We start from the raw sequence: 60,948 nt of genomic DNA, 5'->3' as shown, positions 1-60,948 counted from the left end.
TGTGCTGGAAGGCAGCGTTCTGCATCCGGTGGCGGCAGGACAGGAGAAAGTGCTGATGAAGTGTTGGGGGCGGTTGAGATCCTGGGCACTTGAGACCAGGGAACAGGGAAGGAGCAAGCGCTGGGACTTGGGAAAGACGGTGTCTGCTGCCACCTGGCGGTCATAGAGCCACTAGCAGGGAGACACACAAACAGTCCTGGCTGCTAGAGAGGAGCAGCTCTCGGGCTTTAAGCGCGAAGTGTCAGTTTGGAGGCAGGGATTGTGACGAAAAGCGGGCTTTGGGGACTCGTGAAGTTTATTGGTGGCGGGGGTTAAACCGCTGCCCACGACACCTCCATCTCCTATGAATGTGGCTTGAGTCCCGCTGCTCCACTTTGGATCCAGCTCCCTGTTAACGCACCTGGGAAGGCAGGTGCAAGAGGACCTGAGTCTTGGGTCCCTGCACCTGGGTGGGAGGGAGGCTCAGATAGAATTCCAGGCCCCTGGCTTTCACCTGGCTCAGCCCTGCCTGTTGCATCCATTTGGGGAGTGCTTTCCTGGATGGAAAAGCCCCAGCTCACATGACTCACCGGAAGACCCTTCTCCTGTTCTTCAGCTCCTCGCTTAGTGCCTTTGAGTGGATTAAAAGAAATCGCCGATACCAGATCAAATACCAGGTGCATGGCCGAGTGGCAAAGGCACCAGGTCAACATGCCCATTGGGCCCCACCCCTCGGGTCCAACTTCCTGCTGAGGTGCACTGTGGGAGGGAGCAGGTGATGGTTCAGTAAGCTGTGTTTCTGCCAGTCTCATGCAGACTTGGCTTGAATTCTCAGCTGCTCAACTTGGCTGAGTCCTTTGCAAGCATTTAGGGAATGGGAGCTCCGTCTGATGCTGCCTCGCCAGTGAGAACTGTATCACTAAGAAGTCACTTTACTTCTTGACGTTGGGAACGACGGGGAGAGCACCACGGCTTGTCTGGGGTGAGGAGAGGAATGCAAAATGCCGGTAGCACACAGTGGAAGGAGGAGGAGACGCTGGGGCTCGGGAGGCTGACCACGCACGCCCTCTGAGGGCCTCTGTGAGTGGGAGGCTGCCCTTGGGCCGGGCAGTCAAGTTCAAGGTCCCACACCACGGTACACTCAGCCATGGAAGACATCTGAAGCAAGAGCGAGGCGGGGACGGGGGGGTGTGCATCATGGTTTCCTGGCGTGTGTCAGGGGTTTCACCCAGAGCTTCTCATCTAGAATGAAATCCAGGCTTGTGGCACCTGCTGTGTGGCCACTGCCTGAGGGTGGGGCTGCTCAGGGGTGCTGTGCCTAAGCTCAGAGTTCATGCAGCATTCCCCAGAGCCAGCACGGCGGGTGCCTGTCAATCTATGTCAGGCACCTGTGGTTGGCACAGGTGGACACCTCCTGCACCCCACCCCGTAATCTTATGGCCTGGGGGTAGGGGGTGGGCCGGGAAGAGGACTCAGCTCTCCCCAGCTCCCATCCCAGTAGTCAGGTAAGACACAAACTGAGTGCTAACCTCCTTAAGAGCTAAAAAGAACTTCTAGATCAACTTGTCCAAGCAGTCGTTAAACCCTTGCCCATAGCAGCCCATCACGGACACCAGAGACAGGCAGGCAGCAGGGTGGGCACGGGGATATCCATTGGCTTGGCATCACCGTGTCCAACCTTGGCTGGGCTTCTCCCAGTCCCTCCCAGGACCTACAGCTAAAAGTGCTGCTCTCTGTAAGTTCTTGATTCAATAGGTGAGTACACCCAGGGCTGGCTGGCCAGGGCAGCAGGCCTGAGTGAGGTCACAGTGGCCAAGGCTGTGTTCAGACCATGTCTGCCTGACTCCAGACTTGAAGCCTTTTTGATGCCAGGCAGTTGGGGGCGGGTGGAGGGTAAGCCAGTCTGGGCCTGCTTCTGCCACTCTGTTGGGCTGGTGCCTCCTTCCACGCAGGTTCTGCAGAGAAGGAAAGGAACTCAAGGGCAGCAAGGTCCCCCAGACCCACCAGCGAGGGCCAGCGAGGAAGGTGCCCGCTTGGAGCCCCAGGATGGAATGAGGACAGAGTCGGAGTTTTCATCTGTTTTGTATTGAAAGGCAGAGACAGAGACAGAGAGAGATGGTCTAGATGCTGGTTCACTCCCCAGAGGCCCACAGCAGCCAGGGTGGGGCCAGGCGGGAGGCAGGAGTCTGGAGCTCCACCCAGGGCCCCCAGGGGATGACAGGCTCTCAAGGACTTGAGCCCTCACTGTCACCACCCCCGGGGGGGGGGGGCACATGAGCAGGAAGCTGAAGTGGGAAAGGAGGCCCAGGACGCACAGCCAGGCCTCCTGTAGCAGGCAGCCCAAGCTGTACCTGCTGCCTGGGCCCTTTGGCTGTTTTATTCACCGCTTCCTCTCGGCCTGCGCCCACAGCACGGCACACTGTGAACAAGACGTGTTAGCCGAGGCGATTGATTAAGGGCAGTACCTCGGGATAGGAGTCCTTCCCGGATGGGGAGAACGTCTCTCCAGGTGGACCTCACCCGCCGCTGGGAGCACCCTGGGGTCTCTTGTAGATCTCGGTGACATTGTCACTACCGCGGTGTGGTGGGTAAAGCCACACGTGCGGTACCAGCATCCCTTCTGGGCACTGACTCCTGTCCCAGCTGCTCCACTTCTGATCCAGTTCCACGCTAATGTGCCTGGGAGAGCAGCAGAGGCTGGCCCAGGCGGCTGAGCCCCTGCCACTCTCCTGGGAGACCCTGCTGGAGTTCCAGGCTCCTGGCGCCAGCCTGGCCCCACGCTGACTGCTGCAAGCCTCCCGGGAGTGAACCAGCACTGAATGAGAGAGCTTCCCTGTTCCTTTCTCTCTGTAACTCTGCCTTCTAAGTAAACAAATAATTGTTTTAAAAGGTATCTTTTTGAAAGCTGCTTCTCAGAGAGAAGGGGGTTTGCAGGGTTTTATAGCAAGGATTTTGGGGGTTCCATGATGTGAAAAAGGTAAATCAGGAGGGCCCCCCATATCTCAGGTTGTACATGCACAACCCTGGCTCATGTGGGTCTCTGGCAGCTTTCCCTAGCCGACTGGCAGCTGCCCCCTCAAGTACCTTGTGGCAAGCTTAGCTTTTTCTGGAACCACCTGTGTTCATGGTGTCCAAGCCAATGAATTTGTCCAGAGCCTCTGCCACTGTCCCTGGGTCCCCCGCCTGCCTAAATCCCACACTCCGGGTTACACTGTGGATGCCTAAAATCCGAGGGTACTCATGTCCTTGGAGAAAGTGGTGTGGCGCTTTTGTATAACCACCTATAGGGACAGAGTGCCCAGGGCAGTGTAGTGCATGCCACGCAAACGGCTGTTCCCCTGTGTTCTTTACAGAACAATGCAAATCTAGACATTTGTGGTACCGATGGTAGGTCAGCAATAACATAACACCGCAAAAAAATGCCTTCCAACAGCAGTTGCTGAACCCCCCCCCCCCGAGGCTGCTGGCAACCTAGGCTCACTTTACTGCATTTTAAATTCATTCCGTTAAAATGTTTCTTAGAACTGTTGGTGTGCCAGGCAGGGCACGAAGTCCGCAGGATTGAGAACGCCAACGCGGGAACAGCTAGAGAGCAGAGCCACGCCTAGCACACAGCGGGCAGTCGGCCAGAGGCAGGTCCCCCCACGCCACTTGGCCTCCTCCTTCACGTCTCTCTTCCTGGAACCGGTTCCTGTGCCAGCTTCCCAGGATGAGGAGGGGCCAAGCAGGTGGATGCACTCTGGGGAACGGAGCGCCTAGAAAATCGGTGAGGGTGCTGATGCAAAGCCTGACCGGTAGGTGGCAGCAGCATCCATGAAATGAGCCTGGGAGACGCAGTTTGGACGATGTGGGTAGGAATGTGTGTGGGGGGCAGGGGGATGGATGGGGTACAAAGGATTTGTGAGTGATGCGTGTGGAATGTACCCTCGGTGTGGAGTGGAGCGGGGAGGGGTGAGGTTAGCAGGGTCAGGCCTCTCTAGTCGTATGAGCAGGTGACTGTGGGGTGCCCATGGCTCCTCCGGTGCCTCAGCTGTTAGTTACATCCACAGACTGTTCGTGAGCCTGCACAAAGGTTTGAAGAGTGCACCCCATTTTAGAGGATTCCGAAACGATGCGTGGACCCCACTGGGGAGTCCCCGGGGCAAGGATGAGCAGAATGGGTAGCTGAGGCTGGGGCACCTGTGGCCGCTGGAGGAGATGCAAGCAGGAATCCAAGAGTGTGGCTAAAGCAGAGAGGGCTTCCTGGAGGCAGCAGGTGGTGAAGGTGGTACGGGTGTCTGCTCTGTCTCTCCACTTCCCTGACAATCACCTGCCCCGAGCTGGGCTTCCCTTCTTCTTGCCTGAGGAGGAGTCTGTGTGCCTCCCAGGGAGCACAGGGTGCTGGTGAGCGGATGGGAGCGTAGGCTCCTGCATAGCCCTCTCGGGGCCTGAGAGGTCATCTGGATTGTGTGGGTAACTGGGAGCTCTTGAAGGTCAAGGCCGAGCGTACCTTCTCATCAGCAACAAAACCCCGGGCACAGCTGGGGGGTTGCACCAGGTCCTCGGCAGAGTCCCAGGAAGTTAGTCATAATTGTTGTCTTATTTTGCAAAGGAGCCAAGTGAGGCCCCCAGGTGGCTCCAGGACTGTTGGCGTGCCAGGCAGGGCAGCAAGCTCACGGGAGTGACACCAAGGTACATTTAAAAAAAAAACCCTCGACTCGGAGGCGGCGGCTGGTCCCAGTGGTTAAGCCACCTGTCTGGACACCTGTGTCCTATGCGGAGCTCTGGATTTGCGCCTCAGCCCCAGCTCCTCCTAAGGAACACCTCGGGAGGTCGTGGTTCATAAGGTTGGGTCTCTGCCACCCAAATGGAGTCTCAGGCCCAAGCCCCTGCCTCTGTGGGCATCTGTGTGAGAATCAAGACACAGGAAATGTCTTCCTCTTTCTACCTTTCAAAATAATAATCGTCTCCACTCTCAAACACACCGAACAGCCAGATGTTCTTGCACAAGCTCACACACACTCACACTCACCTTCGGTATGTTCTTTCCAGGCCCTAGTGGGGGCTGACCCAGTACATGAGCCCCTCTGGGCCAGCAGGAAAAAAAAAAAAAACAAACCCCTGACCACTCAGGGCAGCCCGGTGACCCCACCCCATGCCCAGACTGCCCTCAGCAAGCTGTATTGGCCTGGGGCGGGGCTGCGAGGCCACTGCAGAGGAACCCATGGCCGTAGATTCTCCTGGATGTCCCTCACCTTGACCCACACACAGTCTGGTGGGGAGGGGGGAAGGCACCCTCAGGCTAACACCTGACAAAGCTCCAGAAGAGGAGAGCGTCCAGGGCGCTTAATCTGGGTCAGGAAGAGATTCCGGGTTAACCATCAAAGCCAGCGATTGCTTGAGAACGCCCTGTGGGAGGAGACAGTCTCCCGGGCCAGGGGTCCCTGCCTTCCCGCAGCTGGGCTACCCTGAATGCGTGCAGGGGAGGTGTGTGTTTCCACCATCCAAGACAGGGTCACTGAGGGGCAGGGCAGGGGTATGGGCCGTGCAGGGCAAAGCAAGGGAATGGAGCTGAGAATGAGTAGGCGGGGCACGGGGTTAGGAAGGACCGATTTGGGGGGCCAGGAGGGGAGCCCAGGCCCCAGGTTGCTTTGGGGCTGGCCCTGGGACATGGATACAGCTGCCCATGGACCAGTGTCTCCCACCAGACCAGGGGAGTGACAAGGTCAGGGTAGAGGAGGAGGATCCTAAGGACAGTGCCACGTCTCCTTCCAAGACAATGCTGAAGGTGGGGCTGCCGCCCCCCAGTGGGAGCAGGCAGGTCTTCCACCCCACACTGCCCCTCCCTCCCCCCCCCATCGCCTCTCCTTGCACGGGGGAGGGGGGCCAGGGAAGGAACCGCAGGAGATGCAGAGACCTAAAACAGCACACAATTTCTTCTGGAAAATCAAAGGCCGGGTCTTCAGTAGCAAAGCGAGACCCGGGAAAGGCGAAAAGCTCTGTGCCAAGCTCTGCCTTGGACACGTTGACCTGCCACCCCCAAACCCAGGCAGCCCCCAGGACATGTTGGTCTCTGTCTAGGCTGGAGGCACAGCAGGGCGCTGTCTCATTTCTCATAAGGAACAAGGAATCCATCCCCTGCTATTTCTGAGTCCTCTTTTGGGATTTCTCTCCAAGAGAAGATTCTAGACCATGGGTGCCATCAAATGAATGTCACCTGCACCAACATCCACCAAGGGATTCCATTCCCATGGCTCAAGGTCAATCTAAACATCCAGTCCAGCACCACCTGGGACCTTTCTCCTCTTCCAGACTCCCCTGGTGACGGTAGAAGATGCCAGGCAAATACAAGGAACTCTTGAAGATGGCTTCTCTAAGGCACGCAGCCCCTCCTGAAATTCAAGGACATGACCCAAAGACAAAGCTGCAGGGAATGCCTCTTGACTCTTTCCCAGCACTAAAAACATGGCTGGAAAAAGGGATCTGAACACGGGGCACTCGTGGTACACCCGGCACATTGTTCAGCCACGTGGGCGGAGTGACCCCTGTGCACCTGCCTGCTCCTGCTGCCAACGCCTGCAGGACCCAAACGGACGAGGACCTTCCTTCCCACACTCCTTCCAAACTTGCCAGGGAAACACCACCGTCCAAGGTGAGAACACGAGCTCAGAAAGTGGAATGACTCAGCTGAGGTCACAGGACAAACAGGAAGGCCTGGGGAGAGGAGTGTGCTCTGCCCCGCCCCCCCCCCCCCCGCCGGTCTCAGCAGGTGGGCACCTGGCATCAGCTGCGACTGTGAGCAGACCTGGCTATCCCTCTGCCGGGAGGGTGTTTCCTCTTGGGATACAAGAGGAATACAGAGGCAGTGGACTTGGACCTGGCCGACCCAAGGGGAGCTCCTAGCTGAACCAATTACTGCCACCCCCTGGAGTTTGGGTTTGTTGATCCTTGCTGGGAGGGTTAAAAGAGCAACACATAGGACCCTACTGCCCACTTCTAGTGACCTTGGGGGGGGGGTGTCTGGCTTACACAGAGGGTAGGAAAGGCTATGCCCTCTGGTGACACCACTGGGGCTGGGACCTGAGCCATACTGCTTCGCATCCCCAGGCCCTCCCCAGCCCCTCTTTAAGCCCCCATGGGAACACCCATGCTGTTTGCAGCCAGCACTACACAGCCAGCTGCCCTGGGGTCTACCCCAGACACCTGCAAGCCCACTGCAGAGGAACGGGTGGCTTGTGTGGGTGCAGGGGTGCTGGCGCCATGTGGCTCCATGCAGCAGAGGCAGCCAGGAACTGGGCTGTGACCTGGCAGGTGCTTTGCTTGCACCTGCTGCTCTGCCAGGTGCTCTAGGCAGACCAGCGCCCCACCCCCCTGCATCTAGAGGAGCATCTCTGATTCCATACCCAGCAGGCCTCTACGGAGCAGCTGCCTCCCGTCCCTGTGAAACCCTCAGGGCTGACCCTGGCCTCAGGGCCTGCTGGTCTCAGGGCTGCTTGGCTTGTAAATGGTCGGTCAGCAGTCGGGGGTGAGGTGATCTTGGAAGGTGAAGTGCTTTGCCTCAGATTGCTGCTGGCAAGAGGCCAGGAGGCCAGCAGCAAAAGACTCTTCTTGGAGACGTGCCATGCCCTTAGATGCAGGAATATGCCCAAGCGCAGAGGGGCTGTCCCTCACGGGGTCACTCAGCCCAGTAGCATCAAAGCCAAGAGATCTAAACCCTGCTGGGATTGCCCTCCAGGCCATGGGAGCAGACTGAACTTGAAACTGGTTCACTCCCCTCACCCTTTTGCCCTCCCCACCCCCATCCTCTCTCTGACACTTGACATCACCCATCACTCCCTCCCCCTGGGAACGCCCCCCTCCTCCAGTTTCCACAGCAACGCGGTCTCCCCCACCCTCCTCCTGCTTTTCCTGCAGCTTTTTCCTCCTTCTTCCAGGGTAGTTGCCGAGCCCAGGGAGCAGGGGCTCCTCAGGCCGGGTCCCTGATCTCTCTCACTTTTAGCGCTGCCCCTGGGAGCTCCTCCCCTGCCCCTGCAGGTTCGCAGCTGTGACCCTGCACTCCTGCTCAGCTCTGAGTGACAGCTACTTACCACTTCCTGTGCACCTGCAGCGTCCTCATAGCTACCCACTCTACGGATGAGAAAACTGAGGCCAGGAACAGGAAAGCAAGATCGGACTCCAGTCTCTCTTTTTTTTTTTTAGATTTATTTTATTTTTATTGGAAAGTCAGATATACAGAGGAGGAGACAGACACCTAGATTTTCCATCCATTGATTCACTCCCCAAGTGGCCGGGACAGCTGGAACTGCGCCAATCCAAAGCCAGGAACCCCAAAGCCTCTTCCAGGTCTCCCATTGCGAGTGCAAGGTCCCAAGGCTTTGGGCCATCCTCGACTGCTTTCCCAGGCCCCAAGCAGGGAGCTGGATGGGAAGCAGGGTCGATGGGATTAAAACTGGCACCCGTGTGGGATCCCAGCATGTGCAAGGCAAGGACTTTAGCCACTCACTAGGCTACCATGCTGGGCCCCTGACTCCAGTCTTAAGCACTGCTTCCATCATGCCAGGAAGAGCTATGTGCCTGTGGGGCATTTTGAAGCTAGAGGTAGAAACCTCCCTCCCACCTCCTGGAGAGAGAGAGAAAGATATGAAAATTGGGGGGAAGCCGACTGCTTTGCACTTTTGAAAACCATGTAATGATCTAGAATTACGTTGTCAGTTTGGAGCTTTCAGATGCATCATGCAAGGTACATTTTGAAATGTGAAAGTTTGGAGAACTCCAAGAGGAACAAAAGTTCATGGAAAATTGCCCCCTTCAGATTTTTCCATTTCTAATAATTTTGTGCCAGGATCCCAGTGACCAAGGCCTTTCAACTGGAATAACACCCAGAATCAACCAGAAATGCGGACTTTGTGGTTGTGCAGGGTCTCCCGCCATCTGCAGGCTCCGTGACCCAGGGACAAATGGCCTGACCTCTGTGAGTCTCCCGTTTCTGGTATGACATTGGGAAGCCACTCCTGTGCTGCAGATCTACTTGGGATGAAGGCAGCCAGGTGCCCAGGAGCCGGGCTCAGGAGAGCCGCTGGCTCCACCTGCACCCCTGCTCTGCTCAGCTCACCACTTGCGCACGCCCAAGCGGCTGCACACCACTCTCTTCTTGATGGTTAACTCCCCAGCCTCCTCCAAGGCCCCTGGCTTTGTTCCACCTGCTACAGAATCACATTTCTCCACCCATGTCTATGTGATCACTGGAAAAGGCTTTTCCCATGACACGCCTTTGGCTCCCTGTCACTGAACCATCACCTTAGAGGCAGTTAGCTGTAATCTGTCCCCGGGCTGGCCCATGTCTGACCCATCCCTGCATCCTCGTACCTGGCGTTTGCCACCTGGCAGGAACTCAGCTTCAACACAAGTTGGCATTCCCTCAAATGCACGTGCTCTGGTCCCAGCCCCTGCTGTGTGGACACGGTGGCACAGAATGGAGAGCAAGCTGCCAGCTCTGCTCCAGCCCTGCAACAGGTCAGTGAGCGGGCTTGTGACAGCCCTGTCGCCTCCTTCAGAAGTCTCCCCCGCTTCCTCCAAAGTCCCTTTTGTTGCAACTGCCCAGGGCTTCAGCAGCAGGAGTCCCCGGTGGCTGGGTGCCCCTGCTTTGCCAAAGCTCTCTCATGCTCACAAGGACCCTCTGGGTCACACTGGCTAGATGTGGGCACTGGCCACTGCTCCAGGCCTCGGGGAGCTGCGTCCTGCAGGCCTGAGACCCCTGGGGTTGTTGCCCTGAGCAGGGGGCTGTGCCTGCCCCACCAAGGGCATCCTTTCCCCAAATATACCCTAACCCCACCCTCCCAAGCCAGTTCGCCCAGAGTGACAGCCTCCCAGCTTTTGTTCCCCAGAAATGGCTGTCAGAGGGAAGAGAGGTATATTGTTTCTTTCTTTTTTTGTTTGAGACAAAGACGTCAATTCCTTTCCATGTGTCCCAAAAAGGGAAGAAATTAAATTTGTTTTTACAAGGATGTCAGCACACTGCTTCCTTGGGGAGTGAAGCAGTGTCTGGGAGGGGAGGAGGGAGGCAGAGGGGATGGGGCAAGGTGGAAGGGGGTCAGAGTGCTAGTGTAGACCATGAAACCGGGGAAGCAGAGATCAGAGAGGGATTGAATAGACGCTGACCCCACCAGGACCCCCATGCCTGGCTCTGGGTGGCTACTGTCCTCACTGTTTGAAGCAGGCAGCTGGGCTGGGGCAGGGAGGGGAGCTGGCAGGACAGGGCAGGGGGCCATGTTGGCTCTGCAGTTCTCGAAGTCCCCTCCCCCACTTCCATCACAGTCAGCCCTCTCTACTCCTTCCTGGGGTAGTTCCAGTTCCTTGGAGACACAGGGGCTGCAACCAGACCCAGGAAGGGGAGGAAGAGGAGGAAGAGAGCTGCCTCAGTTTCTCATCAGGGTCCCCAAACTAGGCAGCCTGGGACACTGGCAATTCTGACATGTCTTTCCCTTCCTGGGTGCCATTGCCCACCCATGGGGCTCTCCCCAGGTGGTCCTGTGTTTTCCGGCATCTGGACCCGAGAAGCCAGGACTCTGGGGACCCTCAGGTAGCCACCAGCTGGCTGAAGAAGCTGCCCTCACAGTGGAAGCTAGCCATTCCGTCTCATCCCTCCCACCTACCAACACTTGGTGCAGAGGCCCCGGGTCTGGGTTCTTAGGGGACTGCCTTGATTTAGGTCCAGGTTAGAACTGGGATCTAAGGACCCTACCCCAACCACAAGCCTGTCCCACTGCCCTAGCCTGGAGGGACTGACCCTGTTCAGCCATCCTTGCTCCCTGCCTACAGGTGTGAGGTGGCCCTATCTGTTCAAAGGGACAGACACCTATCCAGGAGAGAAAGGGGTGATTCGTTCTCCCGTGTTCTCTTGGGCACATGGGCCTAGACCCAGCAGGCTCAGGCCCTGGCTGGAACTGGGGGCTGGGATTCCCCCCCCCCACCCGGCCCCAGGCAGTAAAGCTGAGGCCGTGTGTGTATGCACAGCCCAAATCCTGCCACCAAGACCTAAGCGCAGCCACCCTGACTGTTCTGACCTGTTCACCCCATCTCCCTACCAATGTTTTATCCAAATTTGTCAGGCCCAAGTTCACAGCTCCATCAAGCCACGTCGAGGCCACACCCCATGTCCCCAAAGCCCCGCTCCAGATTGGAGCTCAAGGCAGTCCAGCTCTGGAGGCTCAGCTCCAGTGGAGAGGTCCTTTTGGGGAGGGGGGTCCCGGCTCCAGAGTCCCGCCTTCACTCACCCCAAAGTCTCCATCAGCTCAGAGCCCCTCGCCCGCAACCCCTCCACCCCCACCCCCTCGCCTCCCGACACCTGCCGGGCCTCGGGGCAGTGGGCTCAGGCGGCGGCCCCCCCACCGGGGCCGTCGGACGGGGTGCAGGCTGAGACGCGCTCGCGGGCGGTAGCCTCGCGCGCGCGGCTGAAGGTGCCGGGCTCGGGGCGGCCGCAGGGTGCACGGCAGAGCTGGCGGAAGCAGCGCTTGAAGTTCTCGTCTAGGAAGGCATAGAGCACGGGGTTGAGGCTGCTGTTGGCGTAGCCGAGTGCAATGCACAGGTGCAGCGCGGCCACCACGAACGGGTCGCGCCGGTCGATGTCTACCAGCGTCCAGACGATGACGAAGATGTGGATGGGCGCCCAGCACACCACGAAGGCGCCCACCACCACCAGCACCATGCGTGTGATGCGCCGCAGCCCGCGGTCCTTCTCCTTGGAGCCCGAGAGCAGGCGCACGCTGCGCAGGCGCAGCAGCATGAGGCCATAGCACACCGTGATGATAAGAATGGGCAGGACGAAGGCAAAGAGAAACACGCAGATCTTGGTCACCGTGTCCCAGTACCAGCTGGGGCTGGGGAACTGCAGCATACACACCACTGCCCCGTCTGGGCCAGGAAACAAGGGAAAACGGAGAGGGGGTGAGGGGGTTGGGAACCCCAGTTCCTGCCGGCCCGCTCCCAGCTCTGGGTGAACCCCTGCTCATCCTTGATGCCCCAGCTGCCCTGACCCTCTTTTCTGTGTCCCCTCACCCTCCGCCCTCTAGGAGCCTCTAGGTCCAGAGGTGGCAGGGATGAAACAGTTTAGCCCCGCTCACCACCTGTCAGTTGTCTGGATAGCTCAAAGCACACACCCCGCCCCCTGCCACTAGCTCCAGGGTGTACACGGGCTAGGATGGACCCAGAGAGCAGGTGCTGAGGAAGGGGCATTGAGTCAGCTTAGGACACCTCCCAGCAGTGCCCCATTGGAATTCCAGCTTCTCCGCTTCCCAGTCCACTTCCTGCCAGTGCCTATCTGGAGAGGCAGCAGGGGCTGTCTCAAGCAATTGAGGCCTTGTTGCCCAGGTAGGAGACCAGGACTGAGTTCTGGGCTCCTGACCCAGCCCTGGCTGTTGTGGGCAAATGAGAAATGAAACAGCAGATAGGAGATCTCTCTCTCTCTCTCTCTCTCTCTCTCTCTCTCTCTCTGCCTGCCTTTCAAATAAAATGAAAAAGAAAAAAAAAATGCAGGTCTCAGGCCCTACTGTGTGGAATGTCCTTGGAGCTCCCGGAGGACAGCAGGTGTTACCATGCATGTTGGGAAGCCCCCTCCACCGGCCAGACTTGCCCAGGATGGGGTGAGGGGAGCTGACTACTGCCACGTGGGCGTTTAGCCTGCAGGAACACCTCGGGGAATGCTGGGGAAATCCAACCCAGGCCTGAAGATGGCGCAGATGGGGGCTCTCCCCAGATGTGAGCAGGTGGAGGATCCACTCATGAGGCTGGGGGTTACTAGAAGCTGCGGGGGACACCACAGATCAGCTAGCTCCACAGGGCGTCCTTCTGGCAGGACCCCAGGGGGATGGCCGAATCCAAGCCCTTCATTATTCCAATGGCAAAAGCAGACCCCAGAAGCAGGGGCACTTGTTTCCAGTCAGGCAGCAAGTGGCCACAGGAGGCACACGCGTGGGTGTGTGCGGGCTATGGAGGCCCATCTGCTCTAGCCCCAGCAAGGCTGCAGTTAATGACCTGTGAACAGAAGACTGGCAGAGAGCAATGGACCATGCTGTCAGCTCAAGGCTAGTGGCTTAAGGGGTGTTGACGGGCACCAGGGCTGCGCCCTCATGAGAGTCAAGGGCAACCAGGAAGCCTCCCCTAAGGGGTGCCCTCGCCTCCCACCCACAATACCCACCGCCTGCCAACCTGCATCCAAGGGGCCGGATCCAGAGTTCCAGGCCAATGTACATCAGCTACCTGGCTGGAAGACCCACAGAAGACCACTGGGCCCTTCTAATTCCCAATTTGTTAGCAATAGCTGGAGGCAGGGGTCCTGGCCCTGTCTCACAGGCTGAACCACTTGATGGCCTTGGCAATGAGCTTGATCTTGCTGAAGGTGTCTTGCACTAGTGACCTCACTTAACCTTCTCCACACCCTGCGACACAGTGTGGCTCAGGAGGTTGGTCAGTTATTCGAGCCATGGGCACCCTTACAGACCACACTTCCCACCTGACCTCATCAGCATGGGGCCACAGGAAGGGCAGGCCCGACTCTTCGGAAGGAGACATGGACCCTCCCCACCCTGCCCTCTGCATACTCCTTGGCTCTCCAGACGCCAGCAGTGGAAGATTCCGAAACCTTTACAGGAAGCCTGGAGCACTGGATGACCCTGCTCCTTCAATACTGGGCTGGGATGCCAGGGAAAAACAAAGTGCCCCAGGGCTGAGCCCTTGAGCGGGGAGCCTGTTGGGACAGCTGTTGTTCCGTAGACAGTGAGCATTCTCTCCATGCTTTTCTCTAGGCGTGACTTTGATCATCTGGGATGATGGTTTCCTTAACTTTTTGAAAGATGTATTTATTTATTTGAAAGCAAGAGTGACAGTGGGTGGATGGGAGGGAGGGAGATGGGAGAATCTTCCATCTGCTGTTTTACTCTTCAAACAGCCAAAACAATTAGGGCTGGGCCAGGCCAAAATCAGGAGCCAGGAGTTCCATCTGGGGCTGCCATAGGCTGGCAGGGGTCCAAAGGCTTGGGCCATCATCTGCCGCTTTCCTGAGTGCATTAACAGTGGGCTGGATCAGAAGTGGAGAGGTCAAACTGGTACCCTGATAGAGAATGCTGATGTCGCAAGCGGTGACTTAACCCACTGAACCACCACACCAGCTTCTGGGGCAACAGAAACCAGGCTGAAAGGGAGGTTGCCATGGAACTGCATATCTCATGCCCTCCATTGGTCAGTGTCATTAAATCTTCCTGGCCATACTTCCATCTCCACACATTTCTGACCACAAAGACCGGCCATTCCCAATCCCATTTCACAAATTCCCCATGGCTTCTCACCATTCATTCACCCGTCACAGTCCTCGGCCATTCACCTCTGGCTAATCCATCTGCATTCCTACTGGCTGACTTCCCACTCTGCCACTGATCAGCACCACGCTTTCAGCACTCCAATCTGGCCCCGCAGACCCCAGCAGGTGCATGGGCTGCCTCCTGTGCCACAGTTCCCCCCAACTTACCCCGAGGACGGGTCACAGCCATGACCATGATGGGCACGCCCACACCGGAGGCCAGCACCCAGATGCAGATGTTGATCAGCTTGGCCTTGGCAGGCGTGCGGAAGTCCAGGGCCTTGACGGGGTGACAGACAGCGATGTAGCGGTCCACGCTCATCATGGTGAGGGTGAAGATGCTGGTGAACATGTTGTAGTAGTCGATGGAGAGCACGGCCTTGCAGAGCAGCTCGCCGAAGGGCCACGTCTCCATCAGGTACTTGGCACTCTGGAAAGGCAGCGTGCTGGTGGCCAGCGCGTCGGCCAAGGCCAGGTTGAAGATGTAGATGTTAGTGGCTGTCTTCATCTTTGTGTACCTTAGAGGGAAGTGCATTGGTAATCGAGCTTATGTTAGAGATTTCCGCCTCACCTAAAATGTAAGGAAGTGAGGTGGAGCTCAAGGTCACGCAGGTCAAGAGCAGAGGGAACTCAAACAAGGGTTCAACCTCACTGCTTCCCGGTATAAAATTGGTATTGCTGGGTTTTTCTGGCTGTGGATGACTTTGGCAGAAGGTATTTTAGGGAAAAGTCTTGCCTTCTGAGAGGCACTAAGCAATCAAAACCGATACCCCTAACCCAGCTTCTTGCAATAGCTGTAAAAATGCAATGAGAGGATACAGCGTGTAGCATAGTAAGCACCCAGGGCCGGCTAACTGCACTTTTCCTCATACTTGAAGAACAAGTATGCTGCTGCCCTCTCCAGACCTCCCCATCTTCCTGAGCTGGATTCACATGTTGTAACCCACAGCAGTGTAGGGGAGCAGGTGACAGCATCACACACCCTTAGGAGAGGTACCCAGATACCTGCAGCCAACCACCTCCACACCTCTCTGCCTCCTACGTTGTCCCCCCAGCTACCCCCAATCTGGCCAGCTCTGCAATCTTACTACAGCGAAGCCTGGAGAAGATGATGTAGCCGGAAGTAGATGGCCCCTGGGACACTCCTCTGCCCAGAGCCAGTCTGCGTGAGCCAGGCACTCCTCCTTGCCTTTCCCAGCGGGGAGAGCCCCCTTCTCCCCAGAGGGGAGGGGCTTGCATTAAACTACTACGCCCTGAGAACTGATTCAGAATAACTGGAAGAGCCTTTAAGAGATGCAATTCCTGGAGACACCCCCGCACTTGACCTGCTAAATCTTGGCCTTTTGTGTTTAATTATTGATTTTCATTTGGCTTGAAAGGCAGAGAGGGACAGAGAAGTAGATGAGAGAGATCTTCTCTCCACTGGCTCACTCCCCCCCAACGCCCACCACAGCCAGCAATGGGCCAGGCTGGCTTGCCCATGGAAGCGGCAGGGAACTGTGCTGGGGCTGTCACCTGCTGTCTCCTGGGTTGCGTACTCACAGGGCAACCAGGGTTCACCACCAGTGGGGCTCTGGGATCCACCAAGCGGGGTCTTCCAGAGGCCTCTTACCCATCACATGGCACCGTCTGGAGCCTGGAATCTTCACCTTTCACAGGCACCTCCCCAAGGGATCCTTACACCGTTAACTTTGGGAATCTCGGTGTAGCCCAAAGCCCATATTGGGGGAGAGAAGAGAAAACAAAAGCCAGAGAGCTGGTTCAATCACTCCAGGTTACACAGCGACAGTGGCAGAGCTAAAGGGAGAACTGACACCTTCTGCCTGCCAGGGGCCTCTCTCAGCTCTGCTCTGGGTCCCTTGGGCACCTAGGACAATGGCAGGACAACGATGTCCCAGAGTGTAGAATGGCAGTGCAGAGGCATCCTTCAAGGCCAGGCCTTCATGACGTCATAGGCTTTTTTTGGTTTAAAATATGAATGTCTTCGTTATCCGCCAAGGCCTGCATTTGTTCCGGGGCGGGGCGGCGCAGAAGTTTCGCTCAGAGACAGCGGCCCCGTGGGCTAGGGAAGTGCCGGAGGTGTTAAGTGCAGCGGGTGGCGGTGCGGGGTGCAGGATCGCAGCTGTGTGGGAGGCGGGCCCAGCCCCGCAGCTGCCTCGGCTAATTTCTCCGCTCTTACGCAGAACAATCAGAAGCTGTTCTTCGGCTGCTATTTTGATGTGTGAAGACTCCTCCTATCCCCCCGCCCGGTTAGAGAGGCTGGGCTGCCGGGAAGCCGGTGACGAGGCTGCTGTGGCTGGATCAGGCGGGACCCAGGAAGCCCCCTCCTCAGCTTCCCACCTTCACAGCCAAGCCCTGTCCCAAGGGTCTCCTCCCTTCCCTAGGAGCGCTCAGCCCCGCCCTGTGCTCCCCAAGCTGGCTCTGGCGCTTCTGGAGTTTCAGCTCCCAGCTGGTGAGCGCCACCCCCTCCCTCACTCCCACTCTCACCCTGCTACCCCTAGCTTGCCCTCCACAACCCCACGCCCCACCACCCCGCACTGGCCTTCTTGCTGTTACTTGGCCAGATCAAGCCCACTCCCACCGCAGGGCCTCTGTACCTGTTGTCCTTTCTGCCTGAAAACTCCTTACTCCCTCTCTCACCTCCTCAGAGAAAGACCATCTCTCCCTGTCATCTCAGCGCAAAGCCTGGAGGCTTCATTTCTCCTCCTGACCTGCCCTCCGCTTCTCCCTATCCCTTGGCCCTGACCTGCAGAAGCTTCCTGAAACTAAAGAAAGATCCCATCATCTGTTCTCTGCTGCATCACCAGGCAATGGTGCAGACAGCACATGCATGTCGCATGCATGTCATCCCCAAGGCACCTTGGTTGTCCCTGGGACCACTGCAGCAGCCTCCTGCCAGTTCCCGGCTCCCCGCAACACCCTGGTAAGTTAGGGCCCGTGGGCCAAAGGCAGCCTTGCTCAAGGAAGCTGCTTCCTGTTGCCATGGGGCTGGATTCTATGCGGTGCCTCCCACACCAGGAAGGCCCAGGTCTGGAAACACCTGTAGCACCCCAAACATTCTGTCCAGTGTCTCCTACCTCCACCCCAAGAGACAACCACTGGGGAAGAAGGGTTGGAGTCTTCCAAGCCACATCTACCGGCATTGCTTCTTACAAAATGTTGCTTCTGCCAATACAACATAGTAGCAGAGTGCAAAACCATGTAGCATTTTTTTTTGTTAATTTATTTGAAAGGCAGGGGAAAAGAGCAAGAGAGAGACCTTCTATCCACTGATGAACTCCCCAAACTGTTACAATGGCTGGAGATGGTAGAAGCCAAAACCAGGGGTCAGGACCTCAAGTGTGGTTCTCCCACATGGGTGGCAGGGGCCCAAGTTCTTGGGCGGTCATCAGCTGCCTCCCAGGGAATGCATTAGGAAGTAAGACCGGAAACAGAGTAGCCAGGTACTATCACACAGGTATCTCCAGCAACAGCTTAACTTGCTGTATCTTAACATCCACCCCCATGCAGCGCCTTAGTGAAACCAGTTGCACCTCTGCCCACTCCTTCTCCTCTATCCTGCTCCTCAAAGGCAACCACTTTTATTTATTTAATATTTTATTGGCTTACCCCCCAAATGGTCACAATGGTTATGGCTAAGCCAGGACAAAGCCAAAAGCCCTGAGCTTCTTCCAGATCTCAAATGTGTGTAAGGTGCCTAGAAACTTGAGCCATCTTCTGCCGGTTAGCTAGGCCACTAGCAGGGAGCTGGATCAGAAGTGGAGCAGATGGGACTTGAACTAGCGCACATATGGAAAATCAGCACTGTAGGCGGTAGCTCTACCTGTGGTGCCACAATGTCATCCCTAGAGGCAACCATCTCTAATGTGTTTAGCTACTATTCATTAATTAGTTCCATAATTCTACCTAATGTTTAAGTGACTTTTCCTCATTTATCAGTTTTTTCAATATTTGCTGAAGTTAGCATTAAAGACATTTCTTTAAAATTTTTACTTATTTGAAAGAGAAAGAAAACCTCTACCTACTGGGCCACTTCTCCAATGCCTGTAACACTTGGGACTGGGCCAGGCTGGAGCCAAGAGCTGGGAATGCAATCCCTGTCTCCCACTGGGTGTAGGTGCTCGAGCCCTTGAGCCATCACTGTCACTGTCGCCATCACCTCCCAAGGTCAGCCTTGGCAGGAAGCTGGAGTCCAGAGCCAGAGCTGGGATTTGAACTGCAACACTCCAACATGGATGCAAAGGTATTGACCACTATGCTAAACAGTTACCTCTGAAGTTTGCAATAAGCCAAAGCAGCAACAGTAACAATCCCCAAGGCCTCAGTGGTTTAATATATTAAGGATTATTTATTCTCACGAAGTCCTTTGTCTCCAGGAAAACCAGGTCCCATGAAGCGATTCCAGGTTGCTCCACTTCCATTCTGCCATCTCAGCCGGAGGCCTTCTTGGTCACTCAGTCCCCAAATTCTACAACATCTAGGGCTGGTCCGGAGTGAAGCCAGAATCCCAGAATCACAGATAGGTCTCCGTCATGGATACAGGGGCCCAAGAACTTGGGTCATCGTCCACTGCTTTCCCAGGTACATTAGCAGGGAACTGAACGGGAAGTGGGGCAGCTGGGACTTGAATCGGCACTTCAGTATGGCAGGCTAATGTTGTAAATGATAGTTTAACCTACCTGCAGCACAACAGCAACCCTGAACTTTATTCCTTAAAATTCTTGTTTTCAATAAAATATATTTTTTTATTGGAAAGTAAGATTTACAGAGAAAATGATCTTCCATCTGCTGGTTCACTCTTCAAGTGACTGCAATGGTCGGAACTAAGCCAATCTGAGGCCAGGAGCCAGGAGCTTCTTCCAGGTCTCCCATGCAGGTACATGGTCCTAAGGCTTTGGGCCGTCCTCCACTGTCCTCCCAGAACACAAGCAAGGAGCTGGATGGGAAGTGGAGCAGCTGGGACACAAACCAATGCCTATATGGGATCCTGATGCATGCAAGGTGAGGACTTTAGCCACTAGGCTACTACATTAGGCCTTATTTCTTAAAATTCTTTACATTTTTTATTTGAAAGGCAGAGTGACAGAAGGAAAAAAAGAAGGAGAGACCACAGATCTTTCATCTATTGGTTCACTTCCTGGTTGCCTGCAATAACTGGGACTGGGCCAGGCTGATGCCAACCACCAGGAGCTCCATCTGGGTCCCCTGTATGAATGGCAGAAACCCAAGGACAACCAGGCACCAAGAAATAGTCTTGCGCTCACATGTGCCCAGAGGCAGAGAGAACCTGCTGCTTGTGACCACCAGCAATGTCCCTCAAGTCTTCCTCCCCTCAGGCTGCCCAGCCCAGCTGCACACCGCTCCTCCTCCTGAATCAGAGCACCTGCTTCCCAACTGCACATCATCCTCCATCTTGATTTACATCCTCACATTGAGCAGGAATGGACATCTCTGGTCACTTCCTGAAAGGGCATAGGAAAGGTGCCATGTGTTCCACCCTCGCTTGCCTGAAAACATCCCTCATTTTCAGCCTCGTTTCTGATTGCTTTGACTGCATATGAACTAGCAGCTTGGAAACTGCTCTTAGTCAGAAGGTTGACAGGTTCAGGTGGGCATTTGGCAGATGCCACCTTAGATGCTCTTGCATCCCAGAGCGCCTGAGTGTGAGTCTCAGCTCTGCTGTGGCTCCCAGCTCCCTGCTAACGCACCCTGGCCAGCAGTACATAATGGCTCAGGAACCTGGTTTCCTACCATCCACAGAGCAGGCTGGGATTGAGATCCAGATTCTGGATTTCAACCCAGTCCAGCCCCAACCACTGTGGGTAACTGAAGAGAGAAGCAGTGAATGGGAGCTCTCTGCTTCTGTGTCTTTCAAACAAAATGAAAATAAGTAAGTATTGAAACATTTGGAAAGCTTAGGTCAATCCTCTTCCAGCTTCCAGGTGCGCGGACCATCTGGTCATGAGACCATGTACATGCTGTTGGCCCCACAGCATCTCCTGGTGGCTTGGCATCTGGGGACCCTGAGCTCCTTTCCTTGGCACTGGGTCTCCCCAGCCTTTCCTGTCTTTCAGTATGAAATGTTCTCCCATCATTGATCTGCTGTCCGCCGCCCCCTCCATGGGCCAGGCCACCAATCAGACAAGGGGCCTCCTGAACTGATCCTTGGAGTTTCTCACTATGTCTTTTTATTGCGCCCTCTGGGAAGTTTGTTTTTCATTACCCTTGATCCTTCAGTCGGCATGTTTTTTAATTTTGACTGGTTTATCTTCCCAACGGCCTCTCTCTCTCTCTCCTCTCGGTTCCCTTTCATGCACAGTATTTATCCATTGCTCACATGTGCACAGTAACTCCCGGTGACTCAGAGGATACTAAACATCTTGGTTTTGCCTTTTGCTGTTTGTTGTTGTTGGCCCCAAACTGTTTTTGTGTGTTTGCTGGCTTGCTTTGCCATCTCTGTTTTATCCTGGGGACTTGGTTCAGGTCTCTGAGGTTGTGTGACTCCAGGTGAATGAAGACCGCGCGCGTGCTGAACAGACAGCTGTGGGTGCAGTGGGCATGCAGCCACTGCTGCCAGCGCACCTCGCTGTGGGACATCTCCGAGGTGACCTGGCTTTCCATAGGAACATCTGGCTGTTTGTAGAGGACATCCATTTCTGGCTGTCTGGTTTGGGCAGCAGAGCCGGAGGCTCCCATCTGCTGCTCGCTCTCTCACCACAAGCCCAGGTCCCTCCAGAGTCACTTCTCCAAGAACAAAGCCCGCTCTTTTGCAGGGGGAAGGGCTGTCACCTGGCTGAGCAAGGGACAAGGGCAGCAGTCTCGGGGCCCGCTGTCCCCTCTGGCGACTGCGCCTGTTCCCAGCCCGTACTGCACCCTCACGCAGCCTGGTATGCCCTTCTCCGTGGCTGCTTCCTGTCCAGCTATGTGTTACCAGCTCTCAGAGAGGAAAACCTAGGACACAAGTGGCAGAGCCCTGCAGCGAGGAAGCAGCTAGACAGGGATTCCCTTGGGTGGCCCAGTGCCAGCACCTGGTACCCACAGTACTCCGCCAGCCCTTGGTACCCATTAGTGTCCCTCCCTCACCTCTCATGGGGGAAACGCCGCAGGATGTGAACTTGAGATAAACTGGGGTCCCTGGCTCATCCAACAGGGATGACCCGAGCTCCTGGTCTGTGCCAGGCCCTGAGGGAGGGAGCCCAGTGCTGGTGACTAAGGCATGCGAACCGGCTCCCTGCGATGAGCCACAAGGGAGCTGTGGAACATAGTTGGGGGGGACATGGGGAATGGGTGGGGGGAATAGTGTGCTTGCTTCATAAGGGGCTCCAGAGGACAGGGAACCCCTGGGGAGCACATGGCAAGGGGGCAGCCACCTGCAAGCCGGCAAGAAACTGGCCCCATTAGCATGTCTGAGTTGGGACTTCCAGCCCCCTGTAGGGTGAGAAAATGCCAGTTCTGCTGTGTAGGTTCCTCACCTGTTTTACCGTAGGTATTGGCACCAACCGAGACAGGTGACCCTGCAGCCTGGAGGGTCAGAATGAGGACTCAGCTGTGTGAAGACAGAAGGAACAGCATGGACAAAGGCACTGGGGCAGGAAAGAGCCACAGAAATGTGGCAGAATTAGCCAAGGAACAGTCAATATCAAGTGCCACGGAAGAACAGCAAGCCAGAAAGGCAGCCCAGGGAGAGGCAGCTGGGGCCACGTCAGGCAGGGCCTATGGGTCCTGGCGAGGAGTTTGGAGCTGATTTCAAGTGTGACAGGAAGCCATGGGTGATTTTAACAAGGGATGATGTGGTCTGAGTTCTTAAATGATCATTCTGGGCCGCCGCTGTGGCTTAGTGGGTAAAGCTACTGTCTGTAGTGCTTGCATCCCATAGGGCCGCCAGTTTGTCCCCCCAGCTGCTTCACTTCCCGTCCAGCTCCCTGCTGACATGCCTTGGAAAATAGCAGAGGATGGCGCAAGTACTTGAACCCCTGCACCCTGCTTCCTGAACCTCTGCTTCCTGTCTTCTGATCCACCCAGCTCAGCCACTGTGGCCATTTGGGGAATGAACCAATGGGTGGAAGAGCTCATTGTCTCTCCTCCTCTCTCTCTGCAACTCTGAATAAATATTTTTTTTAAATTTATTTATTTGTTATTGGAAAAGCAGATTTATAAAGAAAAGAAGAGACAGAGAAAGATCTCTCTGCCGGTTCACTCTACAAGTGGCAGCAACAGCCAGAGCTGCACCGATCCAAAGCCAGGAGCCAGGAGCTTCTTCTGGGTCTCCCACATGGGTACAGGGTCCCAAGGCTTTGAGCCATCCTCAACTGCTTTCCCAGGCCACAAGCAGGGAGCTGGATGGGAAGTGGAGCATATGGGCTACAAACCAGAGCCCATATGGGATCCCTGCACATATAAGACTAGGTGGGACTTTAGCCACTAGGCTATCATACCAGACCCAACTCTGAACAAATCTCTGTGTGTGTGTGTGTGTGTATATATATATATATAAAAATAAAGTATTTCATACTGACTACCATGTGGAGGCTGGATGATGAGCAAAGCAAGGGTGGAGAGGGGTGTGAGCTTTGTAGCACAACGAGGCAAGCCACTGCTTGCAACACCCACATCTCATATCAGAGTGCCTGGGTTCAAGTCCCTATTCCTGTGCTTCCCATTCTGCTTCCTGCTATGCATCCTAAGAGGCAGCAGGTGATGGCTCAAGTGTTTGGGCCCCTGCCACCCCCCCATGGGAGACCCCAACAGCATTCCTGGCTCTTGGCTTCAGCTTAGTTTAGCTTTGCCTATTGTGAGCATCTGGGGAGTGAGCCAGCTAATGGGCACTCTGTTAGTCAGCCTTGAAAATAAAAAGACTTTTTACAAAAAGAATAAGATACACATACAGCTAACAAGTCCATGAAAAGATGTCCCACCTCACTATTAGGGAAATGCAAATGAAAACCACAGTCAGGGGGCCAGTGTTGTGGCACGGCCATTTAGGCTGCCAGCGCAACACGGAACACAGGCATCAGTCCCAGTAGCTCTGCTTCCAGTCTAGCTCCCTCTAACGCACCTGGGAAAGCAGCAGGAGGAGGCCCAAGGCATAGGCCCGTATCTCCCACCTGGAGACGTGAGTGGAGTGGTAAGCTTCACCCTAACTCTGTTGCAGCCATTTGGGAAGTGACCCAGTAGATGGACGTTCTCTGTCTCCACCCCTTCTCTCTGTAGTTCTTCCAAATTAATGAAATAAACAAAAACAAGACATCACTTGGGATTCCTGCATCCCATGTAGAAGTGCCTGGGTTTGATCCCAGCTCTGCTCTGGTCCAGTTTCCTGCAAGCACGCACCCTGTGAGGTAACAGGTGATGGCTCAGGCACTTGAGTCCCTGGGAGACTCAGTCTGAGTGTCTGGCACCTGGCTTCTGCCGGAACTGAGGCTTGAACCAGTACGTAGATCTCTGCTTGTTTCTCTGTCCGCCTTCAGATACAGATGTTTTTCTAAAATGGGTAAACTGTTATTTTAAAAAATTAATTTGCTTATTTGAAAGCCAGAGTTAGAAAAAGAAAGACTGACATGGGGAGAGATCTTCCATCTGCTCATTCACATCCAAAATGACTGCAATGGCAAGGGCTGGGCTGGGCCAAAGCTGGGAGCCCAGACCTGCATCCAGGTCTCCTTTGTGGGTGCAGGGGCCCAAGTTCTTGGGCCATCTTGTGCTACTTTCCCAGATGCATTAGCAGGAAGCTGGATCAGAAGTGGAGCAGCCTGAAACTGAACCTGTGCCCAAATGGGATAGTAGCTAAACCTGCTTAACCTGCTGTGCCACACCAAGGGCCACAGTGTGGTGTCTTCATTGTTGTGCATATTTTACCTACAGGTAATAGATGAGGATCAAATTGCCGGGAGGAAGACTCGGAAAGAACAGCAAAGTCAGAAAGCAAAGAGCAAATGTTGGTTTTGGAGAATCTATAGAATTAAGCAAAAACAAGTCATTTAAGAAGCAATACTGCCTTCAATCCCACCCCCATATCCACCCCCTGTGGCAGTCAGGGCTGCAGCCCGTGGTTTTCTGGGGACCTGAGAAGTGACCCAGAGCTGTCCCTGCGTTCATTTTCTAAGCTCAAGAGGATCCTTTAAACAACTCAGCTCTTGGCTTCCCAGCACACACAGCTGAACGACCTTGAGCAAGTCACTCAGCCTTTCTGGGCTCGTTTCCTGGGTGACTTCAGCATAAGGATGCTTCCGGAGCCCTCATATGTGAGAGCCCTGATTGGTGGGCTGGCCTGTCGATAGGAGGCTGGCAGACCTTGGGAAGCTTTTCTGCTTCATTTTCTGCCTCTTGCTTGGCAGGTTGATCATCCATTGGACCCGAGCCAGGGGGTGGGAATGGAAAAGGCTCCGGTGTCTCCAGCATTGATTCTGAGAGGCCCTGGGGACACCCTGGCCTTGTGCCCTGTGGCAGAGTCCCCTGCAGTGCATCTGGCACCACGTGGCTGCTGGGAAGCCCGGTCCTGGCCATTGTTCCTGGTTCTCTGCGAGGCTTCCTTAGCGAAGCCAAGGCAGCCGGTGGCTGGGCCTGTTGGTTTAGAGCCCTGAGACATGATCCTCTTTGTGGGACCAACCCTGCTGGAGGAGGCTCATCACTGCTTATTCCCCTTTCCTTTGCTGGAGCCTGGCTGTGCCCTGTGATCGAAGGGCCTCCCCTGCTGGGCCTGCATGACAGGGCCCTCACACACCTGGCCCTGAGCCCCTCCAGTGCCGGGCTTTTCCTTGAATGACCAGCTGGTCAGCTCCTACTGAGAAATCTTTTTCCCAGGCAAAGCTGGAGCATTTGGTCATTATGGCCCTGGATGTCTTCAGGCCAAAGGGTCAGACAAAAGTGAGCATCTTCCCTCTTGGGCACTAGCATCCATGGGACCTTATTTTCCTGAAACAGCATTTTCAGATGGTCTTTTATTTCATGAGCCAGACACTGCACTCCAAGCAATGACCTGTGATTTCACATCACTGCCTGCGGCCTGGGCTGTTTGCTCCATCCTTCCAGTGAGGCTGGGTGGAGCCATGTGGGCAACACATGCAGCCAGGAAGTGCACATAGTAGGGCCCAACCCCAGCTGGATCTTTGGTCTGTGCTTGGCTATCTGTCTTCCCCACACTCTTTGCCACTGTACTTGCTTTCAACACAGTGAGGAGTGATGGGACATGGGGAAGGGTCTTGGTCAGAACCCAACTGCTGTACCAGGAGCCTATTGCACAGCATTCAACTGTTTTTTGCACATCCTAGAACCCACTGGGGTCTTAGGGAACACAGTTTTAAAACTTCATACATGGGCCCGGTGGTGTGGCCTAGTGGCTAAAGTCCTCGCCTTGAATGCCCCGGGATCCCATATGGGCGCTGGTTCTAATCCCGCAGCTCCACTTCCCATCCAGCTCCCTGCTTGTGGCCTGGGAAAGCAGTTGAGGACAGCCCAAAGCCTTGGGACCCTGGACCCGTGTGGGATACCTGGAGGAAGTTCCTGGATCCTGGCTTTGGACCGGCATAGCATCGGCCGTTGTTGCACTCACTTGGGGAGTGAATCATCGGACGGAAGATCTTCCTCTCTGTCTCTCCTTCTCTCTGTATATCTGACTTTCCAATAAATAAATAAATCTTAAAAAAAAACAAAAAAAAACTTCATACAAAGACCAGCTTTGTGGTGTACTGGGGAAAACCACCACCTGTGTGGCCAACATCCCATGGGGTACCAATCAAGTCCCAGCTGCTCCACTTCCTATCCAGCTCCCTGCTAATGTGCCTGGGAAAGCAGAGGAGGATGGGCCAAGTGCTTGGGCCCCTGCGTCTACGTGGGAGACTCAGATGAAGCTCCTGGCTCCTGGTTTCAGCCTGGTTCAGCCTAGGCCATTGCAGCCACTTGGGAAATGAGCCATTGGCTCTTTCTCACACTCTCTCGGTGTCTCTCCCTCCTTCTCAGTAACTCTGACATCCAAATACATAAATCTTTCAAAACCAAATCAAACCCAACCTCAGTGCAAAGTGGCAGACAGGACAGCATGCCGTGTGACAAGGAAGAGAGGTCAGTGCAGGGTACAACACTCCCTCTGGCGACCAGTAGGTGGCAACTGTGTAAAGGGACAGCAGTGCAGCCGGCTCTCTGCAGGCATGACTCATGTCTTCCTGACTCCTGGGCTGTGCTTGGCTTTTTTTTTTTTTTTTTTTAATTTTGGGCCTGGCATGGTAGCCTAGCAGTTAAAGACCTCACCTTGAAGGTGCCAGGATCCCATATTCCCAGCAGCTCCACTTCCCATCCAGCTCCCTGCTTGTGGTCTGGGAAAGCAGTCGAGGATGACCCAAAGCCTTGGGACCCTGCCCCCGCGTGGGAGACCCAAAAGAGCTCCTGGCTCCTGGTTTTGGATCTGGCTGTTGCACTCACTTGGGGAGTGAATCATTGGATGGGAGATCTTCCTCTCTGTCTCTCCTCTCTGTATATCTGCCTTTCCAATAAAAAATAATAAAAATAAATCTTTAAAAAAAACAAATGAAGAAGTCTGGGCCCGGCGCGGTAGCGCAAGTGGTTAATGTTCCTCGCCTTGCACGCCCGGGATCCCATATGGGCGCTGGTTCTAATCCCGGCAGCTCCACTTCCCATCCAGCTCCCTGCTTGTGGCCTGGGAAGGCAGTCGAGGACGGCCCAAGGCTTTGGGACCCTGCCCCCATGTGGGAGACCCGGAGGAGGCTCCTGGCTTTGGACCAGCATAGCATCGGCCGTTGTTGCACTCACTTGGGGAGTGAATCATCGGACAGAGGATCTTCCTCTCTGTATATCTGCCTTTCCAATAAAAATAAAATAAATCTTTAAAAAAAAAAAAAAACAAATGAAGAAGTCATCAGAAGGTTAGCTCTGGCCATGGTCACCACCAGGGCTCTGCCCTGTCCACTGTGGAGGACTGATAACTGAGGCTCCCTGGCCCAGCTCCCCCGGCCTCTTATTTGCAAGCACAGGGCTTACGACCCTCCCCACTGGCAAAAGGCACGCTGGCTCAGCTGGGCAGCAGGATCCTGATGGGTGGCCAGGGACAGATTAGCTTCCTGGAGCAGGCAGGGCCTGAGGAAGGACAACAGTTGAGCGCAGCGAAGCCTCAGTGAGGGGTCCTGGAAGAGAAGAAGTGTGGGCTGCACTGCGAACTGGAGGCCCCAAACCTTGAACCAGAGCGAGAGCCCCCGCTCCCCAGGTGAACTGGCCAATGCCCTGGGACCCTGCACCCCACCACCTGTCCCTGCTCTGGTTGAAGGACGGCTGGACTGGTTGAAGGCCATCACAACACAGGTTCCAAAAGCGGAGTGTCCCAAGTGTGGCGTGTCACTGCTGGGTCTCTGCAACAGGCTGTGCCCCTCCCACAAACACCTGCTGGCCTGCTGCCCATGCGAGGGACCCCTGGCGGGGTGTCAGCCCTACACAGGGACACTTCCTCCTCCTTACACTGCTTCAGGAGCGTGGGGGAGCAGCGCTGAGGGAGCAGGTATCTCAGTTCAACCAGGACCCTCAGGACACTGTGGGAACACACAGGATTTTCTCTCTTGGGGTGGGGACAGAGCAGGTGGATCAGAGAAGGCCCCTGGCCGGGGTTGGGGGAGTCTATTTGGCTGAACAGGAAGTGGAGCAGACAGCAGCCTGAGTTTTCGGCATTTCTCAATTTTGTCTTGCCTCGAGGCTATTAGTTGTATTATAAAACCTGAAAAATCTACAGAGGCAGTGTCACTAATAAAGTGCCAATTAGATATAAAGAAATATCCAGTGATGCCTCCTTAAAGCCAGAAAAAAAGTAATTAAAAACAAAACAAAACAAAAAATTTAGAGAAGGCAAACTGAGAAACAAGCCAAGTTACACAGTCAGGAGACACTGATCCGTGATGCTTCCTGCATCCCCTCTTTCAAGGTGCCAAGCCTCCAGCTACGTCATTGCATGCAATGTTGCTAAAAAAAAAAAACCAAAAAGGATTTACTGATTTATTTGAAAGGCAAAGCTACTGAGACACAGAGAAAACAAGATATTCATCCAATGACCACAATGGCCAGAGCAGAGCTGTTCATTTGAAGCCACAACCCAGAGATCTCCCACGCAGGTGTAGGGGGCCCGAGCGCGTGGGCCATCTTCCGCCACTTTTTCAGGCCATTAACAGGAAGCTGCATGGGAAGTGGAGAATATGGAATTCTGGTGTCGCAGGTGGTGGCTTAATCTGATAAGCCACATGGCTGCCCCCGCACTGCAACGAATCTTGACAACTGACTGTGGTCAGCGTTGCCACAACACTTGGGAGACGAGAGGACCAAGACTCAGAGAGGTAGAGGAAGGTCCCCTAGGCACACAGCCCACAGATTTCAGTTCCCAGACTCATGTTGTGTGTCTTGGGCCCGTGATGGTTCATGGAAAATGGAATTCAGGTTCAGGAGCTCGTCCTCAGGAATCTGGGCTGGCCTCATCTGCTCAGCTGGGAAACCTTCAGAACCAAAGGGAGGTTTCCCAGAGTAAGAAGCAACTCCACTGTGGACTGCAGCTTCAGACTCTTGCCCGAGGCTTTCCATCCTGCCTGCCTGCCTGTCCTACCAACCTCAGACTCGTGTTGGCTGGACCCTGCAGTGGCAAAGACCAATTCCTTGAAATGCCAGGGGACACCAAAGCACTCACAGATGGGGCCTAGGTTGTGTGTCACAGCTAATTAGGCAGCTGCTTGTGATGCCAGCATTTCATGACAAAGTGCTGGTTGGAGTCCTAGCTTCCCATCAAAGCTCCTTGTTCACGCGCCGCCGGGGAAAGCAGCGGCAGAGAGCCCAAGTACTCAGGCTCCAGTTAACCATGTGGGAGGCCTGGATGGAACTCCTGGCTTCAGCCTGGCCCAGCTCCTCCACTGCAGCCATTTCGAAAATGAACCAGCTAATGGAAGTTGCTCAGTCTGTTTCCTCCCCACCCTTTCTGTAACTCTAGCTTTCAAATAAATAATTCTTTTTCAAGGCAGTGACAATCAGCAGGCTGGGTTGTTGCATGGGTCGACCGTGGTGAGGGAAATGGAGAGAGGGCAGCCTGACACGTCCTAACCAGGTGTCCTTGGGCAAAAGTCTTCAATGCTGAGTTTTGGCAGTTTCACCTGCAGCCCAGCACCCTGGGAGGATGAGCTTGTATAACCCAGGGAAACACTCTCCATGAGTCCAGCAGGGGCATCTGGCCTCTGTCCCTGGCTCAGTCCCTACCCCCGGGTCCCCAAGGCCAGGCACTCAGCCAGAAGGCATCATTACCACCAGCAGCTTCCTGCTGTGGGTCACACAGGCATCTTCTTCTCGCTTGTGCTTTGCCCTGGCTGTTCCGTGCTTCACCCTGCCCGAGCAGCCTACCTCCTGCCCTTCTTCCCCCAATCCAGTTAAGTATAGCCACTGCCTTCCCCTCCAGGCTGCTTTAACTCTCTTCTTTGCCTACAGCCATGTGGGAATTGCTGCTATACCTGTGCCTGGTGTTTGCCACTCTTGCACTCGTACCACAGCCCAGCAGGATGGCACGCAAGCCAAAGGGGTCAATAAAGCTACAGAGCCAAGAGATGTTGAGAAGAAAAAAAAAATCAACTGCAGATCGCTCATCTGTCTGCCTCTCAGGAGAGCGGCTGCTGTTGTGGCACAACAGGTTAAGCCCCTGCATGCAGCCCCAGCATCCTTATATGGGTGCTGATTTGTGTCCTGGCTGCTCCGCTTCCCATCCAGCTCCCTGCTTATGACCTTAGCAAGCAAAGGGGGATGGTCCAATGTCTTAGGACCCTGCACCCATGTGAAAGACCTGGAAGAAGCTCCAGGCTCCTGGCTTTGGCCTGACCCAGCCTAGCCCACTACAATTATTTGGGGAGTGAAACAGCAGATGGAAAATCTCATACTCTCTGTATTTCTCCCTCACTCTCTCTGTAACTCTTTCAAATAAATACATAAATTTTTTTCAAAGATTTTTTTTTGGGGGGAGGAAGGTATATCAGATTTATGGAGAAAAGGAGAGACAAAGATCTGTGTACTGGGTCACTCCCCAAGTGGCCACAGCGGCCGGAGCAGAGCTGATCTGAAGCCAAGAGGGACCTTTAAACATTCACAGAAAATGCAAATCATGAAGTTATTATGCACAAATTTCAAAATCTTGTGCACCAACACACATTTTTAGTCTCATTTCGCATGAGCCTTCCGAAGACCCCGCACACGTCTCTCCACAGGCAGACCACTCGGCACACAGTCTGCGGTCAGGAGAGAGTTGTCACCCACCATGGAGACTCCTGGGCCTGGAAGACATGGTCATCTCTGCAGGACAGGGAAGTTTGGTCCCACCTTGCAGCGCAGCATTCAATCGTGGCTTCGTGGACTCACAGGACTTGCAAGCTGGAGTTCCTTCCACTTCCCAAGAGAGACCAGGGAAGTTCCAGAAGGCAGGACTCTTCCCATACTGCACCCCACCACACCCCACACCCCATACCCTTCCTGGCCAGAGACAAAGCGGCTGATTCGTGCAGCTGCTCCGGGAGCCATCAATCAATAGAACACAGCCCAGGCGACCCAACCCAGCCCACAGCCTGCGCGATGGCAAATTGCTAATTTAAGCCAGGCTCTCTGTTCCACCCCACAATGATCCCTCTTCCTGTGCGTGTTGTGATGTCCGGGCAGGCAATTTGATTTTGAAGTCCCAGGATTCTGGGTTAATGAAGTCAGGCCTGGGCCTGGCACAGCCCCTGGCTCTCAGAGTCCAGGCATCTGCTGGGGAGGGGCGGCATCAGCCCAGATGGCAGCCGCTGAGAACTGCTCTCCTTTGAACACAGGGGCCTGGCATCGCGCTTGTCCTATCTGGCCTCCATCTGACTCTCGGGTGCCAACCCTCCAGCACTTGGTTTTCCAGCACTAGCCTGTCTTCCTTCAGTGACCTGGCATCCTGCATTTTCCTGAAAAGTGACTGTGGAAAAATTCCTTATAGAAAGAATTCAGCTGGCAGAAGGGCAGTGCTGTGGCACAGCAAGTTAAACAGCCTCCACCTGCCGTGCCAGCATCCCATATGGGTGCTAGTTCGAGTCCTGGCAGCTCAGTTTCTGATCCAACTACCTCCTAATGTACCTGGGAAAGATGGCCCAAGTCTTTAGGTCCCTGCATCCACGTGGGAGACCCAGAGAAGCTCGTGGCTTCGGACCCACCAAACTCTGTGACTATAGCAGCCATTTGGGGAATGAACCAGCAGATGAAAAATCTCTATCTTTCCTTCTCTCATTATAAATCTGCCTTTCCAAAAAAAATACATGAATTAAAAAAAAAAATAGAAAGAACACAAGGGGCTGGTGTTATGGCACAGTGGGTTCAGCCGCTGCGTATGATACCGGCATCTCACGTCGGAGTGCTGTTTCACATCCCGGCTGCTCCACTTCTGAACCAGCTCCCTGCTAATGCACCTGGGAATGCGGCGAGCAGAAGGTGGTCCAAGCCTTTGAGTCCCTGCCACGCCTGTAGGAAACCTGAGTGGAGTTCCCATCTCCTGCCTTCAGCCTGACTTGGCTCCGGCTGTTGGGGCCTTTTGAGGGCATGACCCAGCGAATGGAAGAGCTTTTCTGTCTCTTCTCTGTGATTCTGCCTTTCAAATAAATAAATCTCTTTCTTAGAGAAAGGAACATCTGACAGTTTGAGAGCATGCTCACGATAAAATGCTTCTTATAAAACGTTATTTATACTGTGGCTCATGATTTCAACTCACGATCCTGATTTTATTAAAACAAACATATGCTTTTAGAGGGAGGACAAGAGGCAGACCAAGTACTGGACAGGAAGGGCACCAAAATGACTAAACCTCTCTGGGTAACATCAGTCTTCGCTTACGCTGCTCCTGTTTTCTGAGAGAACTATTTTGTCAACTTTATTATAGAGGAAATTGTGTAACCCCAGCTGCTAAAGCTCACCTCCAGCATTCACCCAGGAAGCTGAGTCCCTCCAGGGATCGACCCCTGTTGACTGAATGAATGAGAAAGTCTGCTTCACTTTCTAAACAGTCATAATGGGAAGCAGGAGCTGTGTGCCTCCAGACACCTGTGTGCCTCCAGGCCAAGGCCCTCCACTCACGCAGCGTCAGCTCCTTGGGATTCCCCATCCCAGGCTTGCAGGCTCCTCCTGTTTTACAAGGTCAAGGTTCAGAGGGGTTGTGCATGCACTGCTCCTGCTCACTCTGAGGCAATGACAGCTGGGCTGTGTCTACCCGGCCAGCTCTCACTCCAGCCCCATAGGTCTCCCAGCAGCAGAGGCACATGGGATGTGCTTTGGTTTGGGAGTCAAGAAGACCATGCATTGTGTCTGGACTATTGAAGGCACTTGCTCCTGCTGAGCCTCACACCCTCACCTGTCAATAAAGCCCTGGTCCCCTCTCCACTGCAGGGCCCACTAATGGCTCAGAGAGAGGTTCCTCAGAGTCCTTCAGACTCCTCTGTGAGTCACACATGAACCCCCCAGGAGAGAAGCCTGGCACTTGGAAGTGGTGGGCTATGCAGGCAAGGCTGGGAGCCTGGCAGGAGCCTGGCTAGGGCTGTACTTACGTTCCATGTTCGGCTGCTGGCAGCCATCAGGCCCAGCCTGTCTCCTTCAGCTTCACGGCTGTTGCATCCCATTTCACAAGCAAGACCACCACTAGGCCTGGCACAATGGCTCCATGGCTAAATCCTCACTTTGCATGTACTGGGATCCCATATGAGTGCTGGTTCATATCCCTCTGCTCCACTTCCCATCTAGCTCCCTGCTTGTGGCCTGGGAAAGCAGTAGAGGATGACCCAAAGCCTTGGGACCCTGCACCTGCATGGGACACCTGGAAGAAGTCCCTGGCTCCTGGCTTCATGAGCAGCTCAGCTCTAGCCATTGTAGCCATTTGGGGAGTGGATCATAGGCCATAAAATCTTTCTCTCTCCTCTATGCAAATATGCCTTTCCAATAAAAATAAATAAATCTTTTTAAAAAAAAAAAAAATGCAGCAGGACCATTAAGGCCAAGATGTCCATGACCCCTCCAGGACCCCTCGCTGTCTTCCCGCTTCCCTGAGCCTCACTGAACCCCTCCCCACTCTGTCTGCCCCACCCACACTCGCACCAGGTCTGTCCTGCACAAATTGTTCCTGTGACCTGTCACCTTGAGCTCTCCCGTGGGTCCAGGGACTTGTCCAGCCTCAGCCCTGCGCCTGGTCTGACAGCCAGAGCCTGAGCAACCTCACACAGCCCTGCCCGCCTGTCTCCAGCCTTTGTCTGGCTTCCTCCAACAGGATGACTCCCTGCAGTTACCTGTGTCAATGAACTCCCTCAGGCACCTGCACCTCCCCAAGAAGCCTGAAAAGCAGGGATGCTGTGGACGGACTCATCAGTGCTTCCAGCTACAATGAGGACACGCCTTCCCTGCCCTCATCCCTACAACTTCTCCATCCAACAGCCACTCTGGTCCTTCCTGGCCCTTTCAGCTCAGGGAGAGTGAAGCTCCCTCCCCTCCATGCAGGATATTTAAACCATCACTCCTGCCTTGCCTTCAGCCTGAAATGTCCCACCCCCTTCTCTCCACGGAGCCAATGGCTGCTCCCTCTTCCCAAGTCTACATAAGTATGGCTTCCTCTGAACTGCCATGGCCCCAGGAAGCTACCCTTGTCCCTGGAGCTGCAACAAACCAGGGGTTCCCATGCCCGACTGTGTCAGACGCCAAAGGATGTGCAGAGCTTTCCTCTGAGGGCCTGGGCCATGGGATCCAAGGCTGGGCAGACTGGCAGGGGCGAATGTCAGTAAATCCTTGCGGGTAAGTAAATCTGCATGGGACAGATCCCGAGGTAGCAAACACAGACAACCAAAGACTGGCAGCCACCTGGTTCATCACAGCACCTGACACACAAGACCCTATCATGGCACAGACACGCTTCATCTCATCCACTCTTCGCAGTAACCTATCAGAATCAGCCCACGCTTTCAGACAAGGTAATGAGGCTCAGAGAAGGTAAGCTGGCTAGCAAATGGCTGAGCTGGACCTGACAAGGAGTCCCAGCTGACCGCTAGCTGCCACCTTTGCCATGGTACCATGTCACCACACTGGAATTCCTCCTGGCCAGGAGGCTATGGACCAGGATCTCAACCTAGGCAAAAAAAAAAAAAAAAAAAAAAAAAAAAGGTTGGGAGATGGACGGAGACAAGCAGGCAAGGAGTACATGCCAGGCCCCATCCCAAACAAGACGGTGGCAGGTCAGGGTTTGGCTCTGTGGCTAAGCTACCACTTGGCATAGCCACACCCCATCTGGGAGTGTCTGGCCTCCTCTGCTTCCGGCCCAGTGGCTTTCTATAATGCTCACTCTGGGAAGAAACAGTTAATGATGGCTGATGTATTTGGATTCCTGTCACCTACAGAGGAGACCCAGACAGGGCCTCAGGTTCCTGGCTTGGGCCTGATTGTTGCGGGCATTTGGGGAGTGAACCAATGGGTGGACAATCTCTCTGTTTTCATCTTTCTCTGTTTCTCCATCTTTCATGTTAAGTGAAAAATCTGCTTTAATTAAAAGAAAGAAAAGCAGGGACACAGTGTTCCCAAACACTTAAGCATGTTCCCCACACCTGGGCAGTAGGCAGAGGGACAACCAGACCCTCCGTTCACCTGCCGCGAGCCCGTCCCAGCCCCAGCTGCCTGGCCCCCATCCTCCCAGCCTGCTGTGTGTGGAAGACACCCCTGCAGGGAGGGAAAACTTGATGCCTCACTCACTCAAGGCACCTCTCAGCTGGGTGCTGCTCACCACATCAGAGAGAGGGAACCTGAGGTGCTAAGAGGTAAATGGAAAAACTAAAGATTGTATCCAGCTCTGGGGTCAGGAGAGCAGTCAGAAGAGAGGCGGGCTCAGGTGAAACCAGAACAGCACAGGGAAGCCAGCTGAAGCTGCAGAGAGGCGGGAGGTGGAGGGGTGCAGACACAGCAGGCTTCACACCTGCCAAACCAGGACCAGGGAGGGGCGGGAGCAGACTGGAGCAGACGGCTGCAGGACAGACCAGAGGCTGTTGGAGAAGGGCCGTCTCCGTGCACCTGTGTGGCTGCTGGAACACACAAAGCAGGGTGCTCTGGACCACACGGAGGGAAGAGGGATCAGCTGTAAGAGGAGGGGCCCTTCACACTCCCCTCTTACCCACAGAGCTCTCTCTGAGATACCAACTAAATGCACCTGCTGTGTCCAAGCGGAAGCGGGTGATCCAGGACCAGGACATCCCCAAGGCCAGCAGCATGTTACCACATGGCCAAACACACACGCAGAGGGCTGGGGGTGGGGAGGCTGCTCTTTGCGGGGTACCAGATGCCCTGAGACACCCTGCTCACCTATGCAGCAGCCTTGTTCTCAGGTACCATGGACTGCTAGCTGAGGGTACAACTCCCGGGGGATGCTGGGCTTCCAGGCCCTGCAGAGATCAGGGCTTTCTCCACAATCTACCCAAGGCAGCAGCCCAGCCCCAGGAGCTGCCCCATCCTCAGCCTCATCTCAGTGAGGAGGGACAGACACATGCCAGCCTCCATAACTCCCTGACCTCAACAGGCCAACGGCTTCAAATACAAGGGCTGAATAGTAGGAGAGTCAGTCCTTAGATCTGCAGCCTCTCTCAAAAGCCAGGGACCAAAAGAGAGAAAGGGTTATGCCTTTATCCATGCAGCACTCCAGTCGTCCCCTACCCTGGCCAGCGCCACACAATGTCCTGAACTTGGAGCCCGCAACGCAGGGTTCTAGGCCTGGCTCTAACACTGCTGCGGCTACTTAGCAGAACAAGTTCCCGTGCCTCTCTCTATGCTGCAGACACCTCACTCAGGCTGTAAACCAAGAGGGTTGATGGGGACAATTCCAACGCCCAGCCCACAGGGCTGTAGAGGTGAGGTGCAAATCGTTCAGACCAAGGCACAGCCATCAGCAGATGGCAGGCCGGGGGCCTCTGGAGGTCAGCTATGCTGTCTGCCTGCATCTGACAATGAGATTCCTGGAAGGGCAGCTGGGAACGCACTGAGCAGTCTGAGCCCAGCGCCTCCCCAGGGTGGATGGGAGGAAGTGGAGGGGAGGGGCTTGTGCAGTGTGAGTGGGAAGGCTGTGCCCACCAGCCCAGCAGCCAAAAGGTTCTGGACAGTAGGAACACATGAAGCTCAGCGTTTCCCAATGGGAGATGCTGTGTGCCAGCAACCTGGAATTCATGGTAATTCTCAGACTCACAACCCACCTTAGGCCAAGCACTGCCCGCACGCGGCCCCCTCTAACCAGCACGCGATTGTGCAAGATCAGGAAGACCACTCCTCCTCATGACATAGACAGCTTCCATTTGTGGGGGAGCTGGGGTACAAGGCCAGCTGCACCACATGTGTGCTCTGGCTGACACCCCACAACAACCCTGTTGAAGAAGGCTCTAGGACCACTTCCCCACCGTTTGCTAGAGAAAGACACTGAAGGTTCCAATATGATAACTGATTTGCCTGAGGCGTGGAGTCAGTCACGGCAGAGCGGGGGATGAACATTCAGGCCGGCCCTCTTCAAAGCCACATGTGGGGAAGAATCATGGACAAAAACACAAAGCCAAGATCAATGCTGCCTGGGCTAGGGGCAGAGGGGGAGGGGGTCTCCTACAGCAGCCGGCGATGAGTCACCGAAAGCACAGGATATTCTTGCACCCTGCACCCTTTCCGGGGAAGCAAGATCCCCTAGAGATCATCAATGCCAAAGCCACCTGACACCCACACATCCCATCCGGGGCTCCAGCCCACCATATTCTAATTCCTGCTGGTCAGTAGAGGAGATTGGTTCTCTATTGTTCACGTGGGGAAACCGAGGCAGAGGGGGAGGTAGGGGGCCAGGGAATGGATCCCAGCAATAGCACCCGGGTTGCAACCACAGCTTCTCCAAATGCTAAATCCAGGTTCTGTCCTCGGCTCTGCCTGCTGATACCACAGCAGCCCAGAGAGGTTTAGGACAAAGTCCTGGGTCAACCATCACCAAGGACCATTTCCAAGTAACACTAAAGGCCAGGGCATCTTTGTTGTTTTAAGGATGGGAGCTTCCTTTCCGCCCTATTTGCTCAAGCTGTCGGGGCTGTCAGGAGAGCTCCTTGGGCAGTGCTGCTACTGTCTTAAACTAAGAGGGCAGCACTGTCCGTGGACACCAAACCTCACTTCCAGGGGGAGGGGCGGGGGTGGGGAAGCTCAAACTGGCTCTCACCCAAACACACAGCAGCTGCCTGTAGCAGGCACACAGGCCCCTCTTGCTCCCGGAGGGGAAGAGAACCCCGGAGGGGGTAGCTGAGAAGAGGGTGGAGGCCTCCCAGCACCAGACCCAGAGTTCTAACCTCCTGCCCCTGGGGCAGGAGCCCTGGGGCAGCAGCAGCCATAGCCTTTCTATCCACACATCCGGCTGCACAAAACACAGCGGCCTGATGCCACTCTGGGTGCCAATCGTGGGACTTCACGGGCGGGGGTTCAGGCTGGGGGGCTGATCAGAAGCAATAGTCACATGGTCACTTTCCCATACAGAATCAAACAGTTCAGGACAAGCACACAGCTGCCGTGGAATGTTCAGTACCACCTGTGAGTGTCCCTGCAGCCAGGTGCAGATACTCAACCCTCTCCTATTCCTCCACCTGCATCGTGTTCTCCATCCAAGAACATCTCCGCCCAACACGCACCTGTACTGGCACAATCTCTCCCCTGCACACACCGTGCCCCACACACAAAACTGCCGCCAAACTGTCCCACAGCCCTCATGCGGCAACAAGAGAATACCCATAGACGACCACACAGCATTCGGCTAAGCGCGGGCAGGCGGGCGGCGTACATACACGCGGACAAAGAGACCTGCGGCCCAGCCTCAACCGAAGTGGCCTCCGCGCGGCGCCCCCTGCAGGAGGTGCCGAGGACAGGGGAGTCCAGGGTCCCGGGACTCCGGGACCCCAAGTCAGTGGACCCCAACCCCGCTGCGTTGGCCCGTAGCTGACTTACCTCACTATGCCAAACATGACAAGCACGTTGCCCAGCAGCCCCACGGCGCACACGGCCGAGTAGAGTGCGGTGATGGCGATGGCCAGGGCGAGAGACGAGGCACTCCGTGCGCTCGGCGGCCCCGACGCATTGGCGCCCGCGCTGGGCAAAACACTAGGGTAGGCGTCCGAGGCGTTGGCGAGGAGTGCCTGCTGCAGCTCGGCGCCCGCCGAAGGGATCGGCTCCATGGCGGCCGGGTGGCGCGCACCGCGTCCCTCTCCACCGTGCGCCCTGGGCGCAAGGATCTGGTCCGGGGACGCGCGAGCCGCCCAGGCCGCTGCCCCGACGCCGCTGGCTGCAATGTCCCGATCGCTCCGCTTCTTCTGCGCCTCCTCCACCTGTCTTACCGCCCGCACCGGCCCTGCTCCCGGCGTCCGCCCGCTCTCCTCGCCGGGAGCGCTGTGAGCCGGGAGCCGCTGCGGGTTCCTCGGACGCGCCCGCCGTTCGCACCACGTGGCCCGGAGGCAGCCGCCAGTCTGCGTCCCGCGACCGTGGGCGGGCGCTGCAACACTGGCTGGGAGAGGGGCTGCGGAGGTCTTCCTCCCCCGCTCCAGTTATGCTCCACTGGTGTGTACACCCTGAACACCCCCCTTCCCAACCCTGGGACACGGAGTCAGAAGGGTCTGAATATGAATCCCCCCTGTACCTGATGGGTACAGTGACCTTGAGTAAGTCTCTTAACCTCTGAATATCACGGTCCATGTCTATGAAACATGAAAAATTGTGCAGCCCCCTTATGGGGTTGCAGGACAAACCAAGAGGAGGGGAAAAGGGAGCGAAGGTCACGGCCAGACACAGCAGGGACTCTACGAGTGACCTTGGTTCTCCAGGATATCCTCGAAGGACGCCTAACAGAGCTGGTGCTGTTGGGCACCTGCTGGGCCCGCACAGCCTCTGCTTCCCGGAACTCACAGCCCAATGGGTGCAGAGACAGCAGCTCTAACACCACATACTCAAAGACACTGATACCTGCCCGAAGGAGTGGCAGTTGAGGTAAGGGGCTTGGAAAAGAACTAACCTAGGGAACAGCATGGCCGAATGGAGAAAGGGTGAGGTTGTGGGTGGTGGGTGATGGGTGATGGGTAGGGTCTTGAAGACCATCTGCAGGCTGCGTCAGGCCACCGTGGAAGCAGATGGCAGAGAGGCACCTGATAAACTTGCCTTGTTGCACTCCTTCCCCAACCTGTGCCTTCCAATCCACTTCACTGGATGCTGTTCTAGAACATTCTCTCTGCCGAGCTTTACTCGGCTTCAGGCACTGGGATGAGCACTTCATTCATGCAGCATATCCCCACGTCTGGGCTCTGTGAGGTGGCTGGGTAACCACTGACATCTCCCTCTGGCTTGAGTCAACCACCTGTGGGTAAGCATTTGCTCTTTCCCGGATAGCACAAGGGGGAATTTCCACGCCCCCTTCCATCTCCCCCTCCACTGCATCCAAGCTTTCTGCCCACCAGAGCCACCCCCCCCCCCCCCACTGCAAGGCTTCCTCATCCAACACCCGAGGGCTCAGGAGATGCAAGCTTTTGTTGTGGCCACCTATGTTATGAACCTTGTCCCTGTGGCAAAAGGTCTGGTCCTGAGACCAGAACTTCTCCAGTGCCAGGGAAGAGAAGCTGGGACAGGAAGGAGAAGAACTACTGAACCTCCAACAAACCAAGTTTTCCTTTCTCAGGACATTTGTACCTGCCATGCCTTCCACTAGGAAGACATAGCCTCTTCTCTAGGCTATTTCTTCAAATTCCTACTCAAATATCACTTCCTCCATGAAATTTCTTGTTAAAAGATATATTTTGGGACTGGTGCATGGCATTGTAGGCTAAACCTCTGCCTGCAGCACCAGCATCCCATGTGGATGCTGGTTCATGTCCTAGTTCCACTTCTGATCTAGCATCCTGCTTGTGGCCTGGGAAAGCAGAAGAGGACAGTCCAAATCCTTGGGCTTCTGTACCCACATGGGAGCCCTGGAAGAAGCTCCTGGCTCCAGCTCAGACCAGCTCTGGCCATTGCAATCATTTGGGGAGTGGGCAGAGAGAGAGAGAATGAAAGAGAGAATCCATCCCCAAATGGCCATGACAGCTGAGGCTGGGCCAGGCCCAAAGCCAGAAGCCTGAGACCCACTGGGGTCAAGTGATACGGGCCGAGGCAGCTGGCTGAGCTGGAAGTCACAAACCACAAGACTGTGCCCCATGTTCTATCCCATTTGTCAGACACTCTCCCAAGATTCTTTTTCATCTAGGATCTAGCAGAGGGGTCTCTGTGTAAATTAGTGTATTAAATGCCATGTGGAATTTGATGGAGGTGTCATAAATCTCCCAGATGTCTGCATTCCCTCATGCATATGCTTGATTTCTCACTTTCTAAATAAATTCATCACTTGGTGCACTGTATATTCTGCCTGTGCTTACAATGCTTTTCTGTTTTTTTTTTTTAAGATTCATTTATTTTTATTGGAAAGAAAGATTTCCAGGTAGGAGAGACAGAGAGAAAGATCTTCTGTCCGCTGGTTCACTCCCCAAGTAGCCACAATGGCTGAAATTGAATCGACCTAAAGCCAGGAATCAGGAACTTCTTCTGGGTCTCCCAGGCCCCAAACAGGGAGCCAGAAGGGAAGTAGAACAACCAGCACCTGCACCTGTATGGGATCCTGACGCGTGCTAGGTGAGGATTTAACCACAGGGCTACCGCGCCAGGCCCTTACAATGCTTTTAAGTAAAAGATAAGGACCTAGATAAAACTTAGATGCCACTTCTCCCATGACATTAGTACCCAAGCCATCTTCTATTGCCTTCCCAGGCACTTTAGCAGGGAACTGGATTGGAAGCAGAGCAGCTGCTTGGATGAGAACTGGCACTCCAGGATGGGATGCCAGAGTCACAAGCTGTAGTTTAACCCACTGTGCCACAAGGCCAGCCCTAAAAAGCATGTATTTGATATAAGGGGCTTGAGTATCTGTGGAGTGTGGTATGTGAGGGGGTCCTGAAACCATAAGCTGAGGAGCAACTGTGTTTGCAGTGAGTAACTAACAAGGAAGTGAACATTCTAGTCTTCTTTTCTTCTTCTCTTTCCTTTTTGTTTGTTTTGGTAAGGCAATGTTACAGAGAGAAAGAGAGACAGAGATTCTCCATCTGCTGATCCCCTCCTCCAAAAAGCCACAATGGCTGGAGCTAAGCCAGTACAAAGCCAGGAGCTTCTTCCGGGTCTCCCATGTGAGTGCAGGAGCCCAAGCACTTGGGCCATCCTCTGCTGCTCTGCCAGGCCACAAGCAGCAAGTTGGAAGGGAGGTAGAGTAGCCAGGACATGAACCAGTACCTCTAGGGGATGCTAGCACTGTAATGAGAAGCTTAGCTTGCTTCAGCACACTCCCGGCCCCTAGTCTGTTTCTCTTGAAGAGGCAGTCTCGTGTGTGCAGTGGCAGGTTCTCCCATGACCCTGCTGTCTGCTTGTCACAGGGATTTCACAGTGGGCCAGGCTCACTTTGGGGATCATCTCAGATCATCCTTCAGCAGTCCTCTAGGCATGTGAGATTGCCATGATCAACATCCTATGTCACAGGGTTTGGGTTGTCAGCCCCCAATCAGAGTGGAGGGGCCACGCCAGGCCTGTGTGTGACTCCAAACACCATCTCCTGACTCTTCTGCTAGGCTGTCTCTGAGAACAAAGGCTAGAAAGTCACCTCCACACACACACACACACACACACACACACACACACACACACACACACACCACACATTTGCTAACAGTTGTTTTCCACTGGGGAGGGCAAGGAATCACTTAGAGCTGGAGATTTCTAGTTGGTGCCCTGTGCGTGGTGGGGGCACAGGGGAGACCCAGTGCTTCCTGCCTGGATTCTGCTTGGGGTGGCCCCCATCCCTGACTACAGGATGGGGCAGTGGGCAGCGTGGAGTATGGGGGACAAAACCCAGAGTGAATGGGAAATGCTGGGCCAACCTCTAGCAGCAGCGGCATCAGCAGCCGGCGACAGGAATCACCGTGGAGTCAGAGCTCAGAGGAACTCCCCGGGGAAGCTATTAACAATTTAGTACGTGGGAATGTGGCTCCCACCTGCCAAAGAGACAGATCTGCGTGATGGAGAAGACACAGGGCTGCCTCCCTCCCAACAAGGAGCTCCCCCGGGCCTGTCTAGCTCCATCTGCAAGCCCCACGGCGGGGGTGGACAGAAAGGTAACCATGAAATGACACCACTCGCATTTGCCAAGTCTTTTGGCCTCTCCGCAGCACTTCCAGATGGGTGACTTCATCTTCATCCGCATACGTGGGGAGGTCAGGTTTCATGGTCTTCATTTTATAGCGAGCAAGACAGACATCCAAAAAGCTCCAGGAGGTCCCCAGGGGCCCATAGCCAGACAGTGCAAGAAATAAAATGAGAAACATCATCCTTCGAGCTGCCGGAGCTAGAAACCTGACGGTCATCCTCTCTCCCTCTCTCATTCTCGCTCTTTCTACACCTCCAAGTTGTCAGATCCTGGCCATTCTTCCTTTAGAACCCACCAGCCCGGTTCTGCCACTATCCTTTATTCTGACCACCATTGCCACGGCCTAACACCGCATCGATCACAATTGAAGGCACGGAGAGGACCTGCAGGATCCAGGCCTGTTGCCTCAGAGCGCTGACCCCACACAGTCACCCCTCTGCCCCAGCCCCTGCCCCCAGCTCGGGCCTCCCCTTCCCACAGTGTACCCTCTTGTGGGCTCCAAGTCACTCACTTCTCCTGTCCATGGGCTTAACTGAATGGCGAGGAGAAAGGCTTTGGCCTCACACCGCTGAGTGGGAAATCCCAGCTGAGCCACTTCCTGGTTGCCTGACCTTGGCAGGTAACTGAACTGTGATACATTTCTGTTGCCAGGATGGGCTCGACTTTCGTAATCCTGGTGCTGTTGCTGCGATGCTGGATCCTCGGCTTGGGGGACATCCTGCTGCACCCCACTGCCTTCGCCCCTGCCTCCCTGACCCACCCCATCACAAGTCAGCTGAAGCCATTTCCACCCTGTGTCCCCAGGTCAGCTAATGTCACACATCACTCCTGGCAGCAGAATGAGGGCCCAGGTTCCTGGAAGACCACCTCCCACCCTGGGCGGGCCAAGGTGGGCCAGACAGATGGGCGTCCTGACAAGGGGAGGACAGAGTCGCCGCAAGTCTGGGTACAGAGGCAGTCTCTCCTTTTCAAGCAGACCTTAGTACTTGGACCAGATGTCAAGGTTCTTTGCCTCATATTTCCTGGACTATGTAAACCTCAAGTGAGCAGAGACCTGGACTCCCCTCCCCACGGGTCTGCCACAACAGACACCAATGCCATCCCGGGCTGGGCATGGGGCAAGGGCAGAAGTCATATGTTTTTGTGTTTCTTTTTAAGTTTATTTATTCATTTATTATTTGAAAGTCAGATTTACAGAGAAAAGGAAAGACAGAGAGAAAGATCTTCCGTGCTATGCTACATCTTCCCTGCAATGGATCTGCAATGGCCAGAGTTGAATCATTCTAAAATCAGGAGCCAGAGGCTTCTCCTGGGTCTCCCATGTGGATGCAGGGGTCAAAGCACCCAGGCCATCTTTGTTTCTTTCCCAGGCCACAAACAGGGAACTGAATCAAAAATGGAGTAGCTGGAATACAAACTGGCATCTATATTGGATGCTGGTGCCACGGGTAGAGGATTAGCCCACCACGTCAATATGATGGCCCAACTTAGGGTTTTTTTGTTTCAATTTTTTTTTTTTATTTGAAAGGGAGAGTTACAACTGAGAAATAAGGAGAGACATAGAGAGAAGGAGAGTTCCTCCATTCACCAGTTTACTTCCTAGTCACAATAGCCAGAACCAGGCTAGTGCAAAGCCAGGAGTCAGAATCTAGGATCCTACCCTGGATCTCCCACACAGGTGCAGGATCCCAAGGCCTTGGATCACCCCCTGCTGGTTTCCCAGGCCAGAGAGCTGGATTGGACGTGGAGCAGCTGGGATACGAGCCAGTGCTCATATGGGATGCCAGAGCCTCAGGTCGAGGCTTATGTCATGGAACCAGCCCCATTACTTTGTTTTCTTAATTCAGTTTCACATCTGAGTGTCATGGAAGAACTACATACACCTGCTAGCGGCCCCATCCCAGGGTCTAGCTGGGCCGTCAGCAAAAGACAGATGGCAAGTGACAGTGACTCGGAGACCGCAGCTGTGCAGTCGGCCTCTCTGTGCGCTCGGCCTCTCTCCGCGCAGAAGGGTCCTCCCCTTCCACTCACTACAGCTCTCCCCCTCCCCCAATCAGGGTAGAGGGGAGTTTCCTTGATTCTGGAGAAGGGACCCTGCCCCCCCCCCAGTCCCAGGGAATGAATTGATCTAAATCAATCTCAGTAATTTGTGTGCATTACAAAATGGTACCAATCCCTCACACCACTTTGCAAAGAGACCTGGAAGTCCCTCTCACAAAACAACAGGGTCTCTTACCCCACCCCTGATATCTGTGACAAACCACACCTGGCCTTGCCCTGTAGAACGGGATGGAAATGACATTGGCCTGGTTCCCAAGAAACCTCGCAGTCCTAAAGCCAATTTTTTGGAACTCTGTTGCTGCCATGGAAACAAGCCTGAGCCAAGCTGATGGATGAGAGGCCCAATCACCCCGACATCCCAATTAATAGCCAGCCAACACCAGACGGGTGGACTGGTCAGCCTCCAGCTTACTCCAACAGCTGACCACAAACACCTGAAGAGTAAGCCCAGCCAGGAAAAGTCAGGCCTGCCTTAGGGCAAACAACTCAGCTTACCCACAGACCCAGAACGAAAACAAATGGTGGCTGTTTCAAGCCACTGGGTTTGGGATCACTTGTTAAGCAGGAGCCATGCTAACGCATATTTTTTGCAGCTGTGATTGGCGCAGGAGCCAATGTGTGGTTACTGATGCATAACAAAAAACCTGCCGACAGGTTGCTTGCATCCCCCCCTCCCCCCACCAGGGTAAGTATCAAAGCTGCATCAGGAGAAAACTGTACAAGTAGGAAAACAGAAGCCTTCTGGGTCTTTGGTGAGGCTGTTAAATTCCAGGGCAGCACTTGTGGTGGTCCTGCTTCAAGACCTCTCATCGCAGTCATTCTTGCACATGCCTTTGACACCTGCAGCTCAAAGGATCCCTACAGGATGCACCAGCATGTGGATTACAGCCCAACAAAGGAGACACCAGAGTGAATGGATGTGGTCTATGGTCACAAACACATCTTTGGTGCCTGAGAGGTAGTCTTCAATGATGAAGCATGTGAACTTGGATCCACCAAGAGACCGTTGAAGCCCATGGGCCACAGAAGGACGAGGAGGTCATTCTGTCTGGATCTGCCAAGGTAACTGCGGGCACAACTCAAAATTCAATGTATCTATAGCGGGATTTGAAACTGATGATTTTGCGTGGTTCATGAATGATGCTATAAATGCCCAAATGGTCCTTGGCAGAAAAAAAATTCCCCACCCCTGGATGGGGAAGCACTAGGTGGGATACATGCAAAGTATGTGACTTTCTGAAGACTCAGTTTCCCCGCCTGTTAAGAGACGGCGAAGGCAATGGTTATTTTGTCAGATTATGAAAGAAGAGAAATGAGATGATGCCAATATGCAATATACTTGGTACAGGTCCTGGCACATGGGAAGCAGTTACTAAGATCTTATCTTAGCCAGTGCTATTAGTACCAATATCCATGTCTAATATTCATGACAAGAATCATGTTGATATCAACCCTCTCCTCAATCCATAGCTTGTGGATCAAAGGGAACCCAGTGTTTGACCACTGTGCCTACGGGATTGACCCATGCTGGGGTCACGTGCCATGTGGTCTGCTGGGTCCTGGCATGAGTCCAGTCATGGGATTTGTTTATTCACATGGTGTGGACAGTAATCAGTGTTCAATTAGAAGGGACTTAAAGGATGAGTTGGCAGCAGGCAGGCAGTAGACAGTGGGCGGGAGGAGAGTGGACGTGCTCAGAGTTCCTCAGTGCCAACTTGGGGGTTACAGGTGGAGGGCCCTCTGAGACATGTGCCCCTCCTCATGGGACGGCCCTCCTCAGACTCCCTGAGAGCAGTGTGGGGCCGGTGCCTCCCCTTGGCCTCCCAGGGGGCGGAAAGCCAGCTTCCCAGGGGCAGCATGCTTGAGTGGCGAGCGGTGTCCTGCTCCCATTCCACTTCCAGGGCTGTAATTTGTCTTCAGTGAAAATAGGTCCTTTCCGGGCCCAGTGTGGTGGCCTAGTGGCTAAAGTCCTTTCCTTGCATGCACCGGGATATCATGTGGGCACTGGTTCTAATCCCTGCAGCCCTGCTTACCATCCAGCTCCCTGCTTGCAACTGGGATGGCAGTTCAGGATCGCACAAAGCCTTGGGACCCTGCACCCATGTGGGAGACCCGGAAGAGTTCCTGGCTCCTGGCTTCAGATTGGTGCAGCTTTGGCCGTTGTGGCCGTTTGGGAAGTGAATCATCATATGGAAGATTTTCCTTTCTGTTTCTCCTCCTCTCAGTATATCTGACTTTCTTTCTTTCTTTTTTATTTTTCATGTTTTTTAAAGATTCATTTTATTTTTTATTGGAAAGTCAGATATACCGAGAGGAGGAGAGATAGAGAGGAAGATCTTCCGTCTGATGATTCACTCCCCAAGTGAGCGCAACGGCTGGTGCTGTGCCGATCCGAAGCCAGGAGCCAGGAACTTCCTCCAGGTCTCCTACGGGGGTGCAGGGTCCAAGGTTTTGGGCCGTCCTCAACTGCTTTCCCAGACCACAAGCAGGGAGCTGGATGGGAAGTAGATCTGTGGCATTAGAACCGGCGCCCATATGGGATCCCGGGGCGTTCAAGGCAAGGACTTTAGCCGCCTGGCCCATGACTTTCTGATAAAAAATAAATTATAAGAAAAAAGAAAATAAGTCCTTCCTTTCCTGCTGGTCTCCTTCAGCTGTCTTCCCACCCCAGCATCTCCACTGCTCCCCACAATCCGCCTCTCTCCTGCTCCTTCACCCCCAGCAACCACCCCAGCAATGGATCCCCCCACCCCTCACCCTGCACTCATGCTAAGGCTGAGAGTTCCAAAAGCAACATCCAGGGCCCAATGCAGTGACTCAAGTGGCAAATCCTCCCCGTTCTAGCACCAGGATCTCATATGGGCACCAGTTCGTATCCTGACTGCTCCACTTTCTATCCAGCTTCCTTCCCTGCTTATGACCTGGGAAAGCAGTAGAGGATGGCTCAAAGCCTTGGGACCCTGCACTCATGTGGGAGCCCCAGAGGAAGCTCCTGGCTTCTGGCTTCACGTTGAATCAGCTCTGGCCTTTGCAGCCATCTCTCTCTAAACTGAATTTTATTTTATTTTTAGTATTATTGACTTAGTTGAGAGGGATGCACACACATTTGGGCCTCCACTTAAGGTAGAGAAGTTCCATGTATGAAGGAAAGTGGGTAGGCAAATGTTTCCTTTTTTTCCCCCCCTCCTGAGTCTGCAGAGAAGGAAGAGGAGAGGGCCACTTTTTTTTGTCAAGCTACATAGGCATCCTGGGATGGGGGACAGCCATTTGATGATGCCTTAGAGACCCCAACGTAGGGACGAGTATTCTAAGTGTGTACCTGAGTAGTTTTGATAGTTTTGTAAAGTCACCTTCATTGTACCAGGGTTGAGAAAATCTTTCCAAGGTCTGTTGGCTACCAGGTCCACCTTAGTGCATCCCCAGGCCCAGGAACATGCTGCAAAGCTTGGCCAGCAGAGTGGTCCAACCTGTTCTGCTTTCCATCCTTTGACAAGGCAGTCAACGTCCTCTGCTGGCCTAGATGAGCCGGCTGTCATGTCCCCTGTGTGTGTCTGGGCATGCTGACCAGTGCACAGACATCAGCAACTGAGAAGGCCCAGTCCTGATACAGGCACTCCAAGGTCAGATCACATATCCTGTGATTTTCCCTCTGGCCTGGATGTGAGTGCAGTTGTCTTGTTGAGGAGCTCCCCAACAAAGATCACCTGGAGTGACTTATGTGCACCAGCCAGTGCATGGTCAGGTTTGGTCTCTCACCTGAACCAGCCAGTACACATACTGGTGGATGCAGCTGCCTGGTCATTTCCACCAAAGCCCCATGTTTTATACAAACTGATGGGTTCTGCAGGTTAGCACAGCAGGCCTGGACTTCACAAGCACCAGCAGGTGCCACAGACTAGTTGGGACAACTCCCAAAAACCTGCACTGAGCACATACCTCCACATTGGCTTTTATACATGCTAGCACGTGCTCTGGCCTAGCCCCGTCAGTCCTGCATCCTATCAGCTCTCATGCACTCCCATGGGTGCTATGGCTTAGCTCCAGCTGTCCCCACCCCCAGACCTAGCCCACACGTATATCAATAAGTATTGCTACCTTGACCAGCTTGGCCTGCCCCAGTCCTGGCTCTCATGTCCACCAGTGGGAACTACAGCTCAGCAAGGGTGCCCAAAGTTCCCCTACCAGGCCCACCCCCAGTCCCAGGTCTGGAATGTGCCAACGTGTGCTATGACCCAATTTGAGAATGCATTCACCAGGAAGTGCTGCAGCCTGGCTCAACCTGGCCTGCCTCCAGTCCCAACTCTCACCAGCAGGTGATACAGACTAACCCAGCCTGGCCTACCCCCTGCTTTCATGTGAAATGGTGAATGTTGTAGTCCAACCTGGCCCAGCCTACACCCAGCCAGGTCCATCCTGGCTTTTGCTCATGCCAGTGTGTGCTGTGAACTGGTCCAGCATGGCCTACCTCCAGACCCAACTCACACATGTGCAAACAGGTGTTTCATCCCAGCCTAGTCTCACCTGCCCTCAGCCCCAGCACTTACACTCACCAGTGGGAGCTGTGCCTTAGCAGGAGAATTCCCAAAGTTCCCCTACCAGGCCCATTCCAAGCCCCAGATCTTGTGCATGCTGGCAGGTGCTTCAAACTAACTAAGTATGGCCCACTCACAGTATCAGTTCTGGTGTGTTACAGCTGAGCTCAGCCAGGGGCAGCCAACACCCTATCTCATGCATACCAATGGATGCTGTGATCTGGCCCAGCCCAGCCTGCCCCCAAACCCAGCCCACACAAATATTGACAAGCACTGCCAACCTTGCCTGGCCTCGCCTGGCCTCACGCATGCCAGTGGGTATTGTGGCCCTGCTTGTCATGGTCTGCCCTTAGTTCTACAGTGCCAGTGAGTGCCACAGCCTGGTCCCGTGCAGCCCCCTCCCAGCCCTGGCTCCTTTGAGTGTCAGGTGAGTTCCTTGGTCCATTACCACCCCCAGCTCTCCACACAGATTAGTGGGTGCTGCAGTTCCACAGAGGCCAGCTCAGGTCTCCCACGTGGGCAAGTGCCTTGGCCTGACCCAGACATGCCCTCTGCTTCCTGTCTTCTAAACCACCTCATCTCAGCTCCTTCACTTATCTGTGATTGCAGTGGCCTGGTTCATGGAAGACCCTAGAAATTATTCCTCTCCTGTCAAACATGCCCTTGGCCACTCCCACTCCAGTATGCCCCCAGACCCTTTCCCCAAACAGTCCAGAGCCCCCTACCCTGGGGATGACCTGTCCCAGACCAGAGTGCACAAGTTCAAATCTCAGTTCTTCTTCCAACTCCTGCTTCCTGCCAACGTGCACCCTGGGAGGCAGCAGGTCTTGGCTCAAAGACAAGGGTCCCTGACGCCCATGTAGGAGACCTGCATTGGGGTCTGGATTCCTGGCTGACGCCTGACCCAGCCTCAGTTGTTAACATACATTTGGGAAACCAACCAGCAGGTGAAAGTTCTCTGTCTCTTTGCCTTCCAAACAAATGGAAAAGAAAAACAAAAAAATTTTTAGATAAAACACAAGATGCTGAGATAAGAGTGGTGAAGAGACTTACTCTGGCCCTCAGCAAGCTAGTGTAACAGTCAGGGCCAGAACCGGCATCTTGGAACTCTACTTTCCCTAATGCTAGGCTGGGTGACCTCAGACAATTATGCCTCCTTCGTGCCAGGCACTGGGGACGTACTTCCTGTAGCGACTCCCAGGTTATGGAGCAATGAGCAGTCCCAGGCTCAGGGCCATTAGGAACCTGTCCTACGTCACTCAATACACACATGTCTCTTTGACCCCCAACACCATCCCAGCTGAGGCACACCATCTCTGTGCAACTCTAAGCACCCTGGCCTTCTGAATGCTCACCTGTGAAATGTGGGGATCGGACCCCATGGAGCCGCCCACAAGACAGTGAAAGGAGTTTAGAGGTGAGCCCAGCTGTTTGCCAGATGCCCTCACCAAGTGGGAAATTTTTCCTGTTTTCCCCCACTGTTTGCTTCCAAACAGCTCGCCCCCAGGTTTCCACTGAGAAGAGACCAGGGAAGGTGCCATGGCAACCACAGCCGCTCTGGGAGCCAAATTTGCATGACTTGGCCAGATGGGCAAAGTGAGTGACCAGAGCCCAGCTCTCCCCAAGGACATCAGAGCAATACCAGGACCAGCCCAGGGGATATTAATCAGATCCCTAGGGACGTGAGGGAGCAAGCTGCAGCCGCCTGGCCCCGTGCCCTGCAATCCTGCCAGGGCAGAGAGAGGACACAGATTTGCAGCTCCATGGCCAGTTCTGGGACATGTAAGTTCAAGTTGGGGATCTCAGGCAAATCACTTTGAGCCTCAAGGATCCTTCCCGCCTCCCCAGGCACATAGCATCTAACAGAATAAAGACCAGCTACTCTTCCATCCAAATTCTGAGTTGGATGTCCTGTAATGATCATGAACTTGACAACTCTTGCTAGGGAGCAGCACCACTCCAGGGTCAGGACTTCTTACTCAGTGAAAATATTCACACTCCCTGGGTACATTAGGCCCTTGCCTGCATTGTCCCATTAAAGGACATCTTACACACTAAGAGATGACCCTTCACAGGCTAGCTGGGAGCATGGAAGATAGACGGGAGGAAGTAGTGCGTGTTAGGAGGGAACCGTTGTGAATGCTGTCGGGATTTGGGAGACAGAGAGACCAGCCTGGCTCAGACAGATGGGGAAGGTGGTGCTGGGGCATAGCCAGGCGTGCAGGTTACTTCCATACCACAGCTGGAACCCGGCTGCAGGTTCCTCCGGGAGACAGCACTGCCTGAATTGCAATTATTTTTGGACACTGTCAATTAGGACTCTAGTTGTAACTAACAGAACCCATTGCTGCTGGGCCGGCACTGTGAGTAGCAGGTTGAGCCATGGCCTGTGATCCTGACATTCCATCTCAGAGTCCTGGCCGCCCTGCTTCCCATCCAGCTCCCTGCGACTGTGCACCTGGGGAGGCAGCAGGTGACAGCCCAAGTACTTGGACTTCTGCCACCCATCCACAGATCCAGATGGGCTTCTTGGCTCCTGGTGTCAGCCTGGCCCAGCCCTGGTTACTAAGGCCATAAGGGAATGAAGCATATGGAAGATCACTCTCTCTCTCTCTTTCGAAGAAAGAAATGTTTTTTAAAAATAATAAAAGCTCCCATTTTAGGTAAAAAAAAAAAAGTCAATCTTCACTGTGAGGGAACAAGGATGTCTGAGAATCTATGGTCAGGGTGTAGACTGACCCTGAGAAGGCTCTGTGGAGGCAGGGAAAGCAGGTGCTGTGGCACAGCGCACTAAGCTACCGTGGGGACCACCTGCATCCCACATCACAGTGTCAGCTCAGGTCCTGGCTGCTCCAATTCAGACCCAGCTTCCTGCCAATGCATCCTTGGTGGCAGCAGGTAATGGTCCACATTTTTAGCCCCCTGTCATCCGGATGAGAGACCCAGAAGGAGTTCTAGGCTCCTGACTTCAGCTTGGTCCTGCCTTGGTTGATGCTCTGGTTCATTTGAAGAAAGAACCAGTGAGTACGTCTGTTTTTATTGCTCTTCCAAGCAGATGAAAATAAATAGTTGAATAAACAAATATTTTTGGGCCTGGCGCAATAGTATAGTGGTTAAAGTCCTCGCCTTGCACACACCAAGATCCCATATGGGCGCCGGTTCTAATCTCGGTGGCCCTGCTTCCCACTTGTGGCCTGGGAAAGCAGTCAAGAACAGCCCAAAGCCTTTGGATCCTGCACCCATGTGGGAGACCCAGAAGAGTTCCTGGCTCCTGGCTTCGGATCAGTGCAGCTCTGGCCGTTGTGGTCATTTGGGGAGAGAATCATCAGATGAAAAGATTTTCCTGTCTGTCTGTCCTCCTCTCTGTATATCTGAATTTCAAATAAAAATAAGTAAATCTTTCAGGAAACAAAATACTTTCAGGGTCCAACACAATGGCTCAAAGAGTAAACCCTGATCTTGCAAGTGCCAGGATCCCATATGGACACTGGTTCATGTCCCAGGTGCCTCACTTCCCATCCAGCTCCCCACTATGGCCTGGGAAAGCAGTCAAGGACGACGGCCCAATGTCCTGGGACCCTGCACCCATGAGGGAGACCTGGAAGAAACTCCTGGCTCTGGATCAGCTCAACAAATGAATGCTTCTGTCTCTGTTTCTGTCCACAAATCTGCCATATATATATTTTAAAATACCTTTAAAACAAAAGTTTCTGGGACCAGGACTAGCATGGGAGACTCACTGCTCCTCACTGTGCCTCTGTTCTTCCTCTGCAGCCCAGCTTGCTCTGCTGTCGCAGCCACCATGACACACCTGACTACTCCACAGCTCCTAAAGTCTCAGGACTTGCTTTTGGTCCAACACACAATACATCCAGTGTCCTACTTCACCACAGAAACCTGGAAAAGCAGACAACTGGTCACTCCCTCAGTGGATAAAGGCTCTAGTGCAAGCAGAGGTACTGTTCATCTTGTTCCCTTACTGGCTTGAGTTCTCTCAACACCAGGGTGTGAGCTGCAGAGGGCTGGCTGGGACATCACCTTTCAGCGCCCTTCCCTGTCAGCACCTGCCCGCCCACAGGTGCTTGAGAGACACGCATTGAATAGATAAGTTACCCAGTGAAATACAGAAGAGGAAGACAAGGGCATTCCAGGAGCAGGGACAGAACCAGCTAGAATGCAGAAGCGGGGAACTCATGGCCAGGCCAGAGCAGGCACAGGGAGCTGAGCTGGAGGGCAGAGGGGGTGAGATTTGGTGACGGCAATAGTGGGTTTTCTGGCCAGGTCTCCACCCCGGTGCCACAGCCAGGCTCCCTAATTCCTTGTGCCTGCAAGAGACAGTGGGCAGGGAGGCCTTCCTTGCTGGAAAAGAATCCATTCTCAGCTGTCCACTCCTGGTCACACTGGGAGTGAACACTTCTTATCAGCGTTCCTGCTCGATTGTAGCAAAGAGGGTTAAGCAGTCATTTGCCATGCCAGCATTCTAAAACCTGTATCAGGAGTGCCGGGTTGAGTTCTAGCTGCCCCACTTCAGATCCAGATCCCTACTGATGTGCCTGGGAAAACAGTAGGAGGTGGTCCGAGTGCTTGGTTCCTGTCGCTCAGGTAGGAGACCTGGATGGAGCTTCAGGATCCTGGCTTCAGCCTGACCCAGCCCTGTCCTTTGCAGCCATTTGGGAAATAAACCAACAAATAGAAGATATCTCTCTCTCCTCTCTCTCTCTGCCTTTCAAATAAGTCAATCTGTAAAATTTGACTCTTTGACAATGACAGGTGTGGGATGGGAAACGCTCATAGGAGAATGTCTTGCAGGCTCTGACCAGCCTGTACACATGAGAGGCTGGCTCTGGTCACTCTCCAAGAAGGCCATAGCAAAACAAACAGGACCAAAGCCTGCGTGAACGTCAGGAGGCCCAGGGTTTCTCTGTGTCACCCGTGTGATCCACACCACAACCTCCCCCTCTGCAAGTTCATTCAGTCACTCAGCCACTCATTCACCGAAGACCCAGCACACACCCATGTGGGTGGGGCAGACTCTGTGTCGATTCTGTTGAGCCACAATGGCCAGATATTTGGTCAAGCATGATTCTGGATGCTTCCAGGAGGTTTCAGGAGAAATGAACACTTCCAATCAGTGCGCTCGGAGTCCGGCACCTGGCTGTCCTGAGTGCTGTTGTGCCTCATCCCATCAGCTGAGATGACAGAAAGAAAAGACTGACTTCCCTGGAGCAAGAAGAACTTCCACCGGCAGAGGCCTTGAACTTGAACTGCCACCTTAGCCCACCCTTGGGCTGCTAGCCTACCGGTCTACCCTACAGTGGTTGAACTTTTCTCTCCATAATCAGATGGAGTAGCGCCTTAAAGCAAATCTTTTACCAAGCATGTGTCCTGATCTGTTTCTCTGGAGAACCCACTATGAGCTGAATTCTGCAGATCGCAGACACGCTCAACAGCCTCACTGAGTTCCCATGCCAGCTGGGAGGAAGGGACAGCAAACAAGAAACAGCACATCAGGGTCGGGGCTGGGGGCTGGGGCAGCATCAAGACACTACTTGGGGAACCAGTGCTGTGGTAGAGTAGGCTAAGCCTCCACTTGCAACACAAGCATCCCTTATGGGTGCCAGCTCATGTCTTGGCTGTTCCATTTCCAATCCAGCCGCCTGGGAAGACAGACAGTAAGAGATGCCTTGAAGTCCTTGAGTCCCTTCATCCACATGGGAGACCTGGAAGAAGCTCCTGGCTCCTGACTTCGGATTAGCTCAGCTCTGCCTGATGTGGTCATTTGAGAAGTACACCTGTACATGGAAGATTTTTCTGTCTCTGTCTGTCTGTCTCTCTTTCTTTCTTCCCTTCTCTCTGTAATTTTGCCTTTCAAATAAAAATAAAATAAATTAAAGAAAAAAAAAAAAAACACTTCTAGGGCTACCTGCCTACCTTACCAGATTGCCTGGTGTGATGTGGGAGAAGCCGAGTCCAAGTCCATTCATCCAGGTCCTTGTTTTTTACTTAGAAAACACTTTAAGCACGGGCACATTCGTGGTACACACAGTGACAATGTGCATTTAGGAGGTAAGAAAGTACACACAGCTTATGGAATTGTGCCTTAAAATGTAAAATAACAGAAAAAAATCAAATATATAAAACAGAAAGTAAACACACACACGAACACATACATACACAAACATAATCACACACAAACACATAACCACATAAACATATCAACACACACGTACACACGCAGACACGAAGTGGGCCAGGGAGAAGAAGGGCTGGAGGGCAGGGAAGTAGAGCGAGGACAACACGCTCAGCCCCTCCTCCCGCCCTTGTCGCCAACAGAAGAGAGCAAGCACCTGCCGGCACCTGCTCTTATGGGGGGTGAGGACGCCTTGGAAGCTTATGGAACCTCAATAAGATTCCATAGATTCATGTGGTGACCCACCCCGCTGCTCCCCGGTGAAAATAAGACACGGGAAGGAATGTCTGAGAAACAGGAGCGATGCCGAGGGGCAGAGCCTGGCCGCCAGCTCAGCAGCTGCCCCATCTTGTATCAGCTGCATCCCAGCTCCTTCCCAGGCTCACCTTCCTGTCAACGCACCGGGGAACCAACAGATCCTGGAGTCTTCCATCCCCACGGGAGACCTCTCTTGATTTCCTGGCTCCAATCTGACCCAGACCTGGCTGTCATGGGAATTAGGAGAATGAAATAGTGGATAGAAATTCTCTCTTGTGAGTTTCTGTCTCTCTGCCTTTCAAGAAAATGAAAATCAATAAGACAAAGCAGACTGCACTGGCACCGGTGTAGCAGGCCAAGCACCTGCCTGCGGCACCAGCGTCCCACATGGGCACCAGTTCGACTCCAACGGCTCCACTTCCCATCAGCTCCCTACCAATGTGCCTGGGAAAGCAGCAGAGGATGGCTCAAGTACTTGAACCCCTGCATTTGCTGTGGGAGACCCAAAAGAAGCTCCTGGTTCCTGGCTTTGAACCAACCTAGCTCTGGCTGCTGCAACCATTTGGGAAGTGAAACGGCAATAGAAGATCTCTGTCTTTTTCCCTCTCTGTCTTTGTAACTCTGCTTCCGAATAAATACAATAAAATCTTAAAAAAAAAAAAAAAAAACAGACCACATGCCAAGGGTACCTGGAGGCGGCACAGTGGGGAGAGAAGGGGGCAGGGTTTTGAGGACAGGTCAACCAGTTCATTTCAGAGAAAAGACAGCCAGCTCTGCCAAAACAGGGATGGCGCTGGAGGAGCCCACTTTTGTTTAAGAAATAAAAAAGGTGGATGTGTCTAGCAAAACGAAAGGCACTACTGTCTTAACAGATGGCAGGGACTCCTTGGGGAGAGAACTGTCTCACTTTAAGTCGACACTTTGATGAACCTCGGATGTGGGACACAGGAGCCCCAAGACATTCACGCCCTGGGCTCGCAGGTAGAAGAGACAGGCATGGGGTGGGGCACCCCCATCCGCCAGCACGCTACCCCTCCCTCCTTCCCCGTGCCCCTTTAGCAATGTCTGTGATGCACGCATGGCTCCCAGTGAGTCTAGATTTGTCTGAAATGGAGGAAAGGGGCCCAAGTGCAGGTCTCAGGTCACACCAGGTGTGCTGGGGGAGGAGCTCCACACCAGAGCAGGGCTGGGAGGCAGAGAGGGACAACAGTGGGAGCAGGACGTAGGAGTCAAGGTCAACCGCATGAGGCTGCATGCTAAGCCACCATCTGTACTGCCAGCATCCCACATGAGCGCCAGTTTGAGCCCCGGCTGCCCCTTCTTTCTATCCAGCTCCCTGCTAACAAGCCTGGGAAAGCAGCAGAAAATGGCCCAAGTGCCTGGGGCTCTGCACCCACCTTGGAGACGCAAAAGAAACTCCTGGCTCTGAAACTCCTGACTAATGTAGTTCTGACCATGGCAGGCATGTGAGGGAGTGGACCAGGGATGGACAGTGGATGGTTCGCTCTCTCTCTCTCCTTCCTCCCTCCCTCTGTAAACCTGTCTTGGTCTCTAACTGCCGCCCAACTGGGATGCCACTCTGCAGGTGGTGGCTTAACTGCCCACAAGGCCCTCTCCCAGATTTGGTGTTTCCTATCCGGCTCTCTGCTAATGAGCTGGGAAGGTTAACAGAGAGTGCCCCAAGTCCTTGGGTGCCCGCCACCCACTCAAGAAGCCCAGATGGAGCCCCAGGCTCCTGGCTTCATTCTGACCCACACCTGGCCGTTGCAGCCATTTGAGAAGTGAACCAACAGATGGAAGATTCTCTCACTCTGTAGCTCTGTCTTTCAAATAAATATATCTTTAAGAGAAATAGGAAGGGCTCGGCATGCTAGCCTAGCAGCTAAAGTCCTCGCCTTGCACGTGCCAGGATCCCATATGGGTACTGGTTCTAATCCTGGTGGCCCCGCTGCCCATCCAGCTCCCTGCTTGTAGCCTGGGAAAGCAGTCATGGATGGCTTTGGGACCCTGCACCCGCATGGGAGACCCTGAAGAAGCTCCTGGCATCAGATCGGTGCAGCACCAGCTTTTGAGGCTGCTTGAGTGAATCAACAGACAGATACTCTTCCTCTCTGTCTCTCCTCCTGTCTGTATATCTGTCTGTATATCTTTTTTTTTTAAAGGAGAAATAGAAAAAGGGTCTATTTCTGGTGTTAGGAGGATAGCTGATTTTGTTTATTTTTTATTTATTTATTTTTTTTATTGAAAAGGCAGATATACAGAGAGGAGAGACAGAGAGGAAGATCTTCCGTCCGATGATTCACTCCCCAAGTGAGCGCAACGGTCGATGCTATGCTGATCCGAAGCCAGGAGCCTCTTCCAGGTCTCCCACGTGGGTGCAGGGTCCCAAAGCTTTGGGCCGTCCTCGACTGCTTTCCCAGGCCACAGGCAGGGAGCTGGAAGGGAAGCAGGGCTGCCGGGATTAGAACCGGCGCCCACATGGGATCCTGGGCGTGCTAGGCGAGGACCTTAACCACTGCGCCACCGCGCCGGGCCCAGATTTTGTTTATTTTTAAAATACCTTTGTGCAACTATTTAAACCTTTTATAAATAAGCAGGGGGTGGGGGAGGGAGACAACAAAACTATTTTTATCTTAAAAAAAATATACATAAGCTTCCACCTGTCATCTGTGGTGTACAGCCCCCCCAACCCTCCCCCAGAAGGCCAGGCGGGAGGAGAGGGGAGCAGTGAGTCCAACCAGCTTCCTCTGTTGCGTTTTGGAAACATTACTCATCCTGCTCTCCAAGCTGCTGCGGGAATGACGAAGGGAACACTCCACTGCCCACCCTGTATGCAGCCAGACAGTGCTGAGCCCCAAGCGCCCTGCTCGCCCCCCTGGAGAACGCTCCATCCTGTCAGGGCCTGCCAGACTCCCTGTTGTCTCAAGGCCAGGAAGGTTAACTAGGCAGGCTCTGTTCCTCCTAGCTGCATACCCAGACCTGGCTCCGATCCCTGAAGCATGCAGCCGCCACAGGGTGCCCTCCAGCCTGTGCTGCCCCTGTGCCCCTGTGCCTGCTGTCAGGGACCCCCACCCTGACCCTGGACTGCAGCCCCGTTCTCACCAGGCTCCTCTCTCCTCCTTCCCAGAGCATGGTGCAGGTGACATTTGGTGACATGTGTCAGGCAGGGGCTGGCATTTGGTACAATGGATAAGATACTGCTTGGGAGCCCTGCATCCCATTGCAGGGTACCTGGGTTGAAGTCTCGGTTCTGCTCCTGACCCCAGCTTCCAGTGAGTGCACTGGGAGGCAGCAAGGGATGATGGCTCAGGCAAGTGGGTCCCTGCTGCTCACAGGGGATGCCGGGATGGGGTTCCAAGGCTTCTGGCTTTGTCCTGGCCCAGTCCTAGAAGTTATGGGGAACAAAACAGCAGATGGACGATATCTCTCTGTCTTGCTGCCTTTCAAATAAACTAACTCCATAAAAAAACTTCAAGGACGGTTCAGAAGGGCTACAAAGGGAAACAAAGGTCAGAAAAACCCAAAGACGTCATTGCTAGTGAGCACTTTGTAAGGAGTCCGTGTGAGAGAAATCAAGGTTAAGATGACTGCAGTGGTCACGTGAGTCGCGGGACTCTGCCCGGCGCCAGCTTCCGCTCACATGGCACAGGAAGAGCTTACCCCCCCGCGCTCAGTGCCTCAGCGCACTCAGGAGCTCACTCCCGCCCCTGTGTCCCAAGTGTCTTGGAGAGGAGGGACTTAATAATAACAGCAATCATTATGTTAGAGATCTTCAATAAGTTCACGACAGACTGAAAAATGAAAAATTGATGCACAGATTTAGAAAAAAATCTGCACCCAAACGAACTTATTCTTTGATTTCATTTTCCATGAACTTTTTGAAGGTTTAAAATCAAAATGTTTACTTGAATGATAGTGTAATAGAAAGAAAGGAAGCGATAAAGAAATCTACTGGTTTATTCCCCCAAATGACCACAAAAGCTAGGGCTGAGCTAAAGCCAGCAGCGTGGGCCATCACCCGGGTCTCTCATGTGGGTGGAAGAGCCCAAGGCACTTAGGCCATCCTCAGGAGTTGAGTGGAAGTGGAGCAGCTGAGACTTAAACCAATGCTCAGGTATGGAATGTGACATCACAGACAGATATGCTGGAGCTTGGCTAACTGTGCCATAAAGCCAGCACTGGTGGGTTTTGTTTGTTTTCCATATACTTGAAAAGCAGAATATCAGAGTCAGAGAGAAACAGAATACTGTATCTTCCATCCTGTGGTTCACTCATCAAATGCCCACAACAGTTGGAGTTGAGTAGGGTCAAACTCAGAAGCCAGGAACTCCATCTGAGTGACGGGGACTCAAGTACTTGGGCCCATTAGAAGAAATTGGACCAGAAGCAGAGGTGCCAGGACTCAGATTAGCACTATGGTATAGGGCATGGGCATCCCAAGCAAAGGCTTGACCCGTCGCACCACAGCACCTGCCCTTCCTTGGACATGTTCCTTAGGTCCTTATGAAGTTGCTTCTCATCAACCATCTTTGACCCACAGAAGATAGAGTTCACGAGAGTGAACTGAATTCTGTGCGACAGCCACTGTACCAAGCAATATAGAGACACACACTGCACCTGGTGGGGTTCCCCATGCATTCTTCTAAGACACAGCCTGGAAAGGTTCACGAAGCCAGGACTGAAACTGAGGACCAGGATGTTAATGGACTTGTCCAGGGCCACACTTCTGGTAAAGTAGCCCAGGGAACAAAACAAAATGGTCTGGGAACAATATCATGGCACAACTGGTTAAGTTGCTACTTGATACACTCACATCCCAGGTGGGAGGGCTGATCGATGTCCCAGATGCTTAGCTTCTGGTCCTGCTCCCTGATAATGTGACTGGTGAGCAGCTGGTGGCTCAGGGGTTTGAGTTCCTGCCACCCACAGAGAAGACCTGGATGGAGTTGCTGGCTCCTGGCTTCGGCTTGTGTAGGTATTTTGGGGAGTGAATCAGCAGCATACAGAAGATCCTTCTCTGTGTGTGTGTGTGTGTGTGTGTGTGTGTGTGTGTGTGTGTGTGTGTGTAAAACTCTGACTTTCAGATAAATAAAATAGCTCTTTAAAAAAACGAATAAGGGCCAGGCATAAGCCTAATTGGCTTATGTCATTGCCTTGCATGTGCTAGAATCCCATAGGCGCCGGTTCTAATTCTGGCAGCTCCACTTCCCTTCCAGCTCCCTGCTTGTAGCCTGGGAATGCAGTTGAGGACAGCCCAAAGCCCTTGGGACCCTGCATCTGCATAAGAGACCTGGAAGAGGCTCCAGGATCCTAGCTTTGGATCGGCACAGCTCCAGCCGTTGCTGACACT

General features: G+C 54.0%; 1 protein-coding gene across 1 annotated transcript; it reads right to left on the bottom strand.

The window, feature by feature from the left end:
• Positions 1-11,312: 11,312 nt before the first annotated feature.
• Positions 11,313-38,763, bottom strand: OPRD1 (opioid receptor delta 1). Its single transcript, XM_040974371.1, has 3 exons — positions 38,300-38,763; positions 14,477-14,826; positions 11,313-11,868 (listed from the first exon to the last, which is right to left on the bottom strand). Exons 1-3 carry the CDS (start codon positions 38,524-38,526, stop codon positions 11,327-11,329), a joined length of 1,119 nt encoding a protein of 372 aa, XP_040830305.1. The 5' UTR covers positions 38,527-38,763; the 3' UTR covers positions 11,313-11,326.
• Positions 38,764-60,948: the final 22,185 nt, after the last annotated feature.

The sequence above is a fragment of the Ochotona curzoniae genome, unplaced genomic scaffold, assembly GCF_017591425.1.
Source record: "Ochotona curzoniae isolate NIBS_2020 unplaced genomic scaffold, NIBS_Ocur_1.0 contig_2404, whole genome shotgun sequence".
NCBI lineage: Eukaryota > Metazoa > Chordata > Mammalia > Lagomorpha > Ochotonidae > Ochotona > Ochotona curzoniae.
The sequence above is the reverse complement of the archived record's forward strand: the minus strand, read 5'-3'. Positions and strand labels throughout refer to the sequence as shown.

Excerpts from the sequence above, each read along its gene's own strand:
- OPRD1 (XM_040974371.1), bottom strand. The coding sequence starts at position 38,526 with ATGGAGCCGATCCCTTCGGCGGGCGCCGAGCTGCAGCAGGCACTCCTC. Across the intron at positions 14,827-38,299 it reads GTCATGTTTGGCATAGTGAG|GTACACAAAGATGAAGACAG; the intron begins GTAAGTCAGCTA and ends CTTCCCTCTAAG. Across the intron at positions 11,869-14,476 it reads GGCTGTGACCCGTCCTCGGG|ACGGGGCAGTGGTGTGTATG; the intron begins GTAAGTTGGGGG and ends TTCCTGGCCCAG.